At 46.1% G+C, this 72,089-nt stretch overlaps 1 long non-coding RNA gene and 1 pseudogene across 1 annotated transcript; one reads left to right on the top strand and one right to left on the bottom strand.

Moving 5' to 3' along the window:
- Positions 1-14,911: 14,911 nt before the first annotated feature.
- LOC110348461 (uncharacterized) lies at positions 14,912-41,097 on the top strand. Its single transcript, XR_015451892.1, has 4 exons — positions 14,912-15,155; positions 18,472-18,650; positions 32,318-37,612; positions 40,144-41,097. It is a non-coding gene; the product is annotated as an uncharacterized LOC110348461 (long non-coding RNA).
- A 22,086-nt stretch (positions 41,098-63,183) lies between these two features.
- Positions 63,184-64,013, bottom strand: LOC101721432 (large ribosomal subunit protein eL15 pseudogene; annotated as a pseudogene).
- Positions 64,014-72,089: the final 8,076 nt, after the last annotated feature.

The raw sequence follows: 72,089 nt of genomic DNA, 5'->3' as shown, positions 1-72,089 counted from the left end.
GCACACACCCTCAGGGCAGGCACCAAGGACGGAGGTGGTCCTGTGCACTGCTGTCTCTCAGAGCTGAGGGTGAACAGGTTGATCCATCAGCTCTAAGAAGGGGGAGAGAGCAATGGAACCTGCCCTGCTCATCCCCAGGTTTGCAGGGCCCTGGCATGGGCTGGACAGTCAGGGTTCATGGAGTTTGCTGAGATTAAATGAATGTCTTCTTTCAGCCTCACAGGTCCCTGGGTGCAGAAGGAGAGACTCATCGACCTGACTGCCTGCAGGGATGGCTTGCAACCATGGCTGCACTAGAACCACGTGGAGAGATTTAAACCCTGTCCATACAGGCTCTGTCCAGGCCAGTGAGACTCAGACCCTGGCAGTGTGGCCCGCATACTGCCTTGTGGGGCTTGGTTGGTGACTCTGCCATGCAGCCATGTTGGCAGTGGAGCGAGGTTGGGTCCTGGCCACATTCATGCTCTGGCACCTCAGCTCCTGCCCTCCAGCCTCACTGCCTCTCGCTCCTCCAGCAAGGTTGCCATTTCTGTCCTCTCTGAGTGTCCCTGTCCTTCCCTCAGGCCTCAGACCCCTCCTCTTCAAGGGTCATCTTTCATAGCTTCCACTATTCAAGACCCACTTTTAATGCCACCTCCTCTGGGTGCTTTTTAGTCTTTGCAAAGTGCTGTTGCTCCAGATTTTCCCCTCTGCGTGGCACTTTCCTTCCTTGATGGGTTTTGCCTGACATCTCCTGTTTCTGGGCTCTTGCCCTCGGTTCTGTCACTTCTGCTCTGATTGGCTCCTGCTGTCTGGTAGTCCAGGTAGAGAATTTATGAGGTATTGTGGTCCAGCTTGGTTCTTCGTCCAGATGTATAGTGTCTTCTTTGGTTCCAAGTCCCAAGGACCCCTAGCAGACTCCACCCCCCTATCTTCCCTGGGCTCTCAGATCCCCTTCCTGGGTGTAGTGGCAGGTCTTCTCATGTTTGGGAGTAGCATTGCGATTTGAGTTGCATAGGTGCTAATGGCCCACATTTACTGAGTATTTACCAGGTGCCACATCCATGGGTCTTGTGTCATCATCTCACATGATACTTTCCCGGTCGGTAACCGGGATTTGGATACATTAAAAAATTAGCCCCAGGATGGAAAACAATATTCTATGCAATGGGAACCCCAAAACAAGCAGGAGTAGCTACCTTATTTTCAAAGTGGATTTCAAGCCAAAGCTGGTCAAAAGAGTCAGAGAAACATTGCATGTGATTAACAGAACTACTCAACAGGAAGAGATAACAATTATAAACATATATGCACCAAACCACAATGCATCCAATTTTGTAAAACAAACTAATGGACATAAAAGATGAGGTAAACACCAATACACATTGTGGGGGACCTTAGTACCTCACTATCACAAATAGACCAACTAAACAAAAACCGACAAAGAAATATCAGAGTTGAACCACACATTTGAACAAATGGATTTAATAGATATCTACAGAGTGATCCATTTAACAATGGCAGAATACACATTCTTTTCAATTGCATATGGTACTTTCTCCAAAATAGACTATATACTAGTGAATAAAGCATGCCTACATAAATGTAAAAAATAGAAATTTTAACATGTATATTATCAGATCACAGTGCAGTGAAATCAATGGCAAAAGAAATCACAGAAACTATGCAAATATATGGAAATTAAACAACACTCTCTTCAATAATCATGGGCCACAGAGGAAATCATGAAGAAATAAGACAGTTCCTAGAATTAAATGATAATGCCAGTACAACATACCACAGCTTATGGGACATAATTAAAGTAGTCCTATTAGGGCGGCTTATAGTGTTAGATGCCCATATCAGAAAAACAGAATGAGCTCAAACAAGTAACCTAATGATGGATCTCAAGATCTTAAAAAACAAGAACAATCTAAACCTAGAACTAGATAAGGATCCAACCAAAGAGAGAACTAACTATAGACTAGTTTCTTAATGAATATAGATGCAAGTCTTTAACAGCATGCCAGCAGATCTAATGCAACAAATCATCAAAAAGATAATAAACCATGACCAAAGAGGCTGCATCTCAAGGATGCAAATATAGTTCAACACACACAGATCAATAAATGTAATTCATCACATAAACAGAAACAACAAAACCCACATGATTATCTGAATAGATGCAAAAAAAAAGCCTTTGACAAAATCCAGCATTTGTTTATGATAAAAACCCTGAAGAAAATAGGTTTATGTGCTCTCTATCTCAACATGATTAATAGGCACTTAAGACCAACCTGCTGCCAACATCATATTACATGGGGAAAAGCTGAAAACCTTCCCTGTGAAATCAGGAAGGAGATGAGCATACCCACTGTCACCATTCCTGGTCAACATAGTCCTTAAAACACTCACGAAAGCAATCAGGCAAGAGAAAGAATAAAGAGGATATGTACAAAAAAGAAAGAAGCAGAATATGATTTTCAGACTACACAGTCCTCTACTTACAAGACCAAAAAAACTTCACCAATAGACTCTGAGAATTGATAACCAAATTCAGCAGTGGAGCAGAATACAAAATAAACACACAAAAATCAGTAGGGTTCCTATACAGTAATAAAGAACTTGCTGACAAAGCAATTAGGCAGAAATGCCATTCACAATAGCATACAAAAAATTAAGTACTTAGGAATTAACCCAAGAAAGTGAAAGACCACCACAATGAAAATTACATTAGACTGAAAAAGGAAATAAGGAGGACATTAGAAAATGGAAAAACATCCTCTGTTACTAGTTAGGCAGAACCAACATAATCAAAATGACTGTACTTCCAGAAATTATATGCAGATTTAATGCAATCCCAATCAAAACAGTATCCTTTCTCCCAGAGCTACAGAAAACAATACTAAAATTTATATGCAATCAGATGAAAGGATAGCAAAAGCAATTCTGGATAACAAAAGCAAAGCAGATGGCATCACAGTCCCAGACTTGAAGTTACACTACAAAGCTATAGTCATTAAAGGAGAATGGCACTGGCACAAAACAGGCACGTGGATCAATGGAACAGAATAGAAGAAACAGTATACAGCCATCTGATCTTTGCCCAAAAACCAAGATCATACCCTGGGGAAAAGGTAGCCTCTTTAATAAATGGTGCTGGGAGATATCTGTTGACCCACATATCTCAGCACATGTTAAACTAAAATCAAAATGGATCAAAGATCTAAATGTTAAAACAGAAACACTTAAGCTGCTGGAAGATAAAATAGGTAAAACTCTTGAGGACACAGGTGTAGGCAAGGTCTTTCTGAACCGAACCCGAATGGCACAAGAATTAATACCAAGAATAAAAAAAGGGGATCACATCAAATTAAAAAGCTTCTGTACAGCAAAGGAAACAACCAACAGATTGTATAGATACAATCTACAGATACAATCTACAGAATAGGAAACCATTTTTGCCAGTTCTCCACGGACAGAGGACTAACATAAAGAATATATAAAGAACTCAAAAAAATTAGACCATCTAAAATACAAGACCCAATCAAAAAATGGACAACTGAAATGAAGAGACTTCTCAGAAGAGGTATAAATGACCAATAAATATGTGAGAAGTGCTCATCATCACTGGCCATGAGAGAAATGCAAATTAAAACTACACCGAGGTGAGCAACCAGCGAGCGGACAGTGAGGACCTCAGCCTCATGGAGCAGAGCTCTCTCCCTTCCACCCATGCCCGGCCCCCAGTGACCAGCTTTACTGCACCCCCCCCACCTCTGGCCTCCTGGCTGTGCCGATACCTAGTTTCACACTACAGAGGCCCAGGGGGTCATAAAGGCCATTGTCCTGAGTTCCAGAAGATAGAGCAGAAGTGAACAACAGAAAGAGGGCCTCTCTCAGGCTCCTTGATGAAAACTGAAGCCCACTGGAGAAAAGAAGAGAATCTGCAATAAAGGCACACCAGACCACCGTGCTTGGTAAGCTGGAGGGATCATCACCTCCCATCGGAACCTGCACTATCTTCAGGGGAAGGGCAGCTGGAACGTGCAGTAGAACCTTGCAGAGTTCAACCATGCAGAAGGTCAGGGAGCTCACCTTGGGCCTTGCAGGCAGAAATCTGCCTGAATCTCACAGGTCTACTGCTGGCTTGCTGAAACTCATTGACTTATATCTGCTCACGGTTGCCCACATTGTCTGTTGTGACAGCAGAGACACACCCTGAAGGAGGCCCTTCATTTTCATTTTTATTTTTTATTTGTTATTTTCAAAATTATTTTTTTGCTCTTATTTTTATTTTTTTCTACTCTTTTCAAATTTTTCTTTTTTCTTCTTTTTTTCTTTCCTCTTTTCTTTCTCTCACTTCTTCTCTCACTGTCCCACATTATTCTTCATCTTCCTTTTTGTTCCTGTTCTGGATCTAATTCAGATTTCTTCTTTATTTTTCTTTTCTTCTCTTTTTCCTTCTATCAATTTTCATTAGTTTTAAAGGAAAGTAAATACAGTTTCTAGCCTCCCTATGGCTGTTAGGTTGTTCTGTTCTCATCTTTGTTCTTTCATTCTGTCTTTTCCGCTTGTCTTCAACAGTTTCCTAGAGTTTGCATGATCTTCCTGTGTCCTTTGGCCTCACTGCTAACCTCCCCCTATCCTTCTACCTATCCCTCCCTCCCCAACTCCCTCTAACTCCCCATCCCAGAGGGTAAATTTTCTATATTGAAGAGTGTATTCACTATAAACATATGTTGGGCTGGTCCTCGATTTTGATTTAATTCACACAGTTAAAAGTGATAGATTAATAATAACCACAAATTGTCATTTTCTAAGCCGTGCTTGATGCTCTGGTGTTGCTGATTTTATCACTTGGGTTAAGGTGTTGTGATTTATCTAATCAGTTGTCCTTCCTGGTATAATGAAAATGAGAGAGCCTCAGAGTCATTAGAGACTCAAAATCTAAAGACTAGATATATCTGGAAAACACCTCTGAGAAGCAATCATTCCATAAAGCTTCTAAATACAAGCAACAAAGATACTTACAATAAGCAATTTTGAAGTGTCAACCCAGTAATTAAACCAAGAACAGTACCAAAAACAAAAATGAGAAGACATTTAAGCAAGGCACACACTCAGACTTAAACCCGACCAAAGGCAAATTCTGGGGGAAATGAGGTGGAAAAATCTGATAATCAACCATCTGGACACCCTGAACTGATAGCACAGGAAGTAACAAAACAGATGAATGAGGCTCTAGAAAAATTCAAAACAGAAATAATCTCCCAGATAAATACAGAGATGGTGAGCAGAGTGAAAGACATGATTACAGGTTCTAGAACAGAAACAGATATAAAAATGAGCTCAGAACCATGCTGGAAGCCTTGAATGCCCAGCATAAGAAAGAAGTGGAAACCATGATCGCCCAACATAGGAAAGAAAGGGAATCCATGAAACAGATTCAAACAGATGTCCAGGAGATTAAAAACTCCATGGAAAGTATTCACAGTAGATTAAGGGAATGTGAAGATAGAATATCAGACATAGAAGACAGGATGGCAGTTAGTGACCATGAAAACAGAGATTTATTAAAAATAGGGACAAGAAATCAATCCAGCAGCTGCTAGACGATGCAAAGAAGAATAACATAAGACTGACAGGAGTCCACGAAAAGGCAGGAGAAAGTACAAATGATATAAAAACTATACTGAGGTACCATATTACCCCAGAAAAGATGGCTTTCATCAAAATTCTAATAATAACAAATCCTGGGGAGGATGTGAAGAAAAAGGAACCCTGCTACACTGCTGGTGGGAATGTAAACTAGTATAACCACTAAAGAAATCAATGTGGAGATTTCTCAAAAAGCTAAAAGTAGAAATCCCATTTAATCGCCCTCCTAGGTATCTTGCCAAAAGATTTAAGATCATCATATCACAGGGACACATGCATACTCATGTTTATAGCAGCACAATTTATAACAGCTAGATCTTGGAAACCGTGTATGGCCATCAACAGATGGATAGATAAGGAAAATGTGGTATTTATATACAGTGGAGTGTTATGCTGTCATAAAGATAGATAAGTTGAGGCATTCATAGGTAAATGGATGCAACTTGAGAACATAATGTTAAGTGAAATAAGTCAGACACACAAGCTCAAATATCACATGGTTTCTCATATATGGAGCAAAAAAGAAAAGAGATAAATAGTGTCGAGAACCAGAGGAGAATTAGGGCCTGACTGGTCTCCTCTGTGAGCACGAAGGAGCAGGCTGCACTCAGGGTGCCTGCACATTAGGGAAAGTTCAGACAGCCGGGGTTAAGTTGTTTACCAGGGAATGGGCTGAGGGACGTGGGAAAGCAGGTGACTCTTGTGCTGCTTTGATTGCTTGGCCCGAGTTTGGGTGAATGAAAGTCAGGTGAGCTAAAGGCTCGGGGCTTGGGGCTCCTCTGCCTGCCAGGATGTTGCGCTGACTCCGTGTCTCTATCATTTTGTATTTTATTGTTTTAATTCATTAAGTTTATTGGTACATTTTAGGTTTACAATATAGCTACATTCATCATTGGGAATTTGTACCTGTACATGACGTATCTTGATTCTTATTTTTCCCCATTCCCCTGCCCTCCCTAATTATAAAGGCTTTGTTTCCATTTTTTCCTTTTCTCATATTTATTCCTTTTCCCTACCCCTTCCACTTCTTCCCCTTTAGACCTTTTCTTCCTATTTCACATTATCTATCCATTTGCCCCTGGGTCAGGGAGGAACTAAGCAGCGGCTCTGGGTCCTGGAGCTATGCTGGTTGGGTGAGCCAGCTACAAGTGGCGGGGGATTAAGGTCACCTACCAAATAGGAAGTTGAGGGAAGTTTAAATACTTCCCCAAGTGACATATTTCACTGTTTTAAAAATATTTCAATATATATGCTAATTTGTTTCATTCATACTAATAGTTTATCTTAGTTCACTGAAAAGAAAGTATGTGTTATTTTCTGTGTTTCTTGTAAGAAAAATGTTGGTTCACATCTTGTACTGACTACTTTGAAGATGACACAGTATAAGTGTAATAACTATTGTTATTCTCTTGGTTATGAACATTTGTTTCTTTAATTATTAAATATCTAAGCAAGCTCCAGCCCGGCTGGAGTGCGTGCTGAAGCTGGATTCCCCTGAGCAGCTCCTGGAAGCCCTGTGCTCCTGGCTGGGTGACCCTTTGTGCTTCCTTCCCACTTGTGTTTGCAGTGCTGCTGTTAGGTTCTCAAGGTCTTGTCCACCCTCACGTCCGCAGGGACAGGGCAAGGGCTCCAGGCTGTGTTCCTGGCACCTGGCAAATGGCTCGGCACAGAGTGGAGATGCAGGAAATGCTGTGCCCTGGCCTGAGTAAAGTGGGCCAGAGCCCTGCCAGACCGCAGGGAGTTGGAGGGGGAGCCCTCCCACCGAAGTCTGAAGAGGCCACGGGCTCTGGCCTGGCCCTCAGGTCTCCACTGGCAGGGGAGGCAGGTGGCTGGGGGCTGGGCAGCCGCCGCAGGGGCCTTTGGCTGGTCCGGCGTCCACGTCTGTCCTGCTCGGTTGTAAGGACACATGTTGTTCCCTGAAGGGCTGGCTCAGCGCCAGCAGCAGGTGGTGGCCCTGTGGCGGGCAGGAGGAGGCAGTGGCGGAGCGCTGATGTGTGCCCGACGAGATGCTGCCTGCTGGTCTGCTCGAGGCTGGGGAGGCACAGCTGGCCAGCTGCAGTCACCACCCCGAAACCATTAAGAACCAGTTGCTTTCCTTCTCCTGTAATAAATGGGAACATCACTCCAAATCACGCCAGTGCCAGAGAGCCAAAAGAAAGCAGCAGTAACAATGAAAGGCACAAACAGAAAACCCAAACCCCATACCAATCAGTAAAGGGAGTGTCGAGCCTGTAGTACCTGTGAGGTCATGCATAAAACTGACAGGACCCTAGTAATTAATGAAAACCTTCATGGTGGCTTTTCAGGATTGGACTTCATCTTATGGAAGGAAAAGGAAAACCCAGCTAGTGAGCAGCCAGCAGCACACACCTGTGGACATGTGTGGCCCGAGAACCGGGCATGGGGCTCTGGCTCCGGTGCAGCTAGACAAGCCTCCGTGTGAGACTGGCAGTGCAGCTCCTCTGTCCAGGCCCTGCCGGCCTTGCCAGCGCTGTGATGCTGACCCCAGGCTCTGCCTCTAGGCTTCTACAGGCCCCTTGTCAAGGGGAGCGCAGGACGGGTGGCCACGGGGGTACGGAGCCTTGGGGCTTGGGCACAGCTGCTCCTGCTAGCCTCGGGCCTCCTCCTGCCTGGGTCTCGGCCCTGTGCACCCCACCCCCGAGGCGGGCAGCCTGGGTGTATCTTCGGGACACTGCGGGACAGAGCAGGAGCAGGACCCGCCTCCTGCCTTCCCACAGGGAGCCTCACTTGCAGTGTCTGGGTCCGAACCCTGCTCAGGGAAGCACTCCACACACCAGGATCCCACGGCCCCCGGCTTTGTGTGCAGAGGTCCCTTAAAAGAGAAATTTTACTCACCCAGAGCACAGGAAGCCTTGCTACGCATGAACGTTTTAATGTTGTGAACAGCAGAAATCCTGTGAACCTATTCTCAGGACAGGAGTATTCGTTGCACTAACTGATGGAGTCTCTTTGGACAAGTTTGATATAAATTATCACTATAAACACTTCCTGCCAATGCTGCTGGTACAGGCGTACTCTGAACATGGGAAGCAGCTGGTTAAGTAGTGCTCTATGGCTGGAGCAGTCAAGACAGGGCAGCGGGGCAGCTCTGTGGCCGTCATGGAGAGGTGCACAAGAATCTACTCGGGGAATCTCCTCAGCAGGGCCTGAGTCAGGCCTGTGCCTGGCAGGGAGAACTGGCTCTTGGCATTGAGGGTGACATGAGAGTTTAGCTGTGGGCTTAACGTTTTGCTTCATAAATTGTTAGAAGGAAGACACCCTGTGATATAAAACTATTCTTCCACATCTGAAATCATTCCAAAGATACAAGATTATTTGTCAGGCCTTCCGACTGACAGATCAAAGTTCTTCAAGGTAGTTTCGGAACATAGCAGGAGTCTGCAGGTTCTATGTGGAGGGGAACCTGGGTGTCATCACCACATGGGTGTCCAGGCACGATCCAGGACGTCATCAGAATCTAGCTGCACAGGAAGCTGATGGCCTCAGGTTTGACTGCCCATACTGAAGGCAAGTCCAGACTCTCAAACTGAGTGTGCCAGGGACCAAGATATTGGGTCTAAGAGAACAAGACGGTGAGCGTGGCGCGTCACCTGGGCTCATGTGGCAGCAGGGGCCATGCTCTTCTAAGACTCAACTAAATGTAGGTTGGGTTCCTTAATGCCTCTGCATCCATGGCAAGAAATGGTTTTTAATGTCTGTGTTTATTGCACGGGTTGAGCCTTTAGTCCTAAGACCTGGGAGCAGGGAGGCAGGTAGGAGTGTTGCCTGCGATAATAGCTCCTCAAATCTGGCAGTCAGCCCCGGGCTTTCCAGCTCTGAGAGGGAAGCGGAAAGTGTGGAATCATTTTCACCAGACCAAAAAGCATCCTACAGTCCTCCCGATCCCATAACATCACATCCTCTCTCCTTATTGTCCTGGCATCCATAACTCTGGAGCCATTGTAATGACCTAGAAAACACTGGCATCAATTTCAGTTGGGAACTGCTTTCCTTCAGTAGAAGAAGTTCAGAGGTTGACATCCAGAGTTTATAGGGCAGGTCTACATTTTCAATGATGTCTTGGGCTCCCTTGGTCAATCTTTTCTGCCATCCTGGATAGTGAATACAAACCTTTAGGGACCAGTAAGGTGCGAACTGCCCGCCACTACTGAATAATTCTTTGTTCATTTTAATCTACTTCTAGAACTTCAGCAATTAAAGGACAATTTTTGCCATTTTCCCTAAGAATGCATAGCCTCCTGTGAAAACAAATTCAAAAGCAACAGCTTGTTTCTTAATACAAATTCATTTTGAAAGATCATTAAAATCCAATAACTGGCAGATTTTTCCATGGCTCAGGAAGGAATACAGGGTCATTTTGGAACGCAGAGTGTTGGGGAGCTAGGTGCCTTAGGAAAGTGAGGGGTTTACGTGGATGCCAAGGAGACAGTTACTGCTGACTTCAGCAGGGGTTTGTTGCAAAGATGCAAAAGAATGTTAGGCAGGTGAAATACTCCTCCCCTTACTTACTGAAGCATTTGTCTTTTAGCACCTTGAAGATAATCATAATGTGCAAGGCCTTGACATTTCTAATGACATAATCTTATTCTCGGTACCTGCATACATCTAATCATTCTACCCACAAAAAGCTTGAATGCTGTGTGAGTTGAGGTTGTGCTAACCCTTGTAACAAACTCAAAATGCTGCCCTGGGCTGGGCAGTACCAGGCAGATGTGTGAGGGGTTTGGCATTCTGTGGGCTGAGCTGTGCTGATTGGCTAATTCTCCCTTTCCCTGCATATTCTGCATGGGCAGGGAAGCAGCAGTATCACAGATCCCCCGGGAGGCGTCCATCAGCTGCCCTGCAGCCAGTGTGGTGATGCCTTCCCTATGCTCAGTTTCTTCCCTTCTGGTCTTGCTCCTTCTCCTCCCCGCCCACACTCCTGAGACTGAGCTTCCCAGCATTTTGCAGCACTATGCCTTGGGCTCTGCTTCTAGGGAAGCCAGCCTAACACAGCAGGCCTCTTGTTAGGCTAAGGGTTCAGAGCCTATGCAGGTCAGGATGTTGGAGGTGCATACATGAAGAGTGAATATCTCTGTAATGAAACACTGGACCTGACACAGGCTACTTGGGAAGAAAAGGGCGCTCGACTTGGCCCATGTCTGGAGGTTCAAGTCCCAGATCAGGCCACCGCATGGGTTTGGGCCTCTGGAGAGGTCAGAACGCCATGGCAGGAACACACAGAGGAGCAGAGTCACATCCTGAGGCAGGAGGCAGGAAGAGAGCTCCCAGCCCTGTGCTGAAGCCTCCTTGTGGGCTGAGGCCCTGTGCCTCATACCCACCACCCTGGGGGCCAGGCCTGTATGCATGGGCCTCTGGGGCCCACTCCAAAGGTACAGCATTGTCGTCACCAGGAATAAGCCAGGATGAGAACGATGTAATCATTTTTATCTCACTCTCCTCAAATTAGGAAAATAATATATAACTCAGCACATATAGAGTTTTCCGTAACACACATATTAATAAATTCATTTCTCGTCTTTCTCCTGAGTTTCTTCCCTTACCTATCCAAAAATCCAAGTACTTGGTCCTTCTTATTAATGAAGGAAAGATCTGCTAAGTTTATTCCGAGGAGTCTCTAGGCAATTTCTGCATTGCGTTTTCCAGAGAGTGGTTTACTCTGTCTGGGAACACTGACCCCCACAGCAGGCCTTGCCCCGGTGTTGACAGAACCTCAGCTGGCAGAGACCTGTTCTGGCCTCCAAGACCCCACAAGCCCCGCCGTCTTTCTGGCCGCTGCCTGGCCTGGCCTTGGCATTTTCCAGACTTAAGTGTGCACGGTGAGCGTGTGCAGAGTGTTGGGAGGAGCAAACTGCAAGGGCTGACAAGACCAGACCGTTGTGCCCAGTGGCGGCTTCCAGGCACCTCCTCCCTTGTGCCCAGTGAGTTCCAGAGTTCGGAAGACGGCGGTCCTACAGTGAGGCTGTAGCCGGGCCAGTGCACAGCCACAGGGAGTCTCTTCTCTGAGTGTGTACTTGAGCCCGAGTCAGGGAGCTGAGTCACACACGCTCACAGCCTTCCCTGTGCCAAGCGAGGCTGTTCACAGCGGCAGGGGTCTTGCAGGGACTGAGTTCAAGAGTAAGCACAGAGGCTCAGTGAGGCTGCTGGTCCCAAACGCTCCCTCCTACCTCACTGTGAAACAGCTGGTCTGGGTGGTGGCCGCACAAACACACCCCAAGTATCACCGGACGGCAGAGTCACCAGAGATCTCCTCCCCTCCCGGGGCTCCCTCTGAAATGGGTAAGAAGCTTTGTCTTGCTCATATTTGCACCTGCAGTGAGTATCAGAAATCCAATCTCATCTGAGAGATTAGATGTCACGTCCGGAGAGGCTGGGTCAGATCCAGGACAGGAGGCTCGGCAGAGGGAAGACTTCTTGAAGTCCAGTCATCCTGGGCTCGGAAGTGATTGAAGCAGACCCCCAGGGAGCTCAGCAGGAGAGCACGGAGCACTGGGGACCTGCGCACAGCAGGGGCGCCAGGCAGAGAGCTGAGCGTAAGCCTGCGGGAGCACCCTGGCTGGAGGCAGGATGTTAGGGGTGAGGTGGCCTCACTGCCCTCATTCTCCGCCCTCCTACAGCCCTGTCTTCTGCCACCCCGGGCTTCTGGCCATCCCATTTCTGCTCCTGGGTCTCTGCTTGCTCTTGGAACACCATGGTTATTGCAACCCTGACTGCCTTTGAGCTGCCACTCCCAGTGCTAACCCACCTGGGCCTCGTCTGTCCAGGCAAGGGACTCTGCTGTCAGACTGTGAGTCCACACAGAGGTGGGTGCGCAGCAGAATCACGGAGTTTCACTCACGTCCCCCAGGCAGTGGACTTCGGGCTGAGCAAGTCCCCCCCAGGGGCTGGGGTGAGAGCCACGGTCACCAGCCCACGGGCCAGCTGGGTTCCCAGTGGAAATGGGCGCAGACCTTCTGCCTTTGAGTGACCTGTGTGTCCTACATGTCTCGGCTGTGGGAACAAGGAGAAGAAGGGGAGGAGAGGAGCCACGGTGCGCTGGCGAGCACTGAGGGGAGGCGAGCAGACTTGGTCGGGCTGCTTCCTCCTACTCCAAGGAAGCTGTGTGGACAGCAGCTGTTTCCTCTTCATGGGAATAAGGCCACCAGGGTCGATGAGAGGACGCGTGGGAAACCAGGGCCCACGATGAGCCCACTGGCTCCTGGCGGAACCGCACAGCGCATGTGGTGTCATGGCTCGAATGCAGCTCATTCCCGGGCACGCAGGCCGGAAACCATGCTGGAGCTGGACCTGCACGAGGTGGTCACACGGGGTGCGTGGGGTTTTCTGGAGAAAGGGCTGCCGTGAGGGGAACCGCGCCCCATAGCCACCCCTCTGCCTCCCCAGCCTGAGCTTAGGCGGCGGGGGGCCAGCTCCATGTTCTTGGACTTCTCCTCTATGTTGACGGATCACCAGTCCCGGTAAACAGACTAAGACCCAGCCTGGGAACTCAAGCTGAATGCAGATCCTGGGCTCACTGGTACCAGGTGGGCAAGTGCGGACACGCCAGTGCCGCTTCCGGACCTCAGCTGTACCCTGTGCTGAGAGTCACGGCCGTGAAGGTTTGAAGCGCATCCTCCACCCGCATTCCCGTTCATTCCCTGCTGACGGCATCTGTGCAGCAGCCAGTCAGGCGGAGTGCACTGAAGGGTCCTCAGGGCACGGAGGCCTCCGGGAGCAGAGAGGGGCCTGGGCCGCAGAGCCCGGGCCTGGCCAGAGCCTGCACAAGGGCGGGGCGGCCGGCCTGCAGGGCCTGCTTGGGAAGGTGGGCTGGGGTCCAGGGCCAACTCCTCTGTCTCCTGACTCAGGCCCCACCATACTGCTGGAGTCCGTTTTCTAAATCTCAGCCCTGAGCATCTCATGCTCCACACAGAGCCCCGAGCGGGACTCTCAGTCCTTCAGAGCAAGGGCTGAAGCCCTGGACAGGGCATTCAAAGCCACATGACCTGGTGGGAATAATGGCCTGCCTCACATTGTACAGGGAGAACCTAGGCTCATTCAAGTTATGTGGACAGAAAATCCAACGAGCGGAAGCTTTATTGTAACGTGTACATGGAAATCAGTGGATATTCATGACAATGATTTTAGTTAGAAATGAAGACAGAAAAAGAATTACCAAATAAAAAATTGGTCAAAGAATTAACATGACTTAATTCTACCGAAGGCACTTTTTTTCTTAGGGGAAATTCACCAACATTGGTATAAGTCTAGGGCAACGTTTCTGTTTATGGACATTGAGTTCAGACAATTTTAGGGTCACTACATTTTGACTGACATCAGCCATTGTCAACCAGAAATCATACCCTCATGTAATGGCAATAGCATTATGAAACCAGTCACTAGAAAAGCAGTATTTTTGGCATGCTCTTTGGATTAGTGGACTCTGCAGTGCATCACGATCACAGTCCTCATGGGCGGTCGGCACATGTAAAGAGCACATCCCAATTCTCTTTTTCAGCCTCTTTCCCTTCTCTCCTTCTCCTTGCCTCCATTTGAACCCCTTTCCATTGGAAAAAGATCTCCCGATGTCCTGTTATCTTTTATTTTGCTCTTTATTCACATTTTGAGCTCATATAAACCATGTGATATTTAAGTGTGTGTGTCTGATTTATTTCACTTAACATTATGGTCTCAAGGTGCATCCGTTTTCCTTCTTTAAGGCAGAGTAGTACTCCACTGTGCATAAGTCCATAATTTATCTGTTCATCTTATGGGCCGCTTCCAAGATGTAGCTATTATGAGTTGTGTAGCTATAAACATGGGTGACATATAACACTGTAACACGATGCCTTTATAGCTCTTTGGGGAAGACACTTAGAAGGGGAACAGCTGGGTCAAATAATAAACACTTTTCCTGCCCCGAGACAGCAGCAAAGCTTTATGCATTGCTCCTGAGAGGCTGATTGGGTTCTGAGTGCTGAGCTGGGGCCCGGAGCTGTTCGCACTGGGGGGACGGGCGCCTCGATGGTGCCCAGACTGCAGGAGGTGCCATCAAAGGTGCTGTGGCGAGCGCCCCACGCTGTCCAGCTCCAGACAGCTTCGGGGCTCCCGAGTCCCTGGCACTCACCTCCCCAGGGGCCTCCAACCGCGCTCGCCCGCTGGGAGCACTGAGGGGTCAGGTGCTCCGGGCTCCCCCGGGAGGGCATGGCCAGGGCGCAGCCACCGCTTCCCGCTCAGCCCGCGCTCGGGCGTCTTTGGCAGTGCGTGACGCGGCAGTGCGTGACGTGGCAGTGCGTGACAGCGCAGTGCGTGTGCGGGCAGTGCAGGACCCGTGGTTCCGCGCACAGCCTCGCCTGCCTCCACTTAGCTCCCGCGCCGAGCCCAGCGCGTGTCTCAAGCTCTCTGCGGCCGCGGGAGCGACTCAGGCCGCCGGCCACGCGGGCACCTGGGGGAAGCTCACCGGCCGCCTCTGCTGCGTCCCTCGCTAACCTCCCGGGTCTTCCTGCTCCGCTCTCCAGGTATCGTTTTTAAACCTGAAGCTATTCTGATGCCTAGTGTGCGGCGAGCCTCGGCATGTTCTTTCCCGGAGTCACAGCACCTTCTTTAATTCCATGTATCAAACAGTCCTTCCCTCCCGACCGATCCAGGCCTTTCCAGAACAGGGCTTTAGTTTGCTAACCTTCGCCTCTCCACTGGCTGCTGAAAGGCCACCGGTGAAACATGATATATTTTTATTATTTGGCAGAGTGTATTTGTGTTGCCACACTTGGCCTTATAATCTGAATTATACCTTCCCACCCACATTTATGTCTTGAAGCTCTAAACCTCAGGATTCAGGTTCTGACTGTAGTGGGATTTATGGTCTTCAAATAGGTGTTGAAATTTAATAAATGCCTAGGGGCATGGGGCAGACTTTTTGAAAGGCATATGTTATGGGCGTGTATGACACCCACGCTTATTTTTTAGGAGTATTTCTAGTGATGAATTATTAATTTGAATTGTATGAGTTTTATTAAACAATGTGTACTTAACAGGAAAATGAAGTATCAATAGAATAAAATAATAAAGTTTTAATATGTAACGAGTGTTTGGAATAACGTCAACATTTTTGACATCGATTATCTACCTGCTTACAAAATCTTAAAAAAAAAGCAGAAATAAATTCTTATGTGAACTACAATTAAAATACAAACAAAACTCCACCACAGAAATAATCCTCACTTCAGTTCTCCCCGCTCAGGCAGCCTTTACGCAGGACAGCTGTGTGTTCCACGCACAAGTCTGCCCACACTGGCGACATGTGTGCTCCGCTCTCCCTTCCTCCTGGGCAGGCTGTGCTCTCACCTCTCGTCTTCCTCTTTTGTCAGGAGCTTCCTATGATGTGACCTAATGTGCATCTAACAGGAAAATAAAATGTCAGTAAAATGGAATATCACATATGTAGTGTTTAAAAAAGCATCAACATTTTCCACATCCACTGTTTACTTACAAACCCTAAAAAATAACAGCAGAAATAAATTCCTGTGTGAACTGCAATGAAAACACAAATAACACTCTACCACAGAAATAAGCTTTACTTCAATCATCACACCTGAGGCAGCTTCCGCACGTGAAAACAGCATGTTTCATACATGAGTCTCGCTCACACCAGTAGCGCATGAGTGTGGTTTTCCTGTCTTCTTTGTGGGACACCCAGAAGGTCTTCCTGCTCTTGTGCTGTTTCACCTGTCTGCTCACCAGTCTGCTCCAGAATCCTTCTGTAGAGGCTGGGATTTAGCTCAGTGGCTCTGCCGCCCGCTTCACAAGCACGAGGTCTGGAGATTGATCCCAGTACCAAAAAAAAGGAGGAAAGAATTATTTTGTGGAGTCCTTTGGGCAGATTCATACCATTCTTCCTCTGTTGTAATTGATCATTAACAATACCAGTCCCAATCCTCTAAGGAAATTTTTCCATGATATTTTGTGCTTGTTATTTTCTTGGCAAACTAAAACTATTTATGCCTGACATGTTTAGGATCGAGTAAAACACAGCCACTGGCCAACGTTCTGTTTCAGGTGACATCATAGTTGCTGCATAACTCCTCAACAGCATCTACTCGGCCTTTCATCTTGTAAAATGTGACCATTTTTGGCTTCACTTGTGTTGAGGATGGATTCACTATCAGCGGTTTGGTTTTGTTCTGTTTTGAGACAGGTCCTCACTGTGTAGTCCGGGTGAGCCTTGAACTCACTGTGTAGCACAGGCTGACCTTGAACTCACAGGAACTTCCTGCCCCACTATCTGAGAACTTCGCACTCTCTGCCTGCGGAGTGCTGCCTCACTGTCAGTCTTCTCATCGTGGTGTCATGTTGACAGTGTCAATACGACTTTGTTTGTCTTCCCCGTATAGGAGGCCTATGTGACATCTTTCTGAGATCCAAAGATTGTGCTATGTGTTTCCCTGTTGTGAACTTGCAACGTTTCTTTAGGAATCTTAGCTTTGTTCTTGGGACTAGTTCCTGTGCTGGTCAACTGGTGTTCTTTTGGGAAATGTCATGGGCAACGAGTGAGCCAGTTGTCAAATGTGACATTTGGGTTACTTTTTGAAATAGCTGCAAACAGTCTGTTCACTACATCGTATGGTTTGTTACTGCACCGACGAAGTCCTAGTGCCTGAGTTCCAGGATAAATTTCTAAATTCAGGGTATAAAATGCCTTCACATCTCCCAGGGCATATATTATTACACCATGTTTGGAAGGTTTACTTGGCGTATATTGCTGAAAACTTCAGCAACCATGAAATGATGGAAGTTGTTTGTCAATTGTCATGTATTCTGACAGTATATAAATTGCTTGACAGTTTGAAACAAAGCCTTTAAAAAATGAGCAAATAGCAGCCAAATTGTTGGATTTTTTTCTAAGTGGGTCTTCTGTCATCAAAATTTAGGCAATTTTGAAGGAAATCAAATCTCTTGAGTGTCATTGTTCTAAAAATCTCATTGTCACATCTGTCAGTTCGCCATAAATCCTTTAAATTCTGATGATTAAAATGATAAAGTCCTGCTAGGAAGGCTTTTAGTTCAATTAGTGAGGTGTTGTGATAAATGTATTTTTGAGTGTGACTATTGATGCATATGGAATGCTTTACTTGTATTTCATTATTAGTGTATTTCACACCATCTTCTTGTAGCATATTGTCTGTTACACACAATTTCCAACCTTGAATAGTAGTATTGGGATTCCATCCAATAGGTTTCACCCCTGGCAAGAACCTAATAACGTTTTCTGACCTAGTTCTAACATGAACTATCCAGGTACACATGTCCATTTTGTAGGAGTTTAACTAGTCAAATGTTCATTTAAATTACCACTTTCTTCCTCCTCTGAATCAAGGTCTTCATTCTGCTCTTCTTTATCATATCTTGCTCCATCTCACTGTTACAACTTCGGTTTAGATCCAAGTCATCCAAGTCAACATCAGCATCTGAATCACCTGACGACCCACTTCCAACCTCCTCCCAAAGTTGTAAAAGCAGATTTTCATGGGATATTGTACTGAACTAGGTTAATTATACAAGAAAAATAAAAAGAAAATATTTAATGAAACAAATTCTAAATACACAAAAATGTAACATGGTGCATAACATGGGTAAAACTCACCTGTTGACACTTTGACACACGTGCGTACACCTTGCTGTTAGTTGTATCCAAGGAGTGAACAGAAAGATTGCTTCCCCCAGCACAGCTACTGAGATGCACAGCCAGCTGCCATTATGCTAACGTACATATTTTTATTAGAAAAGTATGGAAGTGGCATCTGTTACCTACCCATAATTCTCTTATTGCATCATTAGGCCAGGCCTGAAGCCAATGGAACACAGACCCCTGGAAGAAGAAATTTGGACACAGACATATACAGAAAGAAGACTATGCAAAGTTACATGGAGAAGACAGCCACCTGCTGACACCTTGCTATTAGACTTCCAGCCTCAAGAACGATGAGACAGTTGACTTCTGTTGTTTAAGCTACCAGGTCTGTGGTGCTTTGTTATAGTAGTCCTTGAAAACTGACTTAGTTTTTTAAAGATAACATTTTAAGTAATGTCTGCCTATGGGCTGCTTATTGCTTTGAACTATCTAAGCTTTCAACCAAATGATTGTATCCTTTTAAACATGTCAGTGCCTAAGAAGGAAACCTGATGGAAATACAGGGAAATGGCAGTCACATCTGGGTGTGGGATTTGGGGTTGTTATATTTTTGTTTCTTTCTAATCTTTAAACATTTTCCAAATTTTCTATAATGCTCATGAGTTACTCTTCAAATTAAGGAGAGAAGCTATTTTAAAATCATGTGACAGTCTTAGTGTGCTTATGAGGTGGTGTCGTAAGGGTGGGAAAGCTGAGGTTTGCATGTAGTTGAGCTTCTGGTGGTCCTTGTATATTTCTGAGTTAAAAGGCTTGGTTTGTTCTGTGAAAATGCGTAGTTCTCAAAATGATGGTGCATTTGGATAAGTCCCCCTTTTCTTTGGGTTTATTGCACAGTGACAATGGGAGGCGTTTTTCAGAGACAGACGAAGTTCAGATTTCCATTTCTGTCCCTGACAGTATTGTGTGCAACTGCTCATTTTTTGCCCTCTTCTAATTTCCACACTACCACTTATTGTATTTCATTAAAACTAGTTTAGAAATGCAAGGCATATAATTAGGTTGAGAAATATGCTATCGATTTCGTTTGCCATTATGATGTTATCACATGCAGAAAACGAAGTCATTTGGTACGATTGCTATGATTAAATCCACAAAAGAGATCTATTACATCAGACTTCATTTTCAAGGCCTGGTGCAGTGTAAAATACGGAAGAGGGTTAATCTCTCTTTATTACTGCCCCATATGTCATGGCTCCGCAAATGCCTATAGGCTAACAATTTCAATTGACTCTTTAGGAGATAAGGTTTTCTGGGGGGAAAGCCATTTAAATAAAAGTCAATCAATACATAAATACTCTGTTTCTAGTTGGACACTGCACAAAACTCATGTTCTTCCCACAGCAAGGTGTCTGGGAAAGGTGGAGTGTGGGCTTTGGAATCAGACTGAAGTAGGGTCAAGACACAGGCCCTCTGCTGCGCAGGGCAAGGTGCGAGCACTGTTCAGTACTTAGATGTTATTTTAGTCAGCTCCTGTGAAGCCGTAAAGTTACTGGCCCAACTTCATATGAGTAGTAATTCATAGGGTTTTAATTCTCTTAATTCTAAAGCTCATTACTTTCTGCAGGAATGTTGTCTTTCCCTTTTCTTGAGTGATTTTGGATTCCTTACGTATGTTTCTGAGTTTTGGTTTTCTCATCTGGTAAGCGAGGCTAGTGCTATTTCTTCATAAGGTGGTTTTGATGACTAAAAGGATTACGGTCTATACAAAGCTGAGCGCTGTGATTGGCATGTAGAAAGTTCCCAGTAAATGCACCTTCCTGTCCCCATCATCAGTAAATACTTCCCCATCCCTAGGCACTGGGTCAGAAGAATGATACTGATTTTCCTCACTCCTGTCTACATTTACAAGGAAAAGAAAGGAAACCCCCAGGATTACGGATCTAGAAGGATGTCATTTATAAGAATAGCCTGGGAACTAGCTGTAAAGACTTGGTCACGGCTGTGCTTGTGAGTTTGGTTTTAATAATCTGCAAAAGAATTTTAGCATGTTTATTAAGTTCCTAGTATGTTGCCCTGGGAACATTTTCATATATTTTGCTGTTTAATTTTTTCCCATCTCCTTAAAGGGTAGATCACTGAAGAAACAGAGACTCCAACAAGTAAGATTTGATCAGTGGCTTGAAGGATGAGTAAAATTTCCACAAGCTGAAATGAAGATGCAGAGATTCTACATACAATAATCTTGGAATGTGTTGATTCAGTTGTTTTGAGTAAAACCATCAAAATAGTACAGTAGAAAGAAAATGATTTTGAGGCAGGCAGATCTGAATTCAGAACTCAGCTCAGCACTTGCATGAGAGGCAGTTAGTTCTCGGACTTACCCTTTGCACCTTAGATTTATGACTACATGGTGAGGGGCATTAACACCTAATTCTTGACAGTTGCTGTAGGGACCCCAGGAGGAAAGGATTGTGAAATCAGGCAACTATAGTTTAAGACTATCACATTTTAATAGACCAAAGAAAACCCTTCTTATTAATATTTCAAAGGCTTCTAGGAGCAATTTGCATAAATACGGATGAACGTTGAACACTTCTGGTTGCAACTGACACCGAGTAATTGCAGTGCCGAGTGAGGCTCACGTCGGGTTCCTGCACTCTCAGGTCTGGGTCCTCTCCGTTCTGCTTGCTTCCGGTCACCTTCATCTTCAGACCGGGTGGCTCACCCCTTTCCTAGTTAATCACTTCTCTGCAACGTTCTCTGATTAGACTTGGTTGGATCTTGTGCTCGTCCCTGGACTGAGAGCCCAGTTCAGGGGTGGGATGCTGTGATTGGTCAGCGTGTGTCCCACATCCACCCTGGCCTTGGGAGTGGGATGACCAGACCTGAGTTCAGGGTGGGGAGTTGGGAGAAGTGGCTGTCAGTCTTCTGCCCCTGCTTCCTTGGGTCCCTGCAGCGTCTGCCTGCATGGAGAGCTGGGGAACCTGATTCCCTGAAGGCAGCCCTATACAACGAAGGGCAGAAGTGGATGCTAAATGCTGCAGCCCCTCTGACGGAGAGTCACCCTGAGGTTCTGTCTGTCTCCAGAGCTCTTCTGAGAAGTTGAGCTACACTCATCCCCTGCCATTGGGATACTGTCCTTGTCCCTCAGACGCCCATTGTAGATTTGCCTGGGAATATGTGCCCAAAATCATTTTCCAAGTAGTCGTGAGAGGGTGCCTGCTTCTGGGGAACCCAACCTAAGAGTTTTCTCCAAGAAAAGTTGAGAATTTTATTTAGTTGACTATCTCTGCAATCACGTAGCATAAAAGATACCATTAAATCTCAGGCACTTATCCAGCAAATATTTTAGTTTCCCAAACAAGTTATCTAGGGCACCTCTGATTCAGAATATGGTTTTGGGATAAGCTGGTCCCACCTGTCTTTTGTTCTGGAACCAAGGGTTTCCCAGGAAATCCTTTCCTCAAGACAGGGCAGGCTAAGCAAGACCATTTAGAGCCTTGGCTCAAAGCATAGCACCTGATGGAGCCAACATTGGCAGGTAAAGGAATCCTCTCCCTCTACTTTAGACAAACACAGAAGCCATAGATTCTATTAAGGGAGAAAAGGAGGAATTGAGACTCATAGCCAAATCTGCATTTCCATTTAGAGGGCATAGGGGGTGCTGTGCAGACAAAACCAGCAGGTGCCTACCCTGATTTACTGCAGCTGTATGGAATACCGAATCATGACCCATAAGGGTGACCAGGTCCTAAATCCCAGAACCTGCGAGAATGTCGCATACGGTAGAAGGGACATTGCAGATGTGCTCGAGACTGAATGCAGAGATCACCCAATTATCTAGGCCAGTACAGTGTGATCCCAAGGGCCCTGCGAGACAGAGGCAGGAAGTCGGAGAGGAGACCAGATGCTGCTCCAAGGGCTTCGGCAGTAGGAGGAGGGCCCCTCAGCTGATCTGAAGGGGCTCCTCAGTGAGGAGAAGGGGATGTAGCCACTCCTAGGAGGCACTGCAGCAAGGCTGACGTATCTCCTGGAGCTTCAAGAGGGACCAATGCTGACATTATGGCCTGTGTCTAGATGTCCCCCAAAGCCGCATTCGGTCACAGGTGACTGGATTAGGATGTGTGAATGTGAATTAAGGGTGTGGACAATGGAAGCCCCACCCTGGGTATGGCTGGCACCAGTCAGTAGGCTTGTATCCTGGATGGAATAAAGGGATAGAGCTGCTCGCTGCTGCTAGCTGCCTTCTACCTGGCATGCCATGGCCGGTTTCTCCTCCCTGATGCCCTCTGCCAGGCCACCCTGCCCTGGAACCAGCCGACTATGGACTGAAACCTCTACACACTGTAAACTGAAATAAACCTTTTCTCGTTTAGCTTTGAGTGTTGGGTATTTTGTCTCAGCAGCAAGTAAAGTAACTAAGATACTCCCAACATCTTGATTTTAGCCCTAAGAGACGTCTCAGTTTCTGACTTCCAGAACTATAAGAGAATGGATGTATATTAGTTCAAGCCACTAATTGTATGGTAACAGTGGAAATAGGAAAATACTGAACCATATGATTTATGTACTTTTTTCTCTGACATTTCAATGAATCCTAAAGTGGTGCTATTTTTCCCGTTTGGCCCAAGGTCACACAGCTGACAAGAATCAGACTTAGAAGCCACACTCAGGCTGAACTTTAACACCCAAGCTCTTGCCATGGAAATACTATTTTAGCTTCTTTTTTATGCAAAAGTAAATTAAAGAATAAACCCAGACAACTCCAGGCCCTTCGTATTCAGCAGGAGGAGATAGGGCAAGTGAAGCACCTTCAACATTAGTCTTTGGCTTTTATAGCACATCACACGGCATCATTCTGTGGCACCTTCAGTGAATTAGGGGATTGTGCTCCAAGGATGGTGTATGGATGAACTTGTGCCCCTTCCAGTTCACAGGCCACAGACCTTACCCCCAGTGTAACGGTATCAGGAGAAAAGTCTTCTAAACAGGTAGATGTGGTTAAATGAAGCTGGAATGCGGGGCCCTAACCCTAACCCTATGCATGGCCCAAGCACATTAATACACAAGGCACATGGACTCTTTTACCTCCTGTTGGCCTTGTCAGACCCCTGCCCAAGCAGAAGAGAAAAACTTCCCAGGCAATGCGGTTACACACAAGGCAAGGCCGGGTTTGAGGAGAGCAGCCTGCCCCACGCAGCAACACCTGTGACTCCAAACACCCCTGAGGACCACAGACTTCCTCCACTCCAGGACAAAATTTCCCACCCCTCCCCTCCCCAAACCCCCTGTAAAGTTTCCCCTCGCCCAAGAGCCCAGGGTGCTCAGGACATGCTTGTGAACCTGCTGGGCTCTTTCTGCTGATCACCAGGGTGCGGCATGACCCCAGGCAAGCTGTTCGGCCCTCTGTTCCTCAGTTCCTTAGTGTTTGTGCAGTGTTTGATGAAGCACTTGGATTAACATGTTTGAGTATGAAACTGATTAATGCTTGGCACTGAGTGATAGTCTCCCCTGGAAAATTGCTTTTAGGTTTAAGTGAATAGATTTGTAGATTTATGAATCAGCATATATCATTGTTTATTTTTTTCAGTGAACACCTAAATTTCAAAATCTATGTCCTTTCCTACACATATATTGTTCATTATTTCTGTTTGCTGCATAATATTCTGTTCTGTTTGAGGCCGCTTGCATCTACTTATTATCTTAACGTAGAGGTCAGTTTGATGTTCTCAACCTTGGATAACAGGTGGTGAGTGCTGTTATGCTCATTAGCAGCTGTGTTTTAAGACTTTTCTCTATAGTCAGTTAATGTATTGAAATTATTAATCAATTTTTCTTATAGATAGCTTTGCATTACTGGATTAGACCTATGTGACCATGGTATTTACTTTTTAAAATCTATTTTTAGTTGATCCCTAATTGTACATATTTATAGGGCACAGTAGATAATTTAATATGTGCACACAATATGTTATGTTCAAATTAGGTAATTGGCATTTCCATCCCCTTTCTTATCATTTCTTTGTGTTGGGAATCTATGAACTACTCACTTCTAGTGCCTCAGAAAATATATATTAAGTTATAAACTCTAGTTACTCTTCTACTATGCTGTGGAACCCTAAAACCTATACCTCTGATCTGTGTTGTTTTTTTTTTTTTGCAGTACCAGGGATTGAACCCAGGACTTTTGTAGCACTGAGCTGCCTCTCTTATCCCTTTCTAATGTTTTATGTTGAGACAGGGTATCACTAAGTTGCCCAGGCTGGCTTCAAGCTTGTGATCCTCCTGCTTCAGCCTCCATAGAAACTGGGCTTATAGATGTGTGCCATGGACCCAGCTGTCTATCTATTTGGTACTAGTTATCTGGCCTCTCTTAGTCATCCTCCACTGTACTCTTTCTGTCTTCTACTCTTCTATGGGATCAACATTTTTCGCTTTCGTGTGTGAGTGAGAACTTGTAGAAATTGTTTTCCTGTTTCTGGCCTCTTTTGCCAGAACTTCCTAATTATACTTTAGTACCTACTGGCCAACTTTCCCCATCCTCCCCGATTCCCTCCTCTCCCCAACCCTTTGGGAGCCAACATTTTACTGTTAACTTCTAGGATAAGGACATTTGGGAGAGATCATGCAGTACCTTTCTCTCTGTACCTGACTAGGCTCACTTAACATGATGCTCTCCAGTCCCATCCATGTTGTTGCAGATGACATTTTATTCTTTCTTATACTGAATACTAGTATTTCATAGTGAATATATACCACTTTTTCTTCATTCACACATCAATTGATGGACAAGGAGGTTGTTTCCATTTCTTGGCTGCTGTGAATAGTGTTGCAATAAATACAGGAGTATGGATGCCTCCTTGACAGGATAATTTCATTTCCTTTGGATGTATAACCAGGAGTGGGATTGCAGGGCCATTTGGTAGTTCTGCTTTTAATTTTTCGGGGAACCTCCATACCATTTTTCTAATGGCTGTCAGTTTACATTCCTACCAACAGTGTGCAAGTGTTCCTTTCTCTCCACATCCTTGCCAGCACTTGGCATCTTTTGCCTTTTTGGTAATAACAGCTATCTTACTGGAGTGGGGTAGTATCTCATTGTGGTTTTGGTTTGCATTTTCCTAATGACTAGTAATGTTGAGCAGCTTTTCATAGACCTTTTGGCCATTTGCCTTTTTTTGAGAAATGCCTATTAAGGCCATTTATTGCCCATTTATTGTTTTTTTTTGTTTTCTTTTGTTTTTTATTTTGATAATGAGTTCTTAGAGCTCCTTATATATTATGGATATTTGACCTTTTCAGATCTGCACTTTGTAAATATTTTCTCCTGTTCAGTAGGTTGTCTCTTTACTCTGGTAATTATTTCCTTGCTGTGGAGAAGTTTTTAGCTTGATGCAGTACAATTTGTCTGTGTTTTCTTTTGTCTTAAATGTTCCAGTATTTTTCAAATGTCCGAGTCAAAGTCTCAACTGAGGCTCAAGGCAAACTCTTAGCTGTGAACCTCTGAAAAAAATCACTAACATGATCACAAGATATATTGGCACAGGGTAAACATTTTCATTCCAAAAGAGAGAAACAGAAGGATAGAAAACCATAGACTGAAGTTCAGCAGGGAAAACATCAGGGGCTGTACTTCCATGCTGGTGTCTGTGACACAAGGTCCTGAGATGTGAGTTCCAGACACTTGGAAGACCCCACCCTATGGCCTTGCTGGTAGCAGCCTTCGTGACCTATCTCCTGGGCTGGCTCTGCTCATGGCTGACATTCAATATTCCTGTCATTTTCAGAATTCTAGGGTCTCTCCTGCACTTTAAGCTTCATTCCCACAGCTTCACATCCTTCCCTTTCAGGAGCTCTTTGCCTGGCCTCCCAGGTATTCCCTTGAAATCTAGGTAAAAGCCTCCATGACTCCACAACTCTTGCATTCTGCATGCTGATAAAACCAACATCACATGGACAGCACCAAGAACACTTCAGTAGGAGCAGTACTCGTGTCCTCTTGGACATGACTGCAGTAGCCACTTAGTGTCTGGATGCCTGAGCGTGGTGAAATGAATCCTGGAAAACAAAGTCCTCAGGTGGCCATTCTTGAGTAAAGGGCCCAGCTCTCTTCTCAAATGAAAGATTTCCATTTTTACACCATGGAGCCTGAAATGGCTGGAGTCTTGCTGATCCTGAGATGCCCTCAAGGCATCTTTCTTCCTGTCCCTGTACAAAGCACTCGACTTCTTTTAGTAGTGATAATCTCTTCAGCAGTCACACCTCTTTTAGCTTTAACTTTACACACGATTGCTCTGAACCAAAATTTAAATTTTTAAAATTGTTTCTTTGTCCCTACCCCCCAATCTGCACTATAAATTTGGTCAAAAGCAGCCAGTAGTACCCATGCCACAGTCTGAATGTTGGTGTATTGGTTGGGTTCTTTAGAGGAACAGAATCAATATCATGTATACATGAAATCCCACAAGGGGATTTATTAGGTAGGTGGAAAAGTTCACATGGCTGTCTGCACACTGGAGACCTGTAGGATCCAGTAGATGCTCAGCCCAAGAAGTTTGAAGCCATGATAAAGAGGGATCAGGGATACAGCATCAGTCCAAACTTGAAGGCCTAAGCTTCCTAGAGAGTCCTGGATGAGTCTGTGTTAGGAGCATAAAGAAACCAGAGTCTGATGTCCACAGAAGACACCAGAAGCCAAAGACACATTAGCTGAGATGGAATGGATTTTCAAAAGCAAAACTACAAGAACACAGCAGACTTCCTCTGTCTCTAGTTTTCATTATACTTGAGGTGTAAGATCCTGGCACGATGCCACCCACAATTAGTGCAGGTCCTGTCCCTCACTTGGCTGGCCTGCACTGCATTCCTCTCTAGAAGCACCCCACAGACACACCCTAAGTGTACTTTACTAATCTCTAGGCATTTCTTTATGTAGCCAAGCTGGCATATTGTGACTAATGGTCACAGTTGAGCTGCCTTGAAATTTCCTCCACCAGATCCATTAATTATCTCCCTTATGCTCAGCCTTCCACAAAATGTCAGGATATAGGGAAAAGGTAGACAATTTTTTTTTTTTTTTGCAAGAGCACAACACACATGCTCTTGAGATCAGCTGCCATTGGAGCCCTTGATCCCAACTGAAACCTCCTGAGCCTGGCCTCATTCTTACCCCTGAAAGCTGTCACCCTTTCCTGTGTCACCTAGCCCAAATGTCAGCCATAAAAAGGAGATGAACATGTAATGAGAGATCTTGGTTTTGGAAAAGTAAAACACAGACAGAGGGCACATTCACAGGTCTGGCCGGGTGTAGTTGTAGGAGCAGGGGCGGGGAGACCTGACCAGCGTATCTGTGCTTTGCCCTGGGCTGCACTACAGCCCAGAACCTCTTCTTACAGCATCCCACAGAAGTCAGCAAACTGTTTTCCCTCCCTTGCTCTCTTTTTCTTGTTTCATTTTTCTCATTCCCTCTCTCTCCATACATCTAGCCACTAATTGGTATAAGAGACCCAGAGTATTTATCTTTTGCTATCTTTCGTAAATTCATGAATTCTGGCTACAAGGTTAGGTGGCGTGACCTTTTAAAATGTATCAGCTTTAAAAAAAATAACCAGAACACTCACTCCATGGGCTTGTCAGCACAAAGAAACTTTTTATATGCAATAAAATATCAAATGTGATAAAAATATAGTAAATGTGTAACTATTTAAACATTACCTGTAAAAGTCAGATTACCATGATCCTGTCTTTTAAACAGTAACAGATTACCATAAATCTCCCTCAAAAAACTCTCCCTACCTTCCAACACACTCATCACATTGTTCTTGCTACTTTCTCAAGAAGTTCTGGAAGTCTTCTTTTGTAAGTGTTTTTTGTTTGTTTGTTTGTTTTTATGGCTGCCTCAATGTCTTGAATTTATTCAAATTTTTGTCAAATTAGACTATGACAATGTGTCTTCATCTACCTTATTCACCAGATCTGGCTCTTCCCCAAAGTCAAAATGACCATGAAAGGAAACCACCCATGGCATCAGGGCAGCCAGGACAGTGCAACTAAAGACACAGGAAAGAGGACTTCCAGAGCTGCTTCAGAAAGTGCTAAGGATGATGGGACAAGTGTGCGTGCGTGTGTGCGTGTGTGTGCGTGTGCGTGCGTGTGTGTGTGTGTGTAGAGGGTATTTTGGAGGCAGTGTATCTTTTCCTGTAATAGTTTTTTTAAAAATTTAAACATGCACTGTGTATTTTGATTATACCTCATATTTGTTATAAGAGAGAAATTCAGCTGATTTGTGAATGGCAAAAGAGTATTTTGAGAAATACATGACAGACACTTGAAATGAGGTTTGAGGGACAAATGTTACTTTGAGAGAAGGTGTCATTTACCACCTCCTCTCGATAGTAAGTAAAATTACTCACTTTTTGGTGTAGCCTGTGCTTCTGAAGTAAAAGGAGAAACGTGAAAACATATCAAATTGTTTAGCTGTTTATTTTATTTATTTATCTCTTGGTTGTCTTTCCCAATCACAGAGAAACCCTGTCTGACGAGCGAACAATTTTTGGGTCTGTTCCAGAGTCTGGCTGCAGTACATTTGCTATTTGATATCTGAGCTGTGTACAACATGTTCACAGTGAATTCTCCAACTGAAAACAGGAGAGTTCAAATAAAGTCAATTAATTCACAGAGTGAATGGATTGCAGCCCAGAATCTCTTGTCTTGTGGAGGCCTTTTTGATTCACTTGCCAAAAGATATCTGTTTATAAATGCACTAAACACAACTAGCTGATACTCACGGCATTAACCCGAAGCATCCCCCGAGTATGGCTGGTCTGGAGTCACCAGGTTATGTTCTACATGCAGACCTAACCTTCTTTCTCCTTCCCCATAGTGTAGCCATGTTATTGCTGTTGAACATGTACGATGTTCTCTCCCTCAATTTCACTTCCCTCCTTTTCCCCCTATTTCCTTTTCCTCCAAATTCTTCTTCAGATCTCTGCCTTTCCGTGTTTTGCTTCTTTATCTTGGCCATTGCCCTTTCCTTTTCTCCTTTCCTCTTTTGTCCTCTCTTCATTGCTCCTCAGCTGGGTCCCGGAAACTCGTCCCCTGCCAGCCCCAGGTCCCTCCTCGCTCCTCAGAGCCCTGGTTCTCCTGAGTCTTCAGTCTTCTGTCTGCTGTTCTCTGTGTGCTGTGCCAGACGTGTCTGAGCAGTGAGTGCTCATGCAGGTCCTGGCCCTGCACCTACAGCTGTTTCTCACTCGTGTACTTGCTTTATTTTTATATTGCTTCCTCCTTTTGCTTAGACCCAGAGGTGTGCTAGCCCTGGCTTGACTCCGCCTGCTTGGCCACTGACTACACCTCTCTTTTGGACTTCATTTTTTATTTGAATGCTGTCCACTCAAAATAACAAACCAGGATCATATTTTGAAAGTCAAGTGACCTGGAATCTCAGTGTTCACTTTGGTTCCAGGCTGACAGGCTTCCAGCAGGCCACTGGCAGTGTCCTCCTGTGAGAGTGCACAGTATTGGAGCCCTTTGTGCACTGCGGCCAGGTTGCACCTTCTTTGCTCACACCCTCTGGGACACTTTACATCAACCTGTTGCATACTCTCAGAGCCACCGAGCTGGAGTGTCCGTTGCCTGTGGAGTCAGCAAGGCCCCATTTCCTTTTTTACAGTCCTCTTACTCTTTCCCTGCAGGCCTGCATGTTCCCTCTTCCTTCAGTAGGAAAATGAGCAGGAATCTGAAGCAGGCGAATTGCCCACTCATTTCTGGAAACATTGTTTTCTCTGGCTTTTTATCCAGTGTGCTTTGCCCTAACTCAGCGCTCTCATCTTTTCGGTGTACCTTTACAACATCTTCCCTGTCTGGGCCTCTGAGCACTGCAGTTAGTTCTCATCATGGTGCCCTTTTCTCAACTCTTCCTTTCATTGATCTTATCTACTCCTATTCTTTCTTAAGCCATCTTGATGGTAACTGTGCCTACTCTCAATTTTCTTAGTAACCCTATCTCTTTTCATTCTGGGGATTTAATGTTAAGGGACCTAAATTTTCAGATTATAAAATTTATATCTTCCTCGGTGCTGTTTTGAGCTTTCAATGACATAGCATTTGCAAAATTTCCCTGTGAACTACAAAGCATGCAATAATAATGGCAAACATTTACCAAGAACAAGCTATGTTTCAAGAACTCCTTTAGGCATTTCATGTCCTCGCTCACTGAATCACTGCAGCTTCCCATTGGAAGAGATGGCTACTGTCCCATTTCATGGGTGAGGTCACTGATACCAAGAAGCAATGTGTTCATCTCAGTGCTAACTTGCAGGATAAAGGAACTGCCTTTGTCAGGATTATATAAAGAAACTTATTAGAAGAACTTTAAATCTGCAAATCATCTTCAGAGGTTACTCAACAAGAACTCCACCCAAATCAACCCCAGGACATTGGTTCAGGGAAGACCCCTTGGCTGCTGTCCTGTTGTGTGGTTTGAATTCCATTCCACAGCAACACCCTTGAGGGAGTGCACTCCTTTGGCCCTCCTTCTCTGTGTTGTGAGCTTTCCGTGTAAAGCCACGGCCTATGCTGCTGATTTTGCAGACTCAGTTGGCCAAGCTTTGTCTACTACAGAGACTGAAAAGTAGCATCTGGTGTCCTTGGCTTCAGTGGGAATTAGGCCTTGTCCCGTCAGTATTTGTAAGATGGAGAATACTCCAAACATGGGAAGGGGTGTAGGCAACAAGTAATTAAGAAGAGTGTCGAATGTACACTATGCACGACTTGGCCAATGTCACAATGCTGAGTTGTCCAGGGAGGGCTGGGTGACACCCAGGAATAAACTGCTGTCCTGTACTGCCTGCGATCCTTCAGAACTAGAAAGGAACTAGAAAGGCAAAGCCCTGTAATGTTAAAAATCAGAATATTGGAAGGTTCCTTAGAGGTGGCTTTGACCAGAATTCCCTGTAGACTTCCCACTCTACCACTTTAGGCAAACTTCTGTCATTAACCCCACACCTGTCAGTTCTGGTCCTGAACACTGGTTGGTGCTGGGTGGGTTCTACCTCTACCTCCTAATGTTGGCATCTGAGTGTCTGGTTTGTCATCTCTCTCCTGGATTTTTGAGCTTTGGCTCTGTCTTGGTTTTGGCTTGTGTTACTGTTTTCCGGTAAATAACCTTCTACTTTGTTATTATGAGGTCTGATCAACCAATATAGTGAATGTTTAAGTTAAAAAAATTACAGCAAAAGACAAATTTCCACTAACCCCTCCAAAGTACCCCTTGCTTCAAACCACTTATCCCATTGTTTTTCCCATTAAGTTTATTGGTACATTTTAGGTATATAATCCAGCTACATTCATCCTTGGGATCTTGTACCTTTACATGATTATCTTGGTTCTTATTTTCCCCATTCCCTGCCCTCACTTCACCCCCTCCACCCTTCCCTACTTACAGAGACTTTGTTTCCATGTTTTCCTTTTCTCGTATTTTTTCCTTTCCCCTGCCCCTCCCACTTCCCCTTTAGACCTTTTCTTCCTGTTTCACATTATCAATCATACCTTTTGATCCTCATTTGTACTTTCAGTTTCTAATTGTTTTGTCACTTTCCGAAGCAGGTCCTGAAGCCCTCCTTCCTGAATATCTTCAGTTGTGTTGTCCTGGCCGCCTCCATGTCCTGAATCCATTCAAAACATTCCTCTTTCATAGTCATTTTGACTTTGAGGAAGAGCTGGAAGTCTTGTGGTGACAGATCCAGGGAATAAGGTGGATGAGGATGCACCATCATGTTTTATCTGACAGAAATTGCCATAATGTTCTGAACTGATTCCAGACATCAAGGTAGCCTCAAGGAGACTCACGAAAGAGGACTTTCAGAACTGCTTCAGAAAGTACAAAACAATGCAGTAGGTGTGGGAGAGGTGTGTGTGGGTTTTGAGGGGGATTAAGGGTAGTGTGTCTTCACTATAATAAAATCTTAGAAGGCTGTATTTAAACTTGGCCTTATGTTTTGATCACACCCCTTCTATGCTTTTGAAACAAACATATTGTTTCCTCTTATTTCTCAGGGTCTTTCACCTGTAGTGTCTCATTTAATACCTACAACAAATCTGCAAGAGGCATGTTTCGGATAAAGACACTAAGGTATAGAGAATCGAATCATTTCCCAAATTACTACATGTTATAGATAGAAGCTCTTGGATTTAAACCAGCACCCTCTGACTTCGGAGTGTATTCCCAGGCCACTTGTCTTCTTGAGCTCTCTTCCGGTTACTCCAGCTCAGTGGACACTGTTGCTGCCAGGAGCCATGTGCTATGCAGAGGGCTTCCTGGTCCCTTCATCCAGGGCCTGCATCTTGCTGGCTCTCACCTTTCTGTCCTAGCACACCCTCGTATCTGAACAGTGAGTGTCTACCTTTCACTACTCTGGATAGTAGCTGAGGAAGCTTGCTTTTTCCAGAAGCAGAACTAGAAGTGTAAAGAATGTCAACAAAAGCTTCAGTTCCTTCATTCTTGTACTATTTATTATCCATTAATGTTGATAAGAAAAATATAACTCAAACATTGTGTCGTAGATAAAGGCATCTTTAAAAGCCGGTGTTTACCACTTTATCTAAGAACAAGCAGGTTCAGAGAAGCAACACCTGAGCCTAACGCCTCACAGCTAAAAAGTAACTGCTAATTTTCTTCTCAAAAAGACCTTTACGTAGCACATGGAGTAAAATCAATGAAAAGCAGAGCAGACACTGAGAAGGCCGCCCCAGGAAATTTAGTACCTGCCTAGGAATGGGGTTCATCGGAGCAGAGGAGAGCGACTACCTCACCCCACACCACCAGCCCAAGGAGCGCTGAGTCACAGGTGTAGGAGAGATGGATGCTCTGAGAGGGCAGTGTGAGGAGAAAAAATATAAAAGGAGGCCAGACACTGGAGTAGAAGCCAGACCAGCCCACACTAAAGCAAGCTGGATGACTAAAAGTTTCCACCCTAAAAGAAAGCACCTTGGTATCGCACACTAAAACTGCTAAAACCAAAAGGACATGAGAAAATCTTGAAATTAGCCTGAAAACATCATTACGTTACACATGGGGAGCAGGAGTAAGAACTGCAGCAGACGCTTCAGAGTCCGCGTGGCTGCAGTGCGGACAGGTGACTCTCTGGAGTCCCACACGCGCAGTGGTTCGTCTCCAGGGCGGACCTCCACGCCGGTCAAGGTGGGGCAACGGGACAGATCATTCTCCACCAGAAACGACAGAGAGCGAGGGACAAAAACAGCGGAAACTCACAAGAGCCCAAAAGAACAGTGATGGTGAGGAAGAACAGACCAAGGAAGAGAGCCAGCCGTCCCTTAGTGTGAGACGAACCGATCCGTGTACGGGGCTCCAGAGGCTGCCTGTCCACACCACGGCAGCGGGACTCCAGAGAGCGCTGTAACTCTCACCTGTTTCCCCGTGGGTAACCTAACAGTGTTCAGGCCAATTTCAGCCCGAGCAGAGCCTTTCGGGTCCCTGGAGTTGAGGATAGTGAGCCTGAGTCTGCGGCGCCCAGGCTTCTCCAGCTGAAGGTCAGGGTACAGCGGGCAGAGCGCTGAGCGGAGAGAGAGCTCTGCAACCTTCCGGAGCTCAGCCGTGTCCACAGGGAAGGCGTGCGCGCTCACACGGGCGGACCGGAGCTCCTGTCCGCCCTCCCTTTACAACCCAGGGCTCGTTCGTGCTTGGGCCGAGCGCCCAGAGCTCACCTCGGGAGTGTGGAATAAACATCCCCACCACGAACTGCTGCGATCCCACCCAACAAACCTTAAAAGCGGCGGGATCTGAAAGGAATAAACTGTTCCCAGTCAACTTGACTTCACACAAGAAGAAAATCTATAAATATTGATTGTAATACAAAAAATACACAGCACAAACGACAAAATTGTGACAAAATTCACAGTATCTGGCATTAAATTAAAAATACCAGACATGCAACACACAAGGAAAATACACTGAGGCAAAGAATTAATCTACTGATACTGACCCAGAGCTAATAAAGGCGAGAGCCAGCAGACAGGTGGACTCAGATGGGTATGAGAGTGAAGCAGAAATATACCAAGACCCCAGGCAACTTTTGGAGGCGAAGACCATGAGTGAGATGATAAATAAATTTGAGGGTAATAATGGCGGCTTGGAGACTGCAGAAGTAAATTTTAGTCAATTTGAAGATATAGTAATAGAAGCTACCAAAAATAAACACGGGAGGAAGAGGGAGAAAGGAAGAAAAAATAATTTTTTTAAAATGAGAAAAAGTAAAGTTGGGAATAACTTCAGGCCAGCTACCATAGATGTATTTGGAGTCCCTAAAGACTTGGAAGGGACACAGGAAAGATAATTATATTTGATAATACATGAAGATATAGTCACCAAAATAGTTCTAATGTAATGAATATTATAAACATGCAGAATCAAGATCAGTAGTTTCAAGTACAAAAACTATGAAGAACAGCACACTAAGGGATATTATAATCAAATTGCTCAAAACTAATGATAAAGAGAAAAATTTTAGAGCAAGTTAAATAAAAAAGAGACATATAGAGAAACAAAGTTAAACATGGTAACACGTTGCTTCCAGAAACACTGGAAACAAAACACCATCCTCAGAACTTTGAAAGAAACCAATTCTCCCAAAAAAGATCTAAATTCAACCTGATGCTAGCCAAAATATCAGCAGGGTTTTTAAAATGTAGAAATTGATGATATGATTCTAACATTCATATGAAAATGCCAAGGGGCACAAGATAGATAAATCGGTTTAGAAAAAAAAAACAACTAATAAAGTTGGAATAATATTTACATTTCTTATTTCAAGAGTTGCTCTAAAGCAGAACTGATCTAGAAAATGAGATACTGGTGTAAGGAGTGAGGTACATCAATGAATCAGAAGAGAATCCAGAAATAGACTTTCCCTTTAGGTCAATTAATTTTCAACAAAAGTTCTAAAAAAAAATCCTCTGGGAAGCTGGTATTTTCACAAGTCATGCTGGAGGATCTAGATAACCACATTGGGAAAACCAAAATAAAAATACTTTGACCCTTACATCACACAGAGACACACACACGCCACACACACACACAAAACTCAAAGTAGATCATGGAGAGAAGTATAATAATTAAAATTTTAAAGCTTCCAGAAGAAAATATAGGAGGACATCTTTGCAAATTTGAGGTAGGAAAGGATTTCTTAGGTAAGAATCAAAAAGTTTATAGCCGTAAAAGAACAAGATATATTGGACTTCATCAAAATTGAAAAAACATTGGTTTTTGAAGCCACTTGAATACAGAGAAGCAACTCCACATGTCTCACTGTGCGCCTGAGACAGGGCTAATAGAACAGACAATGAGGCCGTACAACTCCGTACAGGGAAGATTTCGAAGCCAAGTGTCAGTGTGGGTTTGAAATACCTGCCCCCTGGCTGGTGAGAATGTGGCGAGTCACAGCCAGGAGAGCAGTGGTGAATCTGGTGGCTGGAGGCCCCCTGAACTTCCTGTTGAGATACAACTTCACACAGCAAGGGTTCCGGTCGCATGCTAACACACCCTGGACAGGAGCTGCCTGTTTGGCAAGCAAGCAGCTGTGTTTCCAGCTGTCCTGTCTTGTGAGCTGCTCTGACTGCGCTGACAACCGAGGCAGGGTTACAAAATTACCTGGGTGGGAAGTCTCATCAGACTCAACGCTGAAGTTTAGCTGAACAAATTTAACAATCCTGTGAAGGGCAGGTGTGGGGCTGACCCTAAGGAACCCCTAGCTCAGGAGGGACAGCAGACTCTCACCAAGGAGAATCCAACCTGCGGTCACCTACTGAACCCTGGGACCTACTCACTTGCAGGGTGAGGGATGACAGTTCGGGAAGGCTTTCAGGAGGTGGTGCCATGGCCGAGCCGAAGTTAGCCAGATGAGGATCACACACAGGGAGCTCGACCTCAGACGGGGGAGCCCTCGGGAGCTGGGAGCCACGCTGTCACTTTCAGCTCTCCAAATCTATCTGGAACGCATAAGATCACTGGGGCTTCGAGAGGCATCTATGGTACTGTGTTTTAAAAGTAGAATGAAATAAAACAATATCCAAACACATGATTAAATATGAGATTGAACAAAATTAAATTTTTTTAAATTATAAGCTTTCTCTGAGCATTTGATGTACTAATATGAGTTGTTATTCAAGATGGATATAAATACAGGAGACTAGATTTTCTAGACTTAGCTGAGCACACAACGTTTTTGTTTGCTTGTTTGTAGTGCAACACCGGTGAGCATCTCAGTGGTTTCCTGCTACTGCTGATAAAACATTGTATCCTCTTTGTTCCTTAACTTTCCTGTTCCTGTTCATCCAGGGTATCGAAAATATATGTCCGCACTCACCTTCTCCTGGTGCTCATTCTGACTCTTTCTCAAATGACCAGGATCTCACACTGAATTGGCTTCAGACTTCCAGAAGGAGGAAACTGACCATTCCTACAATCCCGCAGCAATTGCACCAGCCAGGCTCTGCTCAGCCACCCGGGCCACCTGCCCAGGGCCAGCCAGAGAGGAGGGCACCTGGCCACCATCACTCCAAGACAGATGCAGACCTGGGTCTGCAGGGCCAGCTCTGGCTCAGAGTCCTCTGGAATCTCCCAACTCAGTCCCCGTGGACGTTCTCTGCTCTCCACAGAGGACACCAGGTGCTGGCCCTCAGGGACTCTGTGCTTCCTTCTCTGCAGCTCAGCCTTCTCTGAGATGCTGAGCAGCCCCAGGGCCCACAGAGCCACCACTATTCCCCAAGGCCTCTCTAAGGTCTGTGCTGCTATGTTCTACCAGGCAGAGGGGAGCAGCCTTCTCAGAAGGTGAAAGCTGAGAGTGGGATCTGAAGTCGGAGGCCTCAGACCCAGAGGACGGGCCCTTGAAGCCCCTGCACCTAGGCCTGGCCCTCTTTTGTGTCCTGGTCGCAAACCCACAGGCCACTGATGGTCCGGGCTGGTTTGGACAAAGAACACTCTCCTCCTTTGCATTAGAAGGCCTCACGGTGCCATCCAGGCTGTCATCCTTTACTTTCATTTTATCCCTTTTGAAAAATGATAATCTCCAAGAAATTCCCTGGAGGATGCCTCACAACATGCTCTATCCAAATTCTTCCAAGTGAAGAAGCCTTGGAGATTTGGTGGCTATTTTCAGCTCCGCATGAAGATGTGCCCTCTCCGTTTGGAGTGTGAAGGGAGTCCCCAGGCGCATGTTCCAGCATCGCTATAACACTTCCCTGCCAGCATTTCCCTGCAGGTCCCACGCTCAGTCCCTACAGCCTGCTTCTAGATATTGCAAGATGCAGCCAGAGTAACTGCCGCATGGAATGGAGGTGAGTATCATCCACCTGACAAACCATGTCTGCCCAGCACCTCAGCACGTTGCCATAGCTCAGTTTGTTATCAGTGCTGATAATAATGATCATCCTTTCTGATGGCGGGAATGGACCCATTCTGCATATCTTCTTAGGTGGGAAACCTGCTGTTCAGATCCCTCTGAGGTTTTCATACCTAGTTGGTCCCTGTGCTGTTCCCTTAGAAAAAACACGTACTCTAATTTGATCGTGACGGTTACTGTTTAAATACATTTTATTTGGACTTCGGGCATTTGGTTAAGCAATTGACTCAGACAGTATAAGCATGACTCCTTGACCTTCCTGAACCTTCCAGCACCCCTGGTTTTGGCAATCGGCCACACAGGCCTCTGCTGGGTCTTAACGAAATCGACTTCCACACCCGGTGCTTTAGAACTGCCCGCGTGCCACATCATTTGAATACGGCATTTTAACCCGAGGCAGGAGCACATCCATGTTTTCTTTACCGTTTTGGGTTTTTTATTAGTTCATGTTTGCAATACTTAATGGTTACATTCATACATGAACAGAACATATTTTTTTTTGGTACCGAGGATCGAACTCGGGACCTTGCGCTTGCGAGGCAGGCACTGGAGCCACTGAGCGAAAGCCCTGGCAACACATCTTAATCCTTTTTTCATCCCTTGCCCTCCTTCCCCCTTCCATCCTTACCAGCTCATTTGAATTTCTTTTTATTCTCACATCTCCTGCCATAGCTATAAGGTATGTGGAATCAACTCCATTTTCAGATAAGCAGAAGGTGGTTAGAACACCGAGTTTCCCCTTAGTTTTCCCCGTTGACAGATAAGGGTTAAACTAGTGTTTACCGTGTACACACAGAAAATCTATTCTTAAGGTGCCGCAGCCTGCGTGCAGAGTCAAATGCCAGCCCCGCACCAGGTGCACCTGGACTGGGGCAGTGGAGCTGTGAGGAAGCAGGTGATGCCTCCCTCATTCCTGGTGGTGGCAGTGCTGAGCTTGTTAGTCCGCTTGTCCCATCTGAACACTGGGCACACACTGCACACCCGCACCAAGCTCCAGAGGGGTACTCGGTGGGTGTGAGCTGATTGACTCAAATCTGGGTTTGTAAAAAGCAACAGAGCAAAGCCTTTGGGGATACGCTTTCCTCATGCCTGTGAACTGCAGAGCTGGGGAAACAGTTCTGAAGTTTTCAGAGGTTAGTTATGTGCAGATTTCCACTTTGGATGGTGTCGCTTCTGGTACATTTGCTAAGGAGTCACTCTTACCACAATCTTGGCCTAGGGAATTCTCTCCTTGTCACGAGATCTTTAGAGTTCTACCACAATGGTCATTTTCTATATAAAGAGCCTCCTTTTTTTCCAGCTATAAATGGATTGTCACTCATTTTGGCTCTAATTACAAGTTGTTTTCACTTATTGCATGTCATCAGTCTTAAATTGTGTTTATTTTCTCCATCCATCCATCCATCATTTACTATACATCTATGAAGTTCTAGGCAGGGTTGGGGCCCTGAGGACACACATATGATGAAAAGACACAGTTCCCACCCTCAAGGACACACGAAAGCCATGTCTGTACAATTGGTGATCTCCTCATCCAAGCGCAACACATCTGGAAAATACACTGCTATCACAAGTGGTTGCTCATGACGGCTGTAATCTGGTGGATGGGAAGGATCAGTGGGAAGGCAAAGGCAGGAAGGGAAGGCGGAGATATGCTCCCCAGTGCAGGGCAGGGACAGGGTGCTTGTGATGATGTCTCTTGGTATAGTTCAGCCCTGAGCTGAGGCTCAGCATGGCAGGTGGCATGGTGTTCCTGCCACAAGGGAAGGTGTGTTCATCCTGTCCTTGGAGCACCCAGGGCAGGGCAGGGCAGGGCAGGGCAGGGCAGGGCAGGGCAGATTGCTGGGGGATGACGTTGAATTCAGTCATGAAAATCAAGAGAAGTTCTCTACAAGAGGAGAGGAAATGGAAGTCAGCCAGCGGGTAGGTAGCACTTGCCAGGCCTGGGTAGGAGAAGAATGCCGTGTGTGTGTGTGTGTGTGTGTGTGTGTGTGTGTATTCTATGAGGACAATCATACCTGGCTACTCATAAGGGGAGGATGGCAAGAAATGACTGTCAGGAGCAAGAAGGGAGATAATGGCATGGAAAATAACAGCCAGACCTGTGGTTCAGAGACGAGGAATGCATGTCCTGCGTGTCACCTCCCATGTGCTGGGCCCCTTGGCACCACGGGTTGCACCCTACGGTGGCCACAACTTGGGTGCCACCTCGCTCTTTCCTTGTGGGCACAACAGCTGGGAGGGCAGTGGATTTCAGGAGAACACAGGAGACGCGGGGGTGCTGCCTACAGGGAGAGGGTCTGTTTGAAGAAAGAAAGAGGCTCAGATCCATTATCACGGCGAACAAGATGCGCGTTCCCTCCCTGAGCGATACTTGTTCCTGTTTACTTTCTTCCTTGTGGCTCCGAGCTGCGCTGCACTAGCCACTGAGGCATAATTACTATTTTATTCTTATTTTTTTCACAGTTAAGTGGAGCATTTGAGCACAGCTGAATTGCTGGGAGCCGCAGTGGAAGAAATCTATTAGTGGCGCGGCTTGAAACAATACACAAAAGGCCGCTGCGTGTGGTCACCATCCGTGCTTCCCACTTCCTTCTGTGGAACAATAAATCTCCAAGTCAGCTAGAACGCAGCGACTCCCATCCGACCAGAGCCCAGTTTTTATCTTTTATTCATTGGCAGGAACATTAGCTGTAGGAGGTATTCAAATCACACTTTTATTTAAACAAACACAGCTGGATTGCAGCCTCTTAATATAGCAATTCTCTAATGAAAAATAACAACATAGTATTTATCTCTTTTCTTTTGTGTGACTCTCAATTTGCTAAAATTAGGCAGACTTCAATCCCATACAAAATTGGCATGTTTTCATGACCAGAGCTCATCGCAACTAACTGCAAAATTATAATGGGGATATAATTATAGGAGGGCATGTGAAATACACATCCTTTTGCTGCTGTAAGCTATATGGGGTTATGCAATTATGTTGTAATAACATCATTTATCTTAAAGGAATCAGACAGCTGACTTCATTTATTTAACTTGAGCACTCCAATTACGTGCTGTGTCAGTTTAACGTAAGTGTCTTGCCCAAAGAACTCGGTGTAATAACAATGGTGATAGTAATAATAATAGTAATAGTGTGTGTTTGTATAGGGCTGTGTGGAACACAGCATTTGCACAGCTTGGATCTTCTCTGAGTCTCAGGACTGTCCTGGGAGGCAGCCTGCAACTCTGCCCGTTTTATAGACGAGAAAACTGAGGCCCGGTGAAGCAGGGGCCTTGTCAGGACATGCACATGGTACACAGTGAGGTAAGGACTTCAAAGTCAGGTTCTGTTTCTCTTATACAAGAGACCAAAGTGTGGAGAAAGCAAATACGTGCTGGCTGACAGGAAGAAGGGAGGTAGATCTTTCTCGAAGGGGACGGGGTTGAGGGGTGGGGTGGGGCTGAGAAAGGCAGGAAGATGTGTTCTGTGCGCGCGCCAACTCCAGACGAGGAGCCGAACGTGGCACACCGCAAACGGGCCAGCGGAACGAAGTGAAAGGCGAGGGCACGCGGGCCGGAAAGCAGGCCCGGCCCGGCCCGGCTCGCTCTTCCTGGCCGGCCGGGGGCTGCAGTCCGGACTGTGGCCCTTTGGCGCTCGCTCCTCCCATTCTCTCTCACCTCCGGCTTCTAAGACGGACCACGTCTGCGACAGAGGGAATCCCAGGCGTTAATCCTGTCACCCCGAACAAGCTAAGTAAACACAGCCGACTGCAAGCGTCTCGTTAGACACAACAGCGGCAGTACTGCACCGTGGTGGGATTGTTGTAAGAATTAAGGGAAGCCCCGTCTGTGTGGCGCCTGGACACAGTGCCTATTCGCTTGCCACAGGTAAGAGACAAGGGTTCCGTTTTGCACAGAGCAAAACCGGTGCTTGCTCTGCTTCGTCAGCTGGCCCAGCTCTCCACCCTGGGACAGGACAGATGCAGAGTTCACGTCTTCCTAGTTCGAGTCTGCTCCTTACGGATTTACACCCTGCCGGTGTCTTGAAATACTGTTCGTCACTCTGGTGCCTTTTCAGTGCACTGCGAATCCTTTGCTAAAGGGGCAGAAAATACCTGCCTTTCCTTTGAACTAAAATCTGGGCAGGAAACTGCAGGAGCAGGGCAGAGCATAGACCAGGAGGGCGGTGTCCCGTGGCAGCAGAGGCCCATCTTCCGATGTCTGGGTCACATTGAATGCGTCCTCCTCCACAGAGGTTATCTCCGTCTGAACTTCCTGAGGAAGCCTAAGCACATGGTCCTTCTGGGAGAGAAGAGAATCTGGTGACATACCAGATGCTGTTTCTCTCCTGCTGAGCACTGTTCACACATCACCGACAAGACAAGACGTACCTCACTTAATCTTAGGGCAACCGGAAGATGACCTTGTTCCTGGCTCGCAGACAGGAAGTGGGGACTAAAAGATTGTCAAAGGCGTAGAATTGACACTGACACGTGGGCCAGTCCTGCCCAACAGTTTGAGGGGCTGAATTTCCAAGTTCTGCTTTAAGTAGTTATGGGGAAGGTGGATGGAGTTGTTTGGGTGCCTCTGATTTACAAAATACATGTTTCATGAGCTTTATAGTCTCCCAACTGGAAGAACCATCGATCGTGCAGTTCTGTCGCCTCATGGAGGGTGAGTTTCATAACAGAAGACAACTTTGCCTGGTGAAGGTTTTCCATGGTCTCCTGTGATTCAGCATTAGCAGTGGGGCCTAGGTGTTTTACAGTGGGTCACGGAGGTCAGAAAGATGGAAGGACTCAGCTGGAAAGGAATAGAGCGAGATTTTATGGCTAGATCAATGTGATCTTTTTATTCCTTCTCTTTCTCTTTCCTTGCTTATCCATTCATATGTTTAAGTTACTTAAATTTGCATAAACATAAGATGTCCTGTCTTTGTGCTGTGTCAGGTGGAAGATCCAGGGGAGGAACTGCCCTCCCACAGGGAGGCGGCAGAGAGAGGGTGCTGTCACCGGGCCGGGTTAGATGCAGAGCAGCGGCCAGCTCGGCGTGGACAGTGCAGACTGGGAGATTTCCCACCCTCGGCCCCTCCGTCAGGATTTTATCCCTGGGACACTTAATGTTAAGTGACAGCACGCTTCATATAGTTTTACAATTACAGTTTATACGATTTTCAAATTTTACCATTTCATATAATTTTAAAACTTATATAAAAGATTTCTTCCAGAGGTAGGGCTTTTGGGCATCACAGCACTCAGGCATGGCAGCGCGGCCGGCTGTGGGACAAGCCAGACACACCTGGTCACTTCTCACCACCTCTCCTCTCCGCTCCTAAATGCAGAGCTGGCTGCCTCGCCTCTGCCTCTTGGTCCCTTCGCGGACAGTACGGTCACCTCTATCAACAACGCCTCAGAGCCGAAGGCTTCAAGCACGGGGAGTTCCTGCTGTGAGTGCCCGCTGTCCACAGCTCTGTGCCCAGGGCACCCAGGGCTCACTCCCAGGCCAGCCACACGCACTGCGGGCCAGGGTCGCGCAGAGGTCGGCAGCGTCCGCTGGAGCTTGCCATCGGAGCCGAAAAGCTAATTTCCTCAGAGGCAAAGGGAGGCAAGATTCCCCCACAGAGTGGTTCTCGCCGCTGGACGGGCTCCCGAGGAAGGCCAGGCTCGCCGAGGCCGTCAATCGGGAGAAAGTCTTGTCCTGCCAGCCGCGAGACCACCTGCTTCTTCCACAACGGCCTCGGCCCTGACTGCACCACAGCTGTGGCTGGAAAGCTCCGTGGCTCCCGCGACTCACAGCGCGGTTCTGAGGTAGCCTTCGCTCCCGGCCTGGCACTCACCACCAAAGTGCCGGGTTTCTTCGCGGGGGGCCTGGAGTAGGCAGGAAAAAGTAAATATGTTCTGCTATTGCACCTCAGCCCACTGCGACGCCCTGCTCGTGTGTGTCGGATGCCCGTGCCCTGCTGCCGCTCGCGGCCCTGTAAGCTGCCGCGAAGAGCAGAGGTTGGCAGGCAGCTGAACTCACTGCTCTGTTCCCAGAACCACTTTTGTGTGGAAAGAAGAATAATGTTTAGAATAGCTATGCTTGTTCAGACTTGGGCCCCCTTCATAGAGAATATTTTTATTTTTACTTCATGAAAAACAACTATCAGTGTTGATTGTCAATGATAAAATTTGAGTTTTGCAGTAAAAAACAAAATTTTGAAACTTGTGGATCCACCACTATGAACCTGACAGTCTCCTGAGCCCTGAAGCCTTCCCTGAGGAGGTCTGTGTGAGTACCAATCTGTGGGGTTTTCGATACGTGACGGCTGGTGTTGACACCTGGGAGAGCTGTCTGTCCCAGCTAAAGACCTCTGGGTATCATGATGGTCTCATCTTGGCCTCGAGAGGTCGAGGCCAAAGGACGTCTCGGTTTGACAGACCGGGAGCCTCCACCGCAGGTTTCAGGCCCCACACCACATCTCTCTAAGAAGTGGCTACTCACTGAGCTTGGGTCAGGTTCAAAGAATGAAGTCATCCTCACGCTCCCTGTGCTTAAGAGACATCACTTCAGAATAGATTAAAGATAGGTACAGGCAAAGCAGTCTGTCTTCTATTAAGCCAGGCATTAGAGAATTCTCAAAAATGCAAAACAATGCCACTTTTCTCAGAAATATTTTTGAAACAGTATTTTTCATAAAATATTTTAAATATGCTAGTATATGTAATTGTAATTTGGAAGTAAGTATGAAAATACTCAAAATTATCCCCATTTTAAATTTCTAAATGGCACACCTCAATAGATGGGCCTGACATAAGTTAGTGGCTTTGAGGGCGCTGGTTCTGAGGCCAGATCTTTGAGCACTGCTGTCCTAGGTAAGTAGCACATCTTTAAATACGGATGCGGAGAAGCCCGATGGCTGCGGGGAAGAGGAGGAGAGGTGGATGAGGGCGGTGCGCCTGGGAGTTCAAGACAGATGTGCTGGACGTGGATGTGTGCAGTGGATTAGGAGGAAGCTGAGGGCCATTTCCTGCTGGGCAGTCTGTTGCCGTAGAAAGATTCTAGGTAAGGAAACGATGTGGCTGGATTCAACACTGGGCATGGCACGCGGTTGCAAGTGTGGAAGGGAGGGAGGACATGGAACACGGTGGAGGGTGCGAAAAACTGGAGACAGCTCGGGAAATCTGAGGAACTGAGCTAAGCAGCAGTGGCCAGGATGACAAGGAAGGAGACGGGTGCAGGGCATTTCAGGAAGCAGAATGAAAGCTGTGTCACCCTGGTGGAGACAGCCGAGTATACTTCAGTGCTGGAGACTTGTGGAAACAAACCGAGTGCTCATGCTTAATGCTGTCCCCAGGGTTCTCTACCACAAGGAGATCCTAGAAAGTACTTTGAGGGAGTAATTCTAAATCAAAAAGGTTTACTTTTGCAAAATGGCTCCATTAATTAGGATTAGGTTCCATGGTATCTAATAGGACATACCAAACAATCATAAACAAGATCCGAAGAAATGTTCAGGGCAACTTCCTGCTTCATTTTGGTTAGCAGATTACTATTGTGTTCAAGGCCATCTCATTGCCCAAGATAGCTGCTGGAACAACATCACATTAGCATTCCACGCAGGCCAAAGGAAGAAGGAAGCGGGGCAGGATAAAAGGACCCAGTTTCCAGCTAATTCAGTTTTCTTTCACAGTTTTCCTGCTAAATATGCTATATTTCATTGCCTGAGCTTTTAAAATTTTGCCATACTCAGATGCCAGAAGGATAAGAAATAGTCTTTTCCCTGGCCCCTCACTATCTCACAAAACGTCAGGACCCTGGATGACACAAGAAGGCACAGTGCTTGTCAGACGCCAGGAACAGTCTCCACAGGGGCTCCTGGATCTCCCAGTTTCCACAACGGAATTTAAGAATTGAGAGCACAGTAAGTGGGTTCCTAGGAAGCACTGGGTTTGGGGGCATTTTTATAAAATGCTATGATCATCTCCTAAATGCTTGGTTAATTCATTTGCATCCTCTTTGCATACGGAGTAATTTCTCTGAACTCTGTTTCAAATAATTCTATTTTGTTTGTCCAGAATCTTCTTTGATTCCTTGTAACCGACTGAATAGTCACAAATCTCCAGAGTATTCAAAGTCCTTTTGAAATTCTACCGAAACCATTCCAGGCACCCTCCCATAATATCTGCTTTAGCCAAATGCAAGCTTACACACTATGCTGACCATCACCTCTGCCACTTTAGCTCTTCAGAAGTCGGCAGGGTAACTTCATGGGCCAGTAAGCCCTGCGGAAGACACACAGCACTCCTGGAACTGCAGTGCCTTCCAGACAGCAGCCATGCATGGTCATCTCAAGACTGACCTCCACCCAGAGCCCATTTCACATTTTATGCTTGTAAAGTATCTTCCTTCCCAGCCAGAGCAACTAGTCAAGGAAGGAATAGAAGGCATCCACATAGGAAAGCAAGAAGTTAAAGGCTAGGCTTACTTATAAAAACATGATACTACGTATAGAAAGCACCAGAGGCCCCACCATGACTGTCGAAACTGATGAGTGCAGGAAATTTGCAGGATGAAGAATCAACTACAAGGTCAGTAGCATTTCTGTACATTAACAGACAGCTATTCAAAACGAAATCAAGAAAATAGTCCCATTTACAATAGTGCACACACACAAGTACTTAGGAATATGTTTAACAAAGGAGACAAAAGATGTATATACTGAAAACTGTGAAATATTAATGAAAGAAATTGAAGACACAAATATGCGGAGAGATATCCCTTGTTCATGGGTTTGAAGAACTAGCCCTGTTAAACTGTCACAGACTTGAATGTAAGATCTGAAACTGTTAAACAACTAGAAGAAAATGTGAGGGAAAACCCTCCGTGATACTGGTGTGGGGAGTGACTTTTTCCAGTATAACCCCAAAAGCACAGGCAACAAAAACAACACTGGACAAATGGGGTAGCATCACCTGCCAAAGCTTCTGCATGGTGGTGGGAACAGGTAATAGGTGAAAGGACAACTTACGGGTTGGGAGAAAATATTTTCAAGCCATATATCTGCTAAAGGGTAGTATCCAAAACATATTAAAAAGTCAACAACTCAATTTCGAGAAAATAAAACCCGATTCAAGATTTAAAAATAGGAAAATGACCTCCGTAGATTAAGTTCTCAAAAGAAGACATACAAATGGCCAACAGTTATTGAAGAAACACTTAGCATCACTAATAATTAGGGAAATGCAAATAAAAACACAAGGAGATACCCCTTCACACCTCTTAAGATGGCTGTCACCAAAAGATGGGACCACTGTGGCCAGGATGGGGAGAAAAGGAATCCTGGTAAGAATGGAAATCAGTGCAGTCATTATGGAAACCAGTATGGAGATTCCTCAGGAGAGTGAGAATACACCTACCATGTGGTCCAGCACTCCTGCTCTTAGGCATATTTTGAAAGGAAATGAAATCAGTACCTCGGAGAGACATCTGCATGTCCATGTTCGTTGACTGCATTATTCATAACAGTGCAGACATGGAATCAGCCTCAGTGCCAGTCAGTGGATGAATGAATTACAATGCAGCATGTGGACACAATGGAATGCATTCAGCCTTAAACATACGGAAATCCTGTTATCTGCCACAACCTGGGTGAGCCTGGGGGACATATGCTAAGTGAAATGGCCTGTAACAGAAATGCGAACACCACATGTGGAATCCAAAGAACCTGAGCCTGCAGCAGCAGGGTGGATGGTGCCTCCCAGGGGCTGGGCCAGGGCTGGGCCGGAGAGAGGCTTGTCAGAGGGCAACTTAATCATTCTACAATGCATATGTGTATGTATCAAAACATCACACTGTACTTCACTAATGTATACAATCTTTTGCTAATTAAAAATTCAAGACAAAGGAATTAAAGTGCTATCCTGCTCTAACCCAGGCCTGCCACCGGTGGCAGTGTGGGACAGGCTGAGCAGAGCCTGGCCAGGCGCACAGGGACCGGCACTCAGCTTGGACACCATCCGCCTTGGCCGCAGGCAGCCGAGCCGTGGTCATGGGGCAGCTTGGTCGTGGCCCTCCACGGTTGCTGCTCCCCCTTTGACCTTGCCCTTAACCCACATTTTTCTCTTTGAAGTCAGACACCTGCATCATTTGGACCTCTCCCTTTGGCCTGGGATAGATCATCTTCCTCACAAACTGGTCCTCCACAGAAGGGGCCTGGGAGGGGCATTAAGTGCTGGGAGCGGTTTCACATCGGCTCACTGATGCTCAAGCCCCTGGCTCCCGTGGCAGGCATCAGGGACCTGGTAAGAATGAGCAGAATGAGCAGCGCTGCACTCTTTGGCTGAGGAACCATGCTGCGGGAGGGAACACAGTGGGCGGAAAGGAAGACACCCCAGAGCTGTCCTTCACTCGCGCCCGAGACTCACAGCAATGCTTCCTTTAAACCGAGGCCCAAGCAATTGTGAACTATACCATTTGTAGGAGATTGAACAGGCCTTTTAATATTTTGGACCTGGATTTTATCAGTATATGGAAAATAACATCTGTAGAACAATTCATTTTCACCCTTGTAAAGTCCTTTAGGAAAGTTGGGGCATTCACTACTAATTATCATCCTTTAAAAGGTTCAGATGTGTGAAATAATTTATTTAACACTGCTTTCTAACTTCAAGGTGAGTCAGAATTTTTTATTCTGAAATTCCATTCTACCTGCCTGGGTTTTAATGTCACCTACGGAGTAAATGTAAACTAAACAAGTTATATCGCTAGACAACTACAGCATTAACCAAGAATGCTGATGTGAAAAATTCTCTCACTTGGCAGGTTCTCCCCAAGGATTGGTCTTGAGGAATGTAGCTGACACTGGAGGTTTTACAAGTGACTTGCTTAGAGGCTCTTCTGTGAAGACACCAACCATTTCTCCCAGTGGAGTCCAGAGAGGAGCAAGCAGGACTCCTGCAGTTGCCTGACTCATAAGCTCATGAGCAGACTCGTGTTTGGCTTAGGGTAGGGCTCTCGGTGGTTTTACTGTGATGATGGCAATTTTGTTACGCTTGTTTCATCTTCGTGAACCATGGTTCTCAAGAAACAAATCTGAGCCAAGGAAAATGCTTGTGCCCTGTTTGGTAGGTTTAAAGGCAGGGAAACAACAGCAGAGGAAGAGACCAGGAGGGTGGAAAGGGTGGAGCAGGGATGCAGCTGCCCCTGGGAGCCGTGTTTTCTAGGCACTGAGGGTCTGTGGGTGCACTAAAGAGCAGCACTCGGGCCCCGGAAAGAGCAGAGAGCTTCTCAGTGAGGCTCTCCATTGTCCAGTGTGCCCCACAACCTCTGAGTGGGCCTGCTCTGTCCCAGCTCAATCCCTTGGGTGCTTGATCCTCGCTGTCCGGGCTGACGTGTCAGCTGGCCTGTGGTGTCTGCCATGGGCGAAGGTCCAGCTTTCTGGGGCAAGTGTGCATCCAGCCTCATGTGGCAAACCATGCTGGCCTGCACTGAGTACGCTAAGTACCAGCAGCCAGGGCTAAATGAACCCCCAGGGGTTTCTGAGATGGACGAAGCCAAGGGAGTCTGAAGCTGCCCTAAGATTTCCTGACCGACCACCTACTTCAGACATTCCTGTCCACCAGTGAGTGCCTCTGAGTTCTTTGGTATGGAGCCTATTTTTTTTTCTGAGGACAAGTTATCCGTTATCCTTGTTCTTTCCCCAAAAGGAGAGCCATAGATCCATTCACTCGAAGATTCGCAGATTGCTCTTAAAGGTGGTCAATGCCAAATCCTAGAGTGGCGTAGGCCTCATTCTTCTCAAGAGGCAATTGCAGGTCATAGAAAATACCGGTGTAATGTTGAGACGATGTTGGGAGGCCTGCTCCACCTCGTGGTCAGGGTGTGCGCGCTGAGCCCTGGACAGCTCTGCAGGGACACATCCGGGGAGAAAACAGGCAGGACACAGACATAGGCAACCCAGGCCAGGCAGCTGTAGCGAAGGACAGAAGGAAGGAGGCGTGGAAGGGACAGGGAGCCTCTTTGACCAGGAGGAGCTCAGGGAGCCTGGCAGCCTCCATGTGGGGCTGCACCAAGGCCACAGGTGTGGCTACGGGAGCGGACGGTCAGCAGCTCCAAGGCCGGGCACCACTGCAGGGTGCACCTCCAGGTCTGCGGGAGGCGCACCACAGCCGCAGCTGGCCACAGAGACAGCATTCTTGGGAAAGTGGGTAGTGCTGCATGTGCACAGAAATGTTCTCATCTGATTCATTCTCTGAACAATGCATAACAGCTGTTCATACAGCGTTTACATTATTAGCTACTGTAAGTGATTAAAGTAGATGAGAGTAGGTGAGGCTGCACGCAGCACTATGTCCTTTCATAGGAGAATCTTTACAGTCCACGATTCAGTACCCTGGAGGTTCTGGAACCAGGACTTCATGGAGACTTTGTGGAGACTGAGGAGCAGCTCTGTCTTAAACTCGGGCAAACAGAATCCAACAGGATGTTGATTGGTTATTTCTGTTGCCAGAATTACTGAAGCTGAGGACAGAGATCCCAGTTATACACTCGAAAGATTACTCTCAAGAGTGGGGATAGAGTGTCATTTCCTGTCCACACCTAATCGGTGCAGTCAGGGTGCTCCCGACACACATGCCCCCTCCCCTGACTCCAGGTTTGAGAAGCACAGGTTTGAGGCTCAGGAAAGGTACACAGCTCTGGTGGTAGATGTGCCCTTTCTCTGAGCACTGGGGAAGCTGGAGACTGGGAAGTTTCTGCAGGGAGCTATGGTTGAGACTGAGGTAAATCAGGGTGTGGAGACCGGCATTCCGCTCTTGGGATAAGGGTACGTATTAAGATGGAGAGTCCTTAGCTTTATTGGCATGTTGTCTTGGGAACCTGGCATTTTGGGGAGAGTTTGGTAGGGAGACTGAGAGGGCAGGAGCTTTCCTTGGTCATGGAGAGCAGCATCTTCTTCTTTAGGGGCTGTCCTGTACATACAGTGCTTGCTGGACACCAGGAAGAGGCCAGGAGGTTATCTGATTGGGAATGGAGAAAGGTTGCTCTGAGGACAACTGCAGAAAAGGCCTTAGCAGTTCGCTGGGCCCCAGATGAAGGATCCCAGAGGGAAGAAAAGCAGCAGAAGCCTTAGGGCTGTCCAGGGGGTGAGCACGCACCACTGGTGTGGCTCAAGGAGGGGGTCTCCTGGGATGTGCAAGTTAGGGAGCTGAGCTCTCCTCTAAGAAGGCCAGGCACCGCATCTACATAAGACCACTGTATTCGCTATGTGCTGCACGTGACTATGGCTGGATAACAACATCCACGTGCTTATCGCACACGTAAGACATACACTTAGGCCAGTGCTTAGGCCAGCATCTTCATGTGCTGTATTTTATCAATTTTAAGTTGCTATTGATTGTTAGACTCAAAGTTGTTTGACATAGCACTAAGAGAGAGAAAACAGCCTGCAATTAAACTACGATACATCACTTATTATAAATCACATTTCAGAAATGTTGCAATCTGAAAAATGTGTATCAGAATTTATGGAATATGAAATGTGGTAGTGAATATTCAGGAACCATTGTCTAGTGTACCATTGCAACCATAGTTAAAACTTGCTTAATTATAATTATTTGTAGCATCTCGGGAAGATAAATAGACAAAATCAGGATGTCTTAGTCCACTTGGGCTGCTATAATAAACTAAATCGGGTGGCTGATAAACAACAAAAATATGTTTCTCACAGTTTCAGGGCTGGGACGTTGTCGTCAAAGCACAGCACGGCAGGCTTGATGCTGCCAAGTGCCTCCTGGGTTCACAGCCAGGCCCAGGCTCCCTGAGATGGAGGTGCAGACTGTGAACTGGGCCACGCGGCTGGTCCACAGGGCGCTTGCATGAACCCAGCTCCCTGGAGTTGAGCACGGCCGGTCTTCCTGAATCTGCGTGGATTCAGGATCTCACAGCTGGGTCTGCTCAGCCTCATCTCTGACTCTACTTTGAGACGCAAAGCTGAATGGTCACAACCCAAGACTTAGCAGGGAGAAAGGGAAAGAGATGAATTTTAAATCAGTTTTGAGAGCAAAGTTTTAAACTGTACATTAGTATTGAAAACTGACTAGAAAAGATGCGCTGAAGTCGTTCCTGTCACAAATTCTCCACAATGTGACTGTATAACTCAAAGGGAAGATTTGCCTTCTGACCCAGCGGCGTCTCCATTCCTTTTAAGTGAGCCAGAGAAGTGAGAGTGAGCAAAGTCCTGTCCGCCCAGAGGGTCTAGCTGGTTCGAGGAGAGACAGGGGTTAGTTCCGCAAGGGCAGTGGAGGAGGCCTCTTTAGAAAGTCTGCACTCTGAACAGGCCAAATGTGATCCCTGGAACCCAAACTCACGAGCGGTCCCGTTAATAGTGGAAAGGACTTCTGAGGTGGAGCCCTTCGGTGCTCCGTGTCATACAGACTGAGCGGTTGTATGGCCACACGCGAAGCTCCAGTCAGGAACGGGATGGGGACAGGAGGAAGAGAAAGCACAGCCCCTGCAGCTCCAGAACCGTCAAGGAACCACCCAGCCCGGGGAGGGACGTGAACAGCAGCGCTGGCATCAGGAACCATCCCTGCGCAAACTGCCCGGCAGTGTGACTCAGGCGTCAGGTTCTGGACAGATGCTGCTCATCCTCCCCAGCTGTGCTCCCGGCTGCCACTTTTCAATCAGGATTTAATGTCAGTTTGTCTTCTGGATCGGTCGTTGATCCTGCTAGAGCCCTCGGAGCCGCTGCTTAGAGGCTCCATGGTCACGGAGTCCACGGAGCGGCCTTAGGAGGGTTCTCCCCGGCTGGCGCGGAGGGTTCCGGCAAGCAGGCCTGGCCCGGCACAGCCCACAGCCCAGGTGCACAGGGCCCCGCAGGGTCTCTGTCGGCCTCTCTCCTGCTCAGCCTTCGTTTGCTCCCACCTCCCTGCTCCTTTTTGACCTCCCTGCTCTTCCGCCTGCTTCCCTTTCCCACTCCCCTTCCTGCCTTTCTTCTACGGACTTTTAATGACGGCTGGCACCGTTTTGAGGTTCTGAGAGCAGTGCACATTCAGCCAGAGGGCTGCTAACTTCCAGAGCTCGGGGTTCTGGGATGCAGGAAGTGGGGCTTCTCGTGCAGGCCAAGGGGACCGTGGAAGCATCCCCTGCTCCTCCCCGTGTGTGCCGGACAGGCGCCCTGGGCCAGAGCCTTCTGCAGGGGGCACCGCAGCACCCTGGGATTCCTGACAGGGGAGCGGGGCTTCCCAGGCCAGGGGCCAACAAGGGCGACCGCTGTTTCTCTGGGAAGTGCAGGGGCCGGACGCAGCCGGCTGCAGGGTGAGGGGCGAGGAGTGGCTGAAGGACGGACGGAGGGACAGTTGTCCCAGCGGGGTCAGGCTCGCTCCTGGTGCCAAGCGCGCCGAGGCCGAGGACGAGGGCTGCTTCCCGAAGGACGGCGTCGCGTGGCGGCCCCGAGACTCAGGTCCAAGCCCCGCCCGCAGCATGACCGGCGGCGGCGCTGCGCAGGCGCAGACCTCAGGGCGAGAAAATCCACTTTCTCATTTTCAGAGCCCATCTGATCTTGCGGCCACGCTCCCGCCCAGGTTACGAATTCAGGCTGATAGAGTGGAACGGGAAGCAGAGTACTGCCTGCAAAAGGAATTTGTAGATGCCAATTTGAGAACTCCTTCATTGGGAGGGAAATGATTCAGAGCATTTATCTTGAGGCCTTTGGTTGACAGCAGTGGAGAAGGTGCCTGAAGCCAGACGCGTCTGATTCTGAGATCGGGGCCCCAGGCACGGCCTCCGTCTCATTCTTGGGAAAATGAAGCGAAACAGGCAGCCCCATTCTTACCTCTTCGTTGGCCTTGCCCTCGTGACTTCAGAGCAGAGCCTCCTTCGTGCCCTTTGCCTTTGGGTTCGGGTGTGTGCCTCCCACTGACCAATGGGATACTGCATGAGTGCGTGCGCGTGCGTGCGCAGTGGGACAGCCTTAGTCCTGTCCTCTCCCCGCCTACACTTTTGCACTTTCCTGGGGCTTGCCGCCTTCTCAGCCTGGCTCCCCCGAAGCAAACGTGCTCAGTTCACAGCAGAGCCAGGCGCAGGAAGACTTGTGGCTGAGCTGCTCAGCCGCACCCTAGTTGCTCCACAGACGTGTAAACCAGAGGGGGCCACTGTGTTCCGTCCGAGACTCCGAGCTTTGCATGCTTGTCACATGGCAGTAGCTAAATGATACAAACTCTGGCAGTGAGGGTGCTCCCAAAGCAGCTCCCAGCAGTCCTTTCCTAGGGATGGTCTATCCCTCTCTCTCTGCGTGGGCTGGTCCTGCTGACAGAGGGCCTTGTTTCTAGCTAACCGGTGCATTCCTGCACATGCTTTGCTTATTCCCTCTGAAGAAGAGAGCCCCCATATGGAGAGACCTGGGGGAAAGGAAGGCGGAGTGGCGTCAGGCTAACTTTAGAAGGGTGTGAGGCCCCCAGGCAGCAGCCCAGGACAGACTGAGGTCACCAGCAGCCACATGGTGTGCACACGAAGGCAGACATGTCCCCAGTGGACCCTTCAGCTCAGATTGCAGCCCATGCGGAGGTCTGGGTCACAGCCTTGTGAGATGCCCTGAGCAGAGTGCAGCCCTAGCCAGACTTAGGACCCCGTCAGGACCCAGGAGACAAAGGTTGCCATTGGAAGCTATTTAACTTTGGGGTGATTTGTTACACAAGAATGAGTAGCTAGCTCACTTACGTTGGGGATTCCTGGGAGGAATAAATGAGAAAGCATCTGCAGTTTGTCCTATGCAGAATTACAGTACCCCAGGATGCTCACCCTGATCCTAGGAGCCGCAAAAGGGACATGGCAGATGTGCAGCCCATGATGGCGAGGGGTTCCTGGGTTATCCAGTGGGTCCAGGCTAGTCCCATAAACCCTGACCGATGCAGGGAGCGTTTCCATTATGGTGAGAGAGGCGGAGCCAGAGAGCCAGAGATGAGGCTGGCAGAAGCATCAGGGAGCTGCATGCGTGCTGTCATTGGCTTGGAAGATGCTAAAGGAGGCCTGAGCCAGCAACACGGGACTCTAGAAGCTGGAAAGACACAGGAACGAGGTTCCCCGAGATCCTCCAGGAAGGGATTCGGCCACGTGACACGGAGATTTTAGCCCAGGAGACTGAACTGGACTGGGACCCTCAGAACCATTGGGTAAATAGATTTGTGTGGTTTGAAGCACCACATTCCTGGTGTTTTGTTGCAGCAGCCATAGAAAACAGACACGTTGCGTAACATACCAGGGCTTGGTGAATGTGGGTTTTCTGCAGGCTTTCTCTCTCTGTCCTCATTTTGGAAACAAGTGGATTTAACTTCAGGAAGGAGCAGTTTGTGCACAAACCGGATGGCACTGTTGCAGATGACAGAGCGGCCTTGGTGGGCCCCAGCAGGGGCAGGCTTGGCCACAGATATTTCATTTTATCTTTCTGGAAATTCTAATGTTGAAACTTATGCCAAAAAGTTTAGGCCATTTGTTATAAACTTGTGTGCTCCGGAGAAACAGCCTCGGTCCACGGTGTTTCCTCTTCTCACTAAGCAGAGGTCTCAGGATGGGAGAATGCTCTGCATAGTTTCTCAGCTGGCCAGAGAGCAGGAGAAAGTGCTTCAGAATTTTCTCTTCCTGTGTACACATCTGTTCTGCAGGGACTCCCGGGACTGTTGTGCCCACACATTCATGGACGTCTCCATCGTGCTGATGTTTCAGAATGGTAAACCATTCATATGTACAAACAGCCAATAAACACCTCCTGAGTGTAAGGGGTGTGAATGTTGGTAACAAGAGCATTCATTCATTCTAGGTGATGGAAGCAGACTACTGGCTGCTGATTCTTACGGAGCCACTCCATTCTGAACACTTGACAAATATTCCCTCATTTGAACCCTGAAAACCAAAGGAAAAATTAAGTATTCTCTTCTCAGTGCCAAGATGCTGGACTGGAGCTTGCCCGGTAGCAGCTTGCCCTCCTGAGAGTGCAACTCTCGTGAGTTTCCAAGCCTGTGTACTAAGAGGAAGAACGTGTCCTGTGCCTTCCTCTGCTCGGACCCCAACACCAGATCTGCGTCTTCCAGGCAGCCATGAGCGCGTGCTCAGCTTTGTTCCCGGAGCTCGGCTGCTGGCCCATGTGCTGCCAGCGCTGGCTGCATGGGTGAGCTGGCATCTGGCAGTGGGAGGCCAGCTGGCAAGGGGCCTCCGATTTCCACTCAGTGCGCCATCCTTCCTGTGGGCTCTCTGCCGTGGTCCCATTTGAGACTGTGACAGCCAACACTCAGGCTCACACTGATGCTCCTGAAATGCCCTTGAGAGCCTCAGGAGATGTGCAATCAGTGTGTTTCACTGCTGCAGCGCCCCTGTCTCTGCGGCAGAGTTTGCCCAGAGGTGCGATCTCAATCAGAGCTGTTGTGGTTCCCTCAGAAGAGCATCTTCTGAAGCCAGGTGGCTGCAAGGAGTTCCCGGACGGGGCTCGGTCTGTGCTGACAGACACTGGGTGCGTCGGCTTCGTCCTGTTTACAATATGGCGTACACACTGCTGTTTTAGACACAATGGACAGGGTGCTTCTGTGTGCCCCTCTCTTCGTACGTTCCTGGATGCAGGATTTCCTTGACAGACCTGCGTTTCTTCTTGCCTTTGAGCTCCTACCTCAGTTTCCCATGGCTCAGCACTGTGAAGGATAAAGGCCTAATTACTTCGAAGGCATTCGAAGCCGTGCCCATCTCCCTTTCCTGTCCTGCCTCTTACCTCTGCCAGCACCAAACCAGATGTCCACCTCTGATTCATCATCTGTCCCTCCTTTCTTGTCATTTAATAATTTACACGTGACAGTGTGGACACGGTCGTGACTCCCATCGTCTTCTAATCTAGTAGAAGCAGTTGACATTTTACAAATAATACAAAATAAAAGTAGCAGTTAAATGATGGGCACCCTGAAGTTGCTTTATGACAGGAGGCTAAGAATGACAAGAGACTGCCTTGTCTTGAAGGGGTTCATGAAACCTGTGAGATGCCAGGAAGTCCTTGGCCAGTTTGCAGAACCTGGCATTATTCTGTATTATTGCTGGGTCACAGGACTCAATGCTAGTCCTGGGACAGAGCAGGCAGGCGGTGAATGTGAATGAAATAAGGGAACAAAAACATAGATGTTGACAGAGAGTGAATTAATCTGCACACTAGCTCATAACCAGTTTCCATTCTCCTTCACTAGGTAACAGGTGACCTAAGTATGCACACTGCGCACTGAACACACACATGTTCAGAAGAACATATTCATGCAGTTGTATATTAATATTGTGCTGTTCATGTTTTCATGTGCAACATCTTCATGAGCCGTACATAGAGCATGAATGCAGGGAAATAAAAGTCCTTCCTTTATTTCACTGGAAATGGAGACTCAGAATGTTGCCCAACATAACACATCTACCAGGGGAGAGACGATGCTCCAGTCTTCTGAGCTCAGGTCTGAGGCCCTATTCTCCCTTGTTTACAAAGAAATCACGGTGGGGATGCTTTCATGACTACAGAAGATGGAGAAGTAAAGTCGCCTTCTCCTGGATGCGTCTCTAACAACCACATCTGCTTGAAGGAGTATGAGCTCTCGGTGCAGTGAAGCATCACAGGGTCAGAATGGGAGAGGAAACCCAAGGAGGGGACCCTGGCAGTTAGGGCTTGTGTCGCCCAGGGGCACCTGCTGCTCAGGCGGAGTCCCCTGAGGGGGACAGGAGGCCCCAGGAGCACCATGGGGGAGCAGGACTCCACCCAGGGGTGCAGGGGAGCCGGAAGGCTTGGGCCCCAGGTCTCTTGTGGGCTCAGTCGCTGCACAGGCCTCAAGCGAAGCTTGGCTGCTATGCTCCTAGCCACTGCCCCAGGCAAATCTAAGCTCTCCTTGAAGCGGGAAGCACCGCTTTAGCTTCAAGTCTTTCTGTCAGGATTCTATGGAAAGTACCCCCAAAAGTTAAGTTAAATTTTTCTTCCAAATATAATTCTGTCCGTGGAGCTGGTGCTTGATGTGGGCTGTTGCAGAAGCACTTGGGCTGCTCAGTGCCCTCATTGGCACTCTGCTCGGCACACACAAGGAAAGCTGATGCAGTCACAGGCTTGCCCAGGTTCTGGCAGCGGTTACTGAGTCCTCACGGCAGCCGCCCTTCTTCCTGTCCATGTGTAGTATGAGTAGCTATTACTTAAGCCAATAAGAAAGCTCTTTCTAGGAAAGGGCAATTTCTGTTTCAGCGAAAGTAGGCTGAACGCTTAGAGAAAACCAATAGAGGTGCACAGTGAAGACTTACCATCAAATTAGGAGTGAGCAAGAGAATTGTAATATTTGGCAAAGTTTAGAATGAGTCTGTGTTTTGATTGCCTCTCAGATACTTTGACTTTATTTAACTGCAAATTGCACATGGGGTAATGGATCCTTGCTTTCATGGATCTTCTAGCTTCCTTCCAGCTTTCACTTGAATTCAAATATATGAAACATTATCATATAAAATATTATTATGACTATAATATTGCTATTACTGATTAATAACATGGAACAAAGTGAAATGGTAATATGGACAATATGACAATGATATTATACTATTGAATCATAATACGTGTTACATATATTATTACATTGATAAATGTAGTATATGCAAGGAATGATTAAAATATACAGTGAATGTTTAAATTTAAAAAATTATTACAGTAAAAGGCACATTGCCATTAACCTGTCTCAAAATACTTGTCTTGGTTTTGAACACACATATCCCTTTGTCCTGGCCACTTTCGGGAGCAGCTCTGGAGTCCTCTTTCTTGAGTGTCTTTTTGAAGTATGACAAAAAATCCAGTGACTGCTGCCCCCAAGCGCTGTCCAGCAGAAAGGCAGCTCATAAAACATGGGGCTGTGTCCTCGTCCACCTGACTCACCAGGTCTGGCACTGTGTGACTTCCAGCTCTTCCCCAAAGTCTAGATGACCAGGAAAGGGAAACATTTTGAATCAGTTGAGGACATCTCAGCAGCCAGGACAGTAAAACTAAAGACACTCAGGAAAGGGACTGCTGCAGAAAGTGGTCATAATGTTAAGTGAAGTAAATCAGGCTCACAAACTTAAATATTGCCTGGCTTCCCTTATATGCGAGGTCCAAATTATAAGTAAGTTCAAGGGTAATATAAAATAGAGACAGCAGGAAGCAGAGAGATAAGTCTTTTGCAAATGGGAAGGGGACAAAGAGTTGAAGGGAAGGGGATGGAGTGGGGAAGAGGAGGAATAGAGAATTTAGGCTCCTCACGCTCGCTCATGCACCAGCCCCCTGACTATGCACCGCAAGTGTGTGCTAATCAAAGTTTAAGAGTGTTTAGTTCACGAATCACTGCTCAAACTCTTTAAAAAATAAAGAGAAGAAAGTGGCAAAAATGATGGGGTGTGGTTGAAGCGAGGGGAGGATTTCAGGGGAGATTAGTGGCGATGTCTTTTTTTGTAATAAAATACTATGTTTTCCCATCATACCTCATTGTTATATTATTGACACATGTTGTTATTAACACAAGTTCTATGATTCTTTTATAATACCAGTTAATAATAAAAATAACAAGTAATATGCTCATTTTTATCAGCCGTGCAGACTTGAACACCTTCATCTTAATGCCTAGCCCCAGGCTTGTCCCAGAGTCCCCACTCAAGATTGCTTAATGAGTGAATAAATCAAAACGTAGTCTTTCAGTACTGCAATCACTCTTCGCAGGATCTCCGCATTGTCAATATCTGTTAAAAAATATGAAGCCCACAGTTGACACAAGAGTAGTAGAACAGCTCTCAACAGTAGTGGCCCCATTTTCTCACAGAACTGACCTAAGGCACATGCCATCCAATAAACCCTTAAATCTACTTCCACAAAAACTTGCTCTCATTCCAGGTGATTCCTTATCATGGGCTAGCAGAACATCAGTCAGAGTGTCTCCTTAATTAACTCATGTGTTAACCCCGGAATCATTGCACGGTGCCTGCTGTGTGTTAGACGTGGGCCTGCTGTTTCCCTCAGGAGGCACTTCATTCATCTAGGCAAGCTCTTTAAACTGTGTAAGTTATTTTTTGTCTCTTGACTCAATCCTGTAAAACACTACCCATTTCTATCAACTAGTTGTCATCTGAAAAACTGACAAATATATTGTCTGTGTAATCATTCAGTTCACTGAAGGAAGATGTTGATCAGGATTGGGCCAAATACTAACAGCAGAAATCACTGCAATATTCCTTCCAGGTGGACAGATTCCTATTCTCACCCAGCCATGTAGCGGGGCAATGCTGGTACCAGGGAGGAGTTAGGGCCAGTGTAATACAGTGCCGCTCGGAGCAGCCAACAGACAATGCAAGAAAGAAGACGAAAGAAGAGAGGAGAAGGCCAACTCCCAAGGGGCATCTAATTAAGAAGCAGCTAGGACAGTAGCCAGGGTGAGAAACAGCCGGGGATGGGAGGTGAGCCTGCAGAGGCTCCCTAGCGACACTGTAGGTGGCCATGCACAGTCCTGCGAGGTTGCAAGTCCATCCAATGTGAGGACACCCGTCGCTGTCCCCGGGAGTGAAACTGAATGAAAGCAGTCCACACCAATGTGCAGATCTGTCATCTTCTGTACTCTCAAATCTGATTGGGTCCTTACTTCACCTTAGTTAGTGGGAAAAGGCATAGATTAATTGCAGGAGTCAGATTCCCCATACCAAGGGCCAACAGTAAAGCAGTCACTAAATAACTTGTTAGTCCTGCCCTGGACATGGAGCAAAGGAACTGGCACTACTTAGCCGAAGTTAAAGGGCTTTTCTGATGCTCTTGGCTGGCAATAGGTCCAGGTCCTGGTACACTTAGTTTGGACTCCTCAAGATCAAGAGTTTCTCTGTCCTTCATAGCAGGTGGTGATAGAAGGTTTTGCTGCCTGACCCTGGGATACCAGGCAAGGTACAAGTGAGGAAACTTCCAGAGCCCACTAATTCAACATTTACTGGCTGCTGCCTATGGGCTGAGGTTTTTCTAAATATCTGAAGTACATGGATGAGAAGACACAGGACTGTTGCCCCCAGAAAGCTCTTTCTCCAGCAAAGACAGACACAGAATAAACAGTCCAAGCCAACACAAGCAAATGATAGGATTTGGAAACGCATAACTTTTTTTCCTTGGAAAAAAAGGAAAATAGATCCATAGGAGATGAGATATTCATAGGGTGGTTGGACAGATGAGGTCAACTGACCCCGAGGGGCCCTCCTGTCAGCGAGAAAGTGAGGTTTGCAGAAGCTGAAGGAGAGACAGGGGTGAAGTGTGTAGTAGAATCCTAAGCAGAAGGAACAGAGTGAAGGTTTTGTGTGGACTGAGCAGGACATCACTGAGGCCAGCATGGACAGAGGCTGAGGCCGGGGAGGTCCAAGGACTGGGTTGCATGGGCACAGCAGGCCTTGACTCTAGTGAGACGAAGAGATGTTGAAGGGTTTTGAACAGTTGCCCTTTTCATCAGGAATGAAATGATCTGATTGAGGTGTCAAAAAGAAAACATTGACACTTATGCTAAGAGCATATTTTAGGGAAATCAGACTAGGTGCAGGAAGGAAACACACGGGAACATTTTTGGAGTCCAGGGAAAGGTTTTGGGGCATTGGGTTGGGATGTTAGCACTTAATGAGAAGTAGCTAGATTCTAGATGTATTTTGGAAGTATGACTAAGATTTCCTGGCACCTTGGGTGTTACCTGAGAGAAAGAGGGGTGAAGCATGACTCTGAGGGTTTTGGTTTCATCAGTCAGAAGGATGAAGTTGTTAGAAGTTGAGATGGGAATGACTGTGGATGGAGCATGTTTCAGAGGGAAACAAGGGTTTGAGCATGTTAATTTTGAGATGTTTATTAGACAGCCAAGTGGTGATGTTTGAGATAGCAGTTGGATTTATGGCTCAGAGTTCAGGAGAAAAGTCTGGGCTATGGATAACGATTGGAGGTGTCAAAATATAGGTGACAGTTAAAGCCATGAGACTAGGCCAGTCTTCTACAGCAGTGAATGCAGATAAAAAAGATGAGATGACTAAGGACTGGTTCTGGGGGCACCCCAATATTAAGGCAAGGAAAAAGGACTACAGAAGACTGACAGAGTGGCCAGAGAGCTTACTGTCTGGAATACTGACAAGGACATGTAGTCTGTCTGGAGTGTTGCTGAGGGGCCACAAAAGGAGAAGACAGAGAAGACAAACTGGAGCGTGGAAGTCACTGCTGACCCCATCGGGCATGATGTCCCCTTTATGAGTATGGATGACTTGTGGGAGATTGGACGAGAAGGTGCAGCCTGCCTTTTCTCTCTTGTGTCTCGTGGTCATGTGGCTTCCTGGAAAGACTCATGTTTGTGTTGAAATCTTCTGCCTTAACTCCTGAAGCTGCAACCTCCTTGTCCTCACAGGTGCTGTTTCTCTAGCTCATTTTTAAAATTTTTTTTAGCTTAGTAGACATTTATTCCTTTAAACAACCTTTACACACAAAATGTATGGGCCCTGTGTTCATTTTATTGAAAGCTCAGGTCTCAAGGTTCTGTCTGTTAACATGTATTTTCTGGAAATCAAGTGACCCTTGTGAAGACCCTATAGAAAGAAAAATCGGTACATGGAAAGACTCAATTATATTTTGAAGTTAGACCCCCCATTCTTAAGTCAGCAAACCCAGAATTTGAAAAAGTTAAAGGGCAATTTCTTCTACAGTCAAATTTCACCTGGGAAATAGAATCTGTCTACTGGAAGATACAATTAAATTGAAATCTGCTCTTTGTGGAATAGCAAATTTTTCAAAAGTACAGTAGTCTGACCAGGGTTGAGAAAACAGACAACAGATTAAAGACCATCACCTTGCAGTGACACCAACTGACTTAATGCTCTTCTAGAAGTGGATATATCAAGTTGACCCAAGATAATTTGCTGGCTACATAAAACATACCTTTAAATGGCCAATACTTTTCCCCCATGTAGCTACAGGGTTCAAAGTATTCTAAGGTAGTTACTGAATGGTCTCTTGGATTACCACCTTCCCACCCTTACATTCATCACTGGTTCACAAACCTAAAGGTAAATTTATTTATCTAATACTCATTCGATACCCATCAGCTTCAAAACATACCAGTGCAAGCATTATTGCTGACTACTGTGCATCAAATTCAGAATTCCGTAGAGCCAAATAGCTGAACCATGAGTTTGGACACTTTTTATGTGAACTTACTTGGTACTGTGGAGACAGGCAATTTTGTTTAGGCTAAGCCAAATTCATTTCATTTCCAAAAGAAACCTCTTGTAACAGGTTTATTCTTTTGAGCTCCCATCTTTTCTACATATGATCATGATACAGGGTTATCTGATTTTAAGTCTGTATTTACCAAACTCCAAAAAACCAGCTACTTCAAACCAGCAGAGCATTACATTACTCCAATAAAGCTGGAGGTTTATTACATACACCAAACAAATCTACAGGGCTAGTTTTAGCACTTCTCTTTTAAATAATTTTACACCCTATTACACCACACAGGATGTTTTAAACACTGACCTATAACTCCCCAATAAGATAAAGCAAAGACAAAAAATCTTATTAGAAACAAAGACACACCATCACTTATAGTCTTCAAACATTATTGCACTTTAACTTTCATTCGACAAAGCATTCATGAAATAATCAGCAGACTACTTAACGAATAGCACCTTTAAGCAGATGGGCCTGTCCTAAATTGTTTATTGGGTTATGAATTTTACAAACACTACTTCTATTAGCAATAATGGTGGAGCTGGAGAGCATTGTGCCTTCTCCAAGCTGCACAGCAAGAACCACCAGTAGTGTGGTGGAACTTGTGGCCCTTTCCAAGACCATGACTCTTGCAGCCTGCAGATGTCAGCCCACTCATCTCCGTGTGCTTATGGACTGGTTTGGTGATCCACTGGGTGTCCGGATTTCTTCTAATGGCTTTGTCGAATGGATCAATGAGGATAACCTCAAAGAACTTGTATGTGGGATCTTCACCAACCCAGTAAGAATTCAGAACTCTTAGGGCCCCACAGTGGCGTCCAGCTTGCTCCTCAGCAACAGACTAAAGGCTTTGTGCAAACTTTAGCTGGTTAACACCGTGATGGAGGGGTTGCCATGAGTTCCACCTTTGGGAACTGGGCATTTTCAGCCACACAGAGCACTTGAATCCTGTATATGACATAACCTTGTTTGGCCTTGTATCCCAGTCTTTGCGCTTTATCCGGCTGGTGGGGCAGGGAGCCCTGTGCAGTGCAGAGAGCTGGCAGTACTGCCAGCAGCGGACCCTCAGAAGAGAGTGCATCACATCCGACTGCTTCTTCCTCTGCAGCTCCTGGATGTACTTCTACACACCCATCTTGGCTTACCTGATGGCTGCCGCCAGATGGTTTCTCTAGCTCTTGATGTGTGATCTAGAACTGCACTGCCCTAGCATGCCTCTGTGTGGATACAGAGCTGGTAGCAAGCTCCTTTCCACATTTGCTATTTCCTTGAAAAAAATTCCCCTCTTCTCTGTCTTAGCTGTCTTCATTCTCAGAAAACAGTCCACTGACCTAGTATTTTGGCAACAAGGAGTTAACACCACTAACTAGAGTTCCACCAACTACTTGTATTATTCAATATTTCAACTAATTTTAACTTCCCCTCCACTCCATAGACTTTGTTTTGTGGCACTAGACTTTGTTACATGACAGACTTTGCAGCATTGTGTTATTTACCATATTTGCTTTCTCTGCGGTGTTGTCCTGCAGTTGGCTTGTAGCATCCGTCCTAGTAGAATCCATCCCACGTGAGCCCATGATGGCTTGTTCATGTGATCAGTTTACTTTTCCCATTGCTAATAGGAAATCTATTTATGACCACCTCTTTTGCCAAGGATAAAGTCATACTTACACATTTTAATTTCTTCTGAATTACTTATTTTACTTTTTCAAAATTGTAACAAGTTTAGCCTGCCTTTGGCATATCTCCAGTTCTCCATGATTTTCTCATGTTAGGATGGATTTGAGTTTTTTCTGCACAGCTTTTCATTAACACAATCTCAAACTCAGACTTGGCAAAAGATGTCATTTTTAAAAGGGAAAAAAACTTTCTTAGTAAGAAAGAAGCCTGGGATGGTTTTCTGACATATGTTACTGTATTTACAAAATAAACTGTTTGTAGTGATCAGCTTATAAATTCAGCATAAGGTTTAGTGTTTTCTTTCAATTTCTTTAAGCTTCTAGTTTTCTTATGCAGGTGGCACAGGAAGCCACACAAATTTTAGCCATGGTCTAGTGATTAAGTATGCATGTGTGGTCTAGTGGAAAGAGTGTGGCTTTGGGTCAGAACTCTGAGATTGGATCTTTTTCTGCTACTGACCAATTCCTTAACCTCAGAGGCTACATCTATTCTTGCAAACTTCGTTTTAGGATCTGCCGAGTACAGACAGTTATGAATGCCCTGTGGGCTGCTGCTTTTTACTTATTCAACAAAGTCATTGAGTACCTGCTGCATGCCAGACCCCACCTTAGGCACTGAGGATGCAAGACGAAGGATCCAGCCTGGGTTTAGAAAAGTAGACACTATTCCATACACTCACTAAGAATTGAATGTGACCATTTTTGTAATGAAAGGAATACATTAGAAATGTATCATTTTAATGTACATGATGGGGTTTTTTGGCTTAAGTCTATGAAATAATTCTAGCTTCTCCTCCTTTTCAATACATCAAAAATTAAAAACTGCAAAGTTTTATCAAATGGCTTTGCTACCAATAGGTGTAAAAATATAACTTGAACATCAACTTGGTTCTGTCAGGACTGCTGGTTATGCAGGGGCTGATGAAGCCATGATCTCCATCTTCATGGACCTTGAAGCAAGCTGCAGGTCCACGCACATTCTGTGAGAAGATGATATGAAAGATGATGCTGTGATGTTTGGTATAATAGCTCAGACTTCTTTACCCTCTGAATATCATAGGAGAAAGTGAAGAAGCCAGATGGAGATCAAGAATGCGTACCCTGAAGCCAAAATGTAAGACTGCGTTTGTGTTTAAGAACTGCAGAGCCTTGGGTGAGAGGGCAGTTGTGAGGACAGCACGCAGGCCCAGAGACATGGTAATTACTGCTCAATTTTTCCTAGTGTAGTAGCAACAGCGTTCAAAGTCAGTAGCACTAATAATGAACTTAGTATGTTTCAGGGAAGGGATTTGTATTCAAGTTCCAGGCAGTACAATAGATAAAGGAAAACACATTCATAGATCAGAGTTGGAAATTAAAAAGCAAAATTGCTATTATCTGCAGATGTATAGTCATTTACATTGAAAATACAGAGGCATTCTCAGGCAAAATATAATAAAGAGATCTTAGCAAATAGCCAAATGAGTATTAAAAACTCCATTGCATTTCCTTTTCCTGCCCCCAACTGTGCTGTTAAATACCTAGGAGCCCTTGGAGAAACAATTCAGTCTCTGGGGTTGGCGTTCTACCCACCTGGAAGCTGAAGCTGTTTCATTCCGTCTCTGGACTGGTCCTGTCCCCTTCTAATGTACGGTGAATTGTCACACTCTGTACCAGTCTCCACCGTGCCAGTGGTTCCTTTCAACTGGAAAATATGCTCTGACGTTTGCCGGATGAAAAGCGTGACTTTACATGGCAATCTTGACATGCCCTTGCCGCCACTGAGTTTGCACCAGCAGAAATGTTAATGATGCTTACTAATTTGTTAGCTCATCAAAGTTAACAAAGTATTCTTATGCATATGGGGAAATAGTTCATGAATATATCACAAGTACATAAATATTGTGAATACTGCACCAAATGTATTAAGCTCAATAAAAAGATCAAAACTGAATAGTATTCAAGGGAACTTCCAGCTAATGTTCACTGATGGTCATTCTGGGTATTAGCCCTTCTTCCTTGACTTTAAGACAATTATAGTAAATAATTAAAATTAAGATGAATCAGCCCACAATGGCAATGATTTCTTGTGCATTTACTTACATATCTCCAGGACCTAGAGGAGTGCCTGGTTCCTCATGGGCACTGAATAGAGATACAGTATCCTGAATTAAAAACTCCAGAGTCAGCAGTGCTCCACATTAGAAACTTTTTCAATATTGACTCCACACAAATGGACAAAGCCACAGCCAACGTTATGTGATGATCACATGGTACTAAAATACTGTAGGAATTACCTGAAGCCCATGAGTATGGTGCACAGGAAACATAAATGGATTCTGTGTCAATGCTCAGGCCTCATTTCCAAGATATCTCATTAAGTATATGAAAACATTCTAAAATTCTGAAAAAAAAAATTAGAAATCTGAAAGCCGTATGGTCCCATCACTTGGAGAAGGGACACTTGCTGTGCAAATGCTGTGTGAATACTGTGGTAATGTGTGTAAATGCTGTGTGAATGTGTGCAAATGTGTGTGAATGCTGTGCAAATTCTATGTAAGTGCGTGCGAATGCTGTGCAAATGGTGTGTGAATGCATGCAAATTCTGAGCAAATGCGTGTAATGCTGTGTGAATGCTGTGCAAATTCTGTGTAAATGCCTGTGAATGCTGTGCAAATAACGTGTGAATGCTGTGCAAATGCGTGTTGCACGATGACTGAGTAGCCACTGCAAGAACAGAGAAGGGGCACTGCAAGGTGGGATCCTGCAGCAAACCTATAAAGAACATGCACGCAGGAAAGCCCATTTCAGGATGTGACTGATTAGGTAAACCAGCCGACTCTTCTGCTGAGAACAACTAGAAATTCCAGATTTCATCCGAGTCTCTTAAGGTAAACGAGGTAGCTGGCATAAAGAAAGGAGAACCAGACCCATGTGGAAACAGGGCCCAGAGAGGTGAGCACAGCACTCGGCTGCCTTTGCTTCGGAGGTCTCCAGTGGACACAGTGGACCTTAGCTTGCCTGGAGTCGACACACATCTGGCCTGTGGTCCAAGGCCCCTAACGCAGGAATTTCTCCCTCCTTGTACCTCCTGCTCCATTCTTGGTTAAGTCAGAACCCATTAACCCAATGGAGATGGTAAGAAAAAATATCTTAATCTTTTGTGTTTTCCAAGAAGTAATTAATCCTAAACATCCTAACTAGAGAGTAGCAATCATTGAGATGGGTAGCTGAAATCAACACTACCTACATTGTTAAAGAAAACCCCCAAATAAAACAACAAATACAAGCCAAAAATGTTAACTTGGGAGTTCAAAGAGTCCTAGATTTGAGGTATACCAAATGATACTTGACAGAAACAAATCCTTACATTAGGCCTCAATGATGTCTAAACTTTCAAGGTTTATAAAGTAACAGTTTCAAATTACAATACACAGAAGCAAGTGTGCACCAATGAGAGCTAGCAGAAGTTCCAGATAAAAGAATCAGACTCACTCCAACAAATTAAAATTACCATACAGGGGGCCGGAGATTTAACTCAGTGGTTCCACCGCCTGCCTCGCAAGTGCAAGGTCCCGAGTTCGATCCCCAGTATCAAAAAAAAAAAAAGAAAAATTACCATACAGACTCTAAAATACAAATATTTTCTACTTTTTATAAGTGTCTAACAAATGACTTCCAAATTTAGTGGCTTGCAAAAATGAAATAATTTTCCTGCTGAGGACTTTTAGGTAGACTCTTACTCAGCTCAGCTTTTATGAGATCTGGTGTTTGGTCTGATCTTGACTTCAATTTGAAGATTGGCCTCCTGTCCATTTTATAAGCTTCTGCTTGTGAAACCAGATTAGAAGGTGCAGCAGCTCCTCAGACACGACTTCTTAGGTAGGCTGCAGTAGGACAGTGGGCCAAGCCAGGAAACGCAAGCATGTGTGAAGGCCCAATCACACTGTCTTCTGTGTCTTCCTGCATTTCTCTGGCCAAAGGCAGTGCTGGCTACCAGGAGTCAGTGGTGCACAGAGGGAGCCAGAAGCAGGGTTGCAGGGAGAGGTGATATTCCATAACACAGTTTTATAACACAGTTTACTAAAATAAGCACAATCAGTGTGCTCAAATAAAGAAAGAGGACATTGAAACTATTAATATTAGCAGACTAAAAAATGATCAAACAGATTTGAAGAATTCAATAAATGTATGGGAAGTAAATATTTGAAATAAAGCCTCACTGAAATGTTATAACAGGTTAAATAATTTTATAGTTGCAAGAATTAATAAATTCGGCCATAGAAATGAAGCAGCGTAGAGGAGAAAGAAGATTTAGAGACAGAAGGGCAGAGAAGGAAAGGAGAAGTGAGAATGATTCATATGGAAGCTGTGTACGTATGTATCCCCCAAGAAGAATGTAATTACCACACATCACAAATATTAGTTAAAGACAAAAAACTAAAAAACAAAAATGTGACCTGAAGGGAATAAGACATGGATAGAGTAGAATCTAGTGATATGAAATATGAGATACAATGAAAACTACCATGAATTTTTAAATAAAAAATTGAAAATCATCACAGTGAAATACACACTGCCATTAGAACCCCAGAATACCCTCCCTCGTTTTGAATATGCTCATGTCATTGTTCTTGCACTTTTTGAAGTGGCTCTGGAAGTTTTCTTTCATGGCTGCTGAACTGATTCAAAACGTTTGCCACAGTTTGGGTCCAACAAAAGATCACGATGTGCCTTCCATCTTATTCACTGAATCTGGTACCATGCAATTTCTGACTCTTCCCCAAAGACAAAATGATCATGAAAGGTCAGCATTTTAAAATGATTCAGGACATCCAGGTAACCACAATGGTGCAACGAAAGACATTCATGAGAGATAACTCCAGAGCTTCTGTGGAAAGTGGCAAGAATGATGGAATATTGGGTTCAAAGTGAGGGGAGTGGATTAATGGCAATTGTCTCTTACTGTAAAAAATTTTTAAGTAAGTAAGCAAGCATTCATGTATTTTTACCACATCTCTTGTATTTGATTAAATAGGAAGAAAGGAGAGAATGAGGAAAGAGAAGTATTTGAAACATTTTGACTGGGAATTTCTCAGAACATGAAGAAATAAGAAAATCTTCAAATTCAGGCATCTTAATTTCAAGCAAGACAAATAAAAATAAACCTATGCTTAACACCTAATGCCCAAATTAAAGTTCACATCACATTACAACTGCAGAGCACTAAAGACAGAGACATTACAAAATGATGATCTGCAAGGGGAAGCTAACTTGTGTCTCAGCTGCCTTTCAGACAGCAACTGTAGCTGGCAGAAGATGGAAGGACATCTTCATGAGCTGAGGGAAACATCAGTGAAGATGCTTTAAAAAGTAAAAAGTGAAATAAAGTTAATGTCAGACAAACTTTTATTTTATCAATGGAACCTTATTAGAGAAATTTCCAAATTATGAATTTCAAGGTAACAAAAGTTAGATCAAATGTTTGAGATGTAAAGCAGAATGACAAACACAAATTGATAACAAAATGAATACATACTGATGGTGTGAAACAAGAATATTTTAGGAGTGCTAAAACAATACAAAGATAAAACATATGACAGGAATATCATATATAATTTGGGTGAATATAGATAAGAAACAGCAAAAAGTTACTGATGAAACTAGAGCCTTGATAAAGTACACATATCAAGTTTTCAGGGTGAAAGCTTAAGGAAGTGGAATGTGATTGAGAGTAGAAAGAAAGCAGAAAATAATGTAAAAGTAGAGAAGAAAAAACATGGAAAGAAACAAAAAAATTAGGACAAAGAGAAAGTACACAATAACATCATAGTAACTGATGGAAATAAATAATTATGATGGTGACTGTGAGTAAACTAAACTCTGTTTTGAGAGATGAGGATCATGGTGGTCATCATCATCATCATAAACAAACTGAAAATGAATGAAATTTTTACAAAACCACATCCAAGACAGACACGGAAAACCGAGAATTAATGGATAAAAGAGACGAATCCATGGATTTGGAATGGGTCTCTAGGGTTCTTCAAGCCATTCCACACACTCTCTCACTCCAAGCTGTGCTGGGCTCTGGATTCCAACCGGTCCCACTGGGGCAGGTCGCCTGCTCCTCCATGCTGGGGCCTCTGGCTCTTCCTGAGCATCAGAGGTGCCATCCCTGCACAGAGCCTCGGTGTAGCTTGGTCCTGTCAGCGTCCTCGGGTCCTCAGCGGCACGGCCATCTCCTGCTGCTCTCAAGCTGTGACTGTGAGACACATCTGTCGGCCCACAGAGCCCATCGGGGTCCCTGTGTCTGCGACATCTCCTCTGGAAGCCCCTTCCTCAGGAGCCAGTTTGCTCCTAGATGTGTGGGACACAGCCTTACTCTAGCAGTGTGTATGAGTGTGAGAGTGAGGAGATGTCTTGTGAACACACATGTGCACTGATTTCAAAAAGGGCATTTCAGTTGGGCATGGTGGTGCACACCTCTAATCTCAGTCTCTGGGAGGCTGAGGCAGGATGGCAAGGTCAGCCTAGTCCAGCAACTTAATGATGCAGCAAGACTGATAGCCAATCCATAGGTTTTACCGAAATCTGGACAGGAGTTGAAGTAGACCCCTCTTGGTACCTTTTGCTATGTACACAGACATTTGCTGGCAAGCAGACTGTGAAAAGCCCTGACAGTGTCCAGAAAGCTGTGTGGGCACGGCCTGTCTGGCCACATGTGGAGACAGCACCCTGGAGGGGACACATTATGCTGAGCAAACCATCTCCACGGATCCGGTCTCACTGGGCCGTCCGCTTGTTCTGACTGGAACCTAGCAAGGAAAAGGAAACGTGAGCCAGCCAGGAGCACTCTGTGTGGTCTCGCGAGATGGGCCGGTCTGGAACAGTCTCGGGGTGATGTGGAGCAGTAGCTTTTGCATTCGTTTTCCCTGTGTGCCTCGGGTTCCGGAAGATGCTGTACAGATTGTGAGAGGGGGAGAGCCTGCCTAAATGCCACACTGAGCATTTGAGCCTCAGCTGGAGGGTGGCTCTGTCTGGAGACAGGTTGGTCAGGGAGGGCACTGGGTGGAGGAGAGGCACGGGTGAGGCTCCAACCCAGTGGGTCCTGAGATGCCGAGCAGAGACCCCCAGAGGGTGTGCAGAGGAGGAGCGGCCAGGTGGACACAGCACTGCTGCTGCCGGCCAAGGAGCGGACCACACCAGAAACACACCTGGGCCCCTTGGTCTGGACGTGCAGCCTCCAGGAAGGACATCCCTGCTGTCTGAGCCCCTGGCCTGTGGGATTCTGTCCTGGCGCCCCCTGGGGGAGTGTGGAGGCTAGCCGGCCGAGTCTGGTCTGCATCTGCATTTCAGCTCTACCTCAGTCTGCGCTTCTCAGACTCCTGCTCACTCCACCTCGTCTCGGAGCCGCTGAGGTGGATTTCAGCTGATCTGTCTCCGTCCCACACTGCCCTTTGAGGTCGGGAAGGGGACCCTGTTTTTTTATAGCAGGAAGCAGGAGCACTAGGAGGTCACAGAAACTAACACTGTACTGATTGTTAAGAAGG

The sequence above is a fragment of the Heterocephalus glaber genome, unplaced genomic scaffold (assembly GCF_053883595.1).
Source record: "Heterocephalus glaber isolate CG9 unplaced genomic scaffold, H.glaber_assembly_v1.0 deba00001442, whole genome shotgun sequence".
In the NCBI taxonomy this organism is placed as follows: domain Eukaryota; kingdom Metazoa; phylum Chordata; class Mammalia; order Rodentia; family Bathyergidae; genus Heterocephalus; species Heterocephalus glaber.
The sequence above is the reverse complement of the archived record's forward strand: the minus strand, read 5'-3'. Positions and strand labels throughout refer to the sequence as shown.